The sequence below is a fragment of the Talpa occidentalis genome, unplaced genomic scaffold (assembly GCF_014898055.3).
Source record: "Talpa occidentalis isolate TD23 unplaced genomic scaffold, MPIMG_talOcc4v2.1 talOcc4.14, whole genome shotgun sequence".
Lineage (NCBI taxonomy): Eukaryota > Metazoa > Chordata > Mammalia > Eulipotyphla > Talpidae > Talpa > Talpa occidentalis.
In genome coordinates, this window is record NW_023601433.1 from 61487286 (window position 1) to 61548233 (window position 60948).

General features: G+C 41.4%; 1 protein-coding gene across 1 annotated transcript; it reads left to right on the plus strand.

Moving 5' to 3' along the window:
* Nucleotides 1-29315: 29315 nt before the first annotated feature.
* OPTN (optineurin) lies at nucleotides 29316-58238 on the plus strand. Its single transcript, XM_037510615.2, has 14 exons — nucleotides 29316-29451; nucleotides 35684-35867; nucleotides 36524-36726; nucleotides 39084-39254; nucleotides 41159-41232; nucleotides 43365-43499; nucleotides 47180-47282; nucleotides 49080-49195; nucleotides 51159-51308; nucleotides 51678-51771; nucleotides 52866-53024; nucleotides 53771-53901; nucleotides 55488-55570; nucleotides 56986-58238. Exons 2-14 carry the CDS (start codon nucleotides 35702-35704, stop codon nucleotides 57105-57107), a joined length of 1707 nt encoding a protein of 568 aa, XP_037366512.1. The 5' UTR covers nucleotides 29316-29451; nucleotides 35684-35701; the 3' UTR covers nucleotides 57108-58238.
* The last annotated feature ends 2710 nt before the right edge of the window (nucleotides 58239-60948 follow it).

Below are 60948 nucleotides of genomic sequence, written 5' to 3' on the forward strand. Positions count from 1 at the left end.
AGGCATGGACGTAACTTGAGAGGTACAGCAGAAAAAAGTGGAGAAGTGAGTGCCAGGCAGGAATAATGACCAAAAGCCTGACTAAGGCCAAATCTTGCCATCTTTGATCCCTACCTTTTTATCATCTTACATGTTGTTGGATACAGAGACCTTTTCCTGCTCCACTTCTCCTTAGAGTAATTTTTAAAAACTGTCTTTTCAAATTGTTTTAACATCTAAAATATTTCTTCATAAGTTCAAATAGTTGCAAGGGATATAACTTCTGGTGAATTGAACATGTTGAACATTGAAAAATAAAACTCACTTGAATTTTTTAAATGTTTCTAATATAATCTAATATCATAGCAATTTGACGTCCACCATAATTCTGTTTAAGTATATATACCATTGTTGACCTTTAATGCCTTATTTCATTTACTCCTTAAAGTTGTGTTTCCATTCCATTTTCCCACATAATTTTGTTAATGTAATATTTTTATATCTGACATTCTTTTATTAATCACCCATAATAATTATCTACAACAAAAAATATGTATATAATTGGAAATTACCTTGCTCATTTTAATATGAAATTAATTTTTAAAATTTCCTGTGACCAAACAGCTCTCGCTAGCAAAAATATATTCTGGGACTGAATTATCACTAAAAGTATTGTAAATATCCAATTCATCAAAACAATATACATACAAGATTTGTAAATATTATTAAATACCCAAAACAGAATTTTATTGAAAAAAACTACTCACAGACTTCTAACTAAAATAACTTCTAACTAAAATAATGTTCCTCATCAACATTATTCCAAGTTTATAATTATTGTTGTTACAGTGATTATAAGCACTATGAAACCTTTTTCATAAAAATAAGTAGATGAGAATGGAATGAGTTTCATCATAGCAACATCAATTACCGAGCTCCTTCTGAGATGGTGCTCTATCATCAAAATTATTCTTAATGATCTTACTCTCTGACAACTCTATTAGGTCTTCCCTCAATTTTTATGAAAGCAAAGAGTTAGAAATCATCTGAGTTGCACAAAGATTTATTACTTGGTCAACAGACTCGTTCACTTTCTCAAAAAAAAAAAAATCTGACTGATATACCAGAGATTTGTCTACCCTGGAGCAGTGCAAAAAGAGGGGGTGAGGCCCTACCTAGTGGTGCAAGGGGTTAAGCATCAGCACTATGAAGCAATCAGCAGCCACTGCAGCATGAGTTTAATCCCCAGCCAGGGCGGTGACACACATAGCGCAGCAGACCTCTCCTGTCTTGCCTGCTGCTCCCCTCAGCAGTGTATTTCAGTCAGTCTGCCTTTTCTGCTCCCCACTCTGTTTCTGGTGCATCCTCTCAGCACCTGACCCCACATCTGGCATGTACCTCAGCTCTTGTATGCATAACTAAATAAATCTTAAAAAAAAAAAAGAGGCTGTGAGTGGGACCTTCTGCTTCTATGAAGTGGAGGGCCAGTGCCACTCCATTCCATTGCCACTCAGCCCTTGATAAGGAAATTTTAGGCAAGCATGCAGATGGAAAAATTTAGATTTTAAATTAAAAACAAACAAACAAACAAACACTATGTGCCTTTGTACCCTTAGAAAACTCCCAGGATGTAGGTACCAAATGTGAAGTCTACTGCCATGAAATGTCATCACTGGGCTTGGAGCTAAGTCTCAATGGAGTTGGTGACCCTACGCAGCTGAGGCTTTCCTGATTTCTCCAAATGGCATTCTGCAAAGTGGGTTTTGTGGGACACTAGCTTTTGATAAGCTAGAGATTCCCAGTGAAAAGAGACCCCCATGTCAAAAATTTTAGGGGGAAAGTCCTGATTTTTTCTTCCTCTTAGAGATTCCCAATAAAATCTGAATATTAGAGGCAAAAGAAACCTGTTTAACTTAGTTTAATGCAGAATTTTCCAAACTAACTTGAACCCCATGCCCACTTTTCCAAAAGAACACAGTTACATAAAAGAGGACATTAGTAATCTGCTCTAGTCCTGAATGCTCCAAGCTATTGCATCTTGCCTAGAAGACCCAACCCATTCATGACAACTGATGACCTCCCTAAAACTCTCTAAAGGGATCAACACCCAATATTAGTTAATTTCCATTACTCTATTACCTATTCAGGAAACACTACCTTCTGTTCTAGCCTTCCTATTGATATCATCCATTTTCAGCTGGCAGTTCTAGCATAACAGGTAGTTTTCTGTGCTATTGACTTTGGGAAGCACCCACAGCAATTATGAGCTTGAATGCTTCCTAAGTATAATAATCAACTCTCAAATAGCCACAACTGGAGGGCCTGCTTGATACATCCCCAACTGTGTTTCTAGGTCCCCTGGTCATCGACAGTGTAGATCAAACTAATGGAGAATTATAACTAGATGCACAGTAAAAATCAAAATACAAGTGTGTGTGTGCACACACATGCATGAGAGGCACAGGGAAAGAGGGAGATTAAGTATATGGTTATCTTTCACTACATTCAGAGTCACATGGATTTTAATCAACTGGTTTGAATTTTCCATCATAGCAGAATATGAAGAGTTGGTTAGATGGAGTAACAATGGAGATGAATATAAAAAGTTCAAGTGTTAGAGTTGGAAGAGTAGCCTGCTCAGTTGCTCATTGAGTGGGAATGAGGGTATGATTTGGGATATCTTTGCCATCTGATCTTCCCAGCCCATTGAAAACACACAAAAAGAAGCTGTGCTACCTCCCCCTTTATTTACCAGCAAGACTTCAAGCTAGAAGCCAGCGGATAGACTCTGTGCACAAGCCTGATCATTCTGATCATGGAAATCCATTCACACTCTCCACTCGACCAGATCTCAAAACTGAAAGATATCAGTCAGTACCTGCTGGGAAAGAAGTTTGGATGAAACCAGGAGAGCAGCTTTTCTCTTGTAATACAGGAACTTAAAAGCATTTCTCTCTCTACAGTCATTCTGCATCAACAGAGAACCAGCCTAAGGCCAGCAGTGTGGATTACTGGCCAATTCTCAGTCACAATCTGCTTTGCTCTTTGAAAATCTCTATTCTCACCTGTGAAGCTGGAAAACATCTAATGATCTCCAATAAGCTTCTGTAAACCCAGGAGAACAGAACCCAAAATAGCTGGAAGAAGTGAGATAAAGAATCAAAACTAACTTTTGAGCTTAAAACCACTTCCGATTTCTTAAAGAATTATCCCCCAAATCTTTTTTGATGGGAAGAGAAAGGCAGAAGAGATGAAATTGTTTGTCTACAGTTTGAGAGAGATTGTGGCAGCTGAAAAGCGATGGATGTAAGAGCTGTGAGTCTCAGGGTCCAGGAGTTAAGATTCACAGAAAGCTGCCTCTGAAGTACCTGGTCATAACATGCAGCTAGACCATCAGCCGGGTACTCATCTCGAGAAAAAGAGCTTTCTAAATCCTCAGTCACTCATCTGTCCCCAGCCTCTGGGGAAATGTGCATGTAGTCAGGGGACTGACAACCCTTTTTCTCCACAGAGGAGGAGCACCCATCCAGGTTTACCTTCTGAGTAAATATATCACAGGTGTGGAAAACACTGGGGCAGATTTTCAACAAGCCTCTGCCTATTTCCCAAGAAAAATGGTGTTTTCCTCTTCCAGTTAGTAGCTAAGGGTGGGGAAAGCACAGAATAAATGTGTTGCTTAAGGGCACTTTCTAATCCTAACTCTGAGGGTTGCATAAATTTGTCCTTTAGAATCTGCTGGAAAGGCAACTGCAAACTTCAAAGGTGGAAAAGTGAAACGGCCCCAGGAGTGAAACTGACCTGGGTTGAGGTGAGTGGAGAGCAGTCTTGGCCACTAAAGCACGTGGAGGAGTTTCTATTTTCAGCATGTGAAGGTAGCTGTGCCCATGGAAGTCTTTCTTATATATGACAAAGCCAACAGACTGGGGCCACCCAGATATTCTAAGCTGCCTTGCCTGTAATATCTCCCTGGATTGTTTTTAGAAGTGCTAGAGGGCAGGACACCCATTTGCAGAAGGTAGGGTGTTGGGTTTAAGAGGAAGTGAGCAGCAGCTATAGGAAGGGAATTTCTGGACTCTGAGAAAATTGAAGAGTACTATGTGGAGTAGACAAAGCTCTAGCTGTTGAAATTCCTTTAAATTATTATTCTGACTCTGCCCCAAATGAACCTCATGTATTTCCAACCAATTTATTCTATTTTGATCCCAGCCTGCAAATCAGATTGTTCTCTGTGGGGTTACTTCTCACCCAGCAAGGCTGCCTGAGGGCTTATTTGGTTTCAATATGAACAATCCCTGGAGCAGTGATAAGAAAGGTAAGAAAGACCCTGTGAAGTGTGGCAGGAAGATTCAGGGCTTCAGTGGCAAGTGGGCCATTTGTGTACAAACTCCAGCTCAATTTGGCTTACCCTCTCAGCCTCAATGGTCTCCTCCCTAAAGTGGGGGTGATGGCACATACCTACGAAATTGTTGGTATCCTATGAAATACAGGGTACATTGTGGGCAACAAGTGGCAGCCAGCACAGCTATTATTGTTGCATCATTACTATTTCCTCCAAAATCAGGGAAACACTGTCACTACGTGGGACAGTCTATGAAGGACCAACATTAGCTATTAGCAAGGAAAGGCTGTGAGGAAGGGAGCTGATGCTACAGGAGGGAGTGCTAGGTGACCATAAGTGCCTCCAGGCCCAGAGCTGAAGGGATGGGGTGGTGGGGATGTGGAAGGAAATGATGAAATTAACAGACAAGACAGAATGGTCTCTACTGGGAAGGTACGGATTTCAGGACAGAGGAGTTCTGCCTGGACAAGACAAAAGCAGAAATGAACTGAAGCCAAGGAATGTTCTGTGGGGAGGGGACAGGAGAACTTACTTCCCTGGTTTCGTCCTGCAGAAGGTGTGCAGCTGCTCACCTGAGGCCAAGGTAGGAAGGTAGCCTGGAAGACGCTGATCACTAGGATCGTGTATTCTCCAAGACTGCACAGATGTGTGCAGCAGTAGTAGTCTGATGTAGTCTGTCTTTATCCTGGGCTAATTCTCTTTCTCCCTGCTAGTTGCCTCCCTCCCCCCTGCAGATGAAGTCTTTTGTTTCCTGAAACAATAAGGGGGTGGTGGCAACTTTTAAAACCCCTTTTAACAGGGAAAAGTCGCTTCCTGTTTGGAGTCCAATGTCAGGAAAGATACATTATTATTCAGAAACTCAGATATAGCCTATGAAACATCATTAAACATCTTTCCCAAAACGCCACGTGGAGCAGAAGGGTTTTATCAGTTAGTTTTGGTATCAGTAAGGATAAGCTAATTACTGCAACAACAAATCCCCAAATTTCAGGGCTTAACATGGTATAGTTGTATTCTTAGTTATTTAACAGTAGATTTGCCCAGTGTGGGTGCAAGTCAGTAGGGGTCCTCAGCCCCATCCAGTCATTCAGGGACCAACATCAAGCCAACTCTGCCACCTCCCACTGTAACAGGGTGGTCCCCAGGAAAGGGGGAGGTTCCAGGTTCCCTGCCCCACCCAAGGGAGGGTGGAGCTGAGCAGAGAGAGAAGAAGCTGCAGAGGAGACTGAGAAAGGAAGTAAGATGGAGCCAGAAAAAAACCTGGAGGAGGCTCATGGAGCCTAAAGATACGTGAAGAAACTACGCCTGTTTTTTGGTCATGGACTGGGTGACACAGATGTGGGTGAGACCCGTGGGGAGGTGACCATGGCAGCTTATGTCTTGATTTTGATTTTGCTCTTTTCCTTCCAGGCTTGTCTGGTTGTTTCTGATCCTTTTCTGTGGGTCCCCACTGAAAGATGCTTTAGACTTGTGGCAGGCTTTGGGGCCTTGCTCTGGGCCAATCCCATTTGGATGGAGTTTTACCCACGAGGGGACAGGTAACTTTGGGTGCTTGATTTAGAAACTAGATTCTTTGCCTTTCCTGTATTGTTTCCTGGTTGTATTAGCGTTCCTTCCCATTAAAGTCTCATGTTTTGTGTTGCTGCGGCAGATGGCAGAACCCTATATAAAATAGGCAGATTTGCAGGGTTTGGGCTGCCCCTCTCCCTGCCCTGTAACACAACCATAACTTCTTTCAAGGTCGTCTTGGGCATTGAGGTGCAGGAAAAAGGAAAGCACAGGAGATTTTTATTGGCCAGTACAGGAAAAGGCATAGATCTCTTTCTTTCTAACTCTATTGGCAGCAACTCAATCTCATGGCCGAATATAACTACAACCAGGAAATATAGCCCGGAGAGGTGACCAGGAAGGAGAAGCAAGTACAACGTGAAGCAGCATCCCTGCTAGAATGTCCCAGACCATATAAATAACGCACACAGTATCACTTGTGCTTTTTAGTGCACACCTCACACTCATTAAAGCCCACAGATCCAGGAGGATGAGGTAAAGATACCTTTAAAATTAAGGGAGTATTTAGCAAGATATCCAACACATTTTCCATCAATCTGCACCAAGTATAGAAAACATCTTCTCACACTTGGGCACAGTGCCATCTGCTGCTCACCAAAAATGCAGGAAAGGAGATTGCAATGGGCTTGGGGATCCCATTAGCCAGACTAGAGGAATCAGGATTTAGGACTCTGGAATCTTAATTACTTAGTAAACATAGGAGATTAGATAAAATTCATGTAACAGTCATTTTCATTTAATAGTCAACAACTGAAAATTGTGAGAATGGGAGAGAGGAGTTATTGGTTGGTTTGGGTTTAGTTTATCTTTTTTGTGAAATTCAACTAAGAGGAATGAGAATCAAGAAGTCTAGGCTCATATAGGAAGACAGCTGAACTCAATGGAGAACTTGATTACAGTCAAAAGACCTTTGCCATTCACCAGGCTGTAGCTGCTCCATTTTATGTATGGGGACAGAAGATTTTCCTAGATCCCTTCCAGCTTAGTGTTCTAATCCAGTCATATGGACAAATAGAATCCATTTTAAAGTTGGTGATTGAAGTCAAATAAATAAACTGGATATCCCAGAGAGAGGTTTTGGTTTTCTTTAAAAAAAAAAAAAAAATCATCCAGGGCCCTCCCTGGTGGTGCAAAGGGTTAAGACGCAGCATTATGAAGCTATCCGCAGCCATTGCCGTTCGAGTTCAATCCCAGGCCAGGGAGCTACCCACATGGTGCAGCAGACCTCTCCTGACTTGCCCGTTGCTCCCCTCAGCAGTGTATTTCAGTACATCTGCCTTTTCTGTTCCCCACTCTGACTCTGGTGAGCTGGCCACGAGCCAGGAGCCATGAATCCAGGAGGCGAGCTACAGCAAGCGAGACCCCAAAGCCCATGTGTTTGGTTTTTTATACCCAACCTGGCTGCTTAACTCCACCCTCCGGTCCCAGCCACCTTCCCTTTGGTGGTGACAGGATTTGTCTTTCCCAAAGTCTTGATGACTTTGGTCTGTAGTGGGGGTGGGGTCCACAAAGCCTGTATGGGATTAGCTCGAACATCTTTTCCCCCTAACACTCTCAACCCCACCCCATACACACACACACCTCTGGCCTGTACCCCAGCTCTTGTATGCATAAATAAATCTTTTTTAAAAATCCAAATTCATGTGTTTTGATTTCCATATCAGAAACATGTAGTCCGTGCACTTAAAGAAACAAATATTTGTAAGCATTTTTAAACTAGGTAAGCAGGACTTGGTGAATGATTGGAAGTTGGTGGTGAGGAAAGAGTTTCTAGCTTGGTGCAACTGGGTGACGAAGTCCTGCAACTAACAGCACTAATAGTGAACTAACTTTTGAACACCAACTAAAATCAGGCACATTCTAATTGCTTTGCATAGATTATCTCAATTTTCACAACAACCACTGTGAAGAGTACTGTGTTGGCTCATTTCACAGAAGAGGAAATTGAAACACAAATCCTGGAGAAGAACAATCTGACATGAGGAGGACAGGAGAGCATGACAGATGGCTAACTCCCCATCAAAATCTGGTGCTGTGCTCCTCTCCCATGATAAGGACTCACTGCTGGGATGTAAACAGCCTCCCCTCCCATGTAGGTGCGGACACCCATGTGGTTGGAGCAGAAGTAATGTGACAAAAGAACTCGGAGATGCCCTTTCCACCCCTCTTTTACCCCTTTCTCCCATCTGCATGTTGACAGCAAGACAACCTTGGAAGCCAGCTATTCAAGATGGCTGAGCTTCCTTGAGTCTACATCTTTGAATGGCTTTATGGAGCAGACCTCCTGTACCCCACTTCATCCTCACCTCCCTAACCAAAGCACCTACTTTGAATGACCAGGCAAATGAGAAAAAAAAAATTATTGGTTTAAGCTCCCCAAATTTGGGAGTATCTTTGTTATAGCAATACTACAGAGTGGATATCCTGCTATATCTAATTCAAACTGAATGGTGTGTAAAGGAGATAAATGATATATTAAACATGTTGATTTTGACATCTTATGGGACAACCAAATGGAAATGTTCCGTAGGCAATGAGAGTTTATAGAGACACATGGCGTCATCATTAATATTTGTAAATTCATCATTAACATATGTGTGCTTGATTCTAAATCAATAAATGGCTAAATAATAAAAAGAGGAAATTTTGTAAATTTTTTCCTGCCATTTCATCCTGGGGCTCTAGGCTCCAAATAGACCTGGAAATGGGAGGTGTTCTTCCTCCAAATGGTTTCATTTCCCCTGCACATCCTCATAATATGAGCATCTTGCCACTCTGTATAATTTTGGTCTTTAAAGAAACACTTTTTTCCTACATAATGGCTCCAAATTTGAAGTAATTCAACTGAAAAAAGAGCAGTGAACAAATCTCGTGCAGATGAAATGCTGCTTTTGCCTCAGACCCCAACCTTAGGACTTAACCCCAACAAGAAATTGCACCATTCTGTCTGGGAACAACTGGCTTTCAAGTTGGAAGCTGAATTCAAGAGAGAGAACTGGCTTTTGGGGAAAATGTGTGGTGTACATGAGAAGAGGACCAAATATTGAAACCCCGAGGAACCCTAACATTTGGAGGGGTGGCCAGGAGATAAAGGCTAATGAGCAAAAGGATGGGGAGGTAGGAAGAGAACCAGGAATACTAATTTCCCCCCCCCCCATAACCAAAGGAGAAAAGAACACCAAAGAGTGATCAATTGTTTCAAAGTTAAAAAAAAAAAAGAGAAAAGTAGAGAAACGCATCATTGGATTTGACAATAAAAAAAATCATTTGTGACTTTTGCAAGAAGTAATTTCAATGCTGTTACAGATAGAAAAATCAGATTTTAATGAGAAAAACAGTGAATAAGAGGTCAGGGAGAGGGAACAGGGCTCTAAGGAGCCAGATGATGAAGGAGCAGCCAAACCCGGGGGATCGCTGAGGAGTCAGCAGGCCAGACCCTAACTTCCCATCACCCTCACACTCCACTTCTCTAATAGATTGGATATTGCTGTCACAGAGATGTTTCTGAGGACAAAATGACAAAAGATTGTGTTTAAGGGTCCAAATATCTAAGGCTAAGCGTAAGTCATGGGTGCTCCAGATACTCTGAAATCTTCCTTTTCTTAAAGCAGAATCGACAGAATACCTGAGCCATCTAGATCATCGCCTGGTACTGCTTTTACTGAAATGTGCTTGGGTGATGATTGAGAAAGATTATGGGAAGCATCTCTGTGAAAACCTTTGTTTCCTTTGCTGAAAAGATGCAGAAGTTTATTAAATGACAGCCTCATTTTAATAATGACCTTTGGGATTAGGACCATATCATCTCTGGTCTTGATATAAGGAGAAACTGTTTCTCCTCAAAAATTAGTCTGCTTCTTTCTTGTATTTGGTAAGTTTTCTCTTTTTGCAGGAATTGCTAGGAAGCTTAGACACAAACACGTGGTCTAGCCATTGCGTGTACAGAGACACCCAGGATTGTTTTTGTACCAGATTTCTCTCCAGTTCTCTTTTATGTCCCTACTCTTGCTATTGTCTTTGTAAATTCTGTGCCATATGACTTTATATTATGCATTCTTATAAACAGTCTTAACTGTTTTTATTATAAAGATATAAACAATTTTTTGATGGGGCTGGGTAATTTTTAGCCCTCCACATTATTGTTGATTTTCAAATATATATTATTATCTCTCCAGATTACCTATCCCAACTGAAGCTGTCACGCTCTTGTTCCTTCCTCAACTCGAGTGTTCATGACCAGGCCAACATTGGTGGCGCCCTAGCTACGGGCTATCCTGAGTGCTGTATGCCAACGTTATAAACCACGTTGTCTACCTCCAGAGCCCGTACTCTTCCCAAGTGTGGTGGCTTACTGTTACCTGCCTTCAACCCAGGCTCAGTAAAAACTCTTGCACAAAATTGCTTAAATATTTTTGTGGTTTTTTTATGCTTTGTAGGATATTTGCAAGAAGACCTGGGGAAGGAGAACAAACTGGATTAAAATTTCTTTCATGGAATAGATTGGCAAACTATAGGTAAGCAAAATAATATATCTAATCATAAATGTTAAGGAATGCAGCTCTTTATTAAATAAATGATTTTTAATTAGACTAATCTTCCACCCTTGCTTTCAAAATGTCCTAATCCTTTTCTTTGGGTATTAATTGTCTATACCCTTCATGTGTTTTATAATCATAGTTTTAATTTAATGAAAGCAGCTGGATGAAAAAGATTTGGATTTATGAGAAAAACAAGATTTGTTAGAAACATGTCCTGTCAAATGTTCCTACTCTGTCAACTTATTAAAGTAAATGGGTCAATTGGCATCAAACTTTTGAACAAAGGAGATGACATTGCTGATTCAGGTACTTTCAGTTTCTCATCATTTCTCCTCTGAAGGTAGTTAACAAGATTGCAGTTTTAATCCCTGGCCATGCTTTGCCAGTGGGATATCTTTAGTCTAGGCTTATAGATATTAATAATGTTCTTGCTTAGTAGGTATGTGTTGTGCCAGCAAGCACAGGGCAGGCTCACGATGGATTCAGGCAGAGGGATAGAATCCAGGAAACCTCAGTGGACTTTTCAAGCTTTAATGCTCTCAGGGAATTAGGTACCCAGCACACCAGGCAAGGTGGGGGTGCTGCAAGGCAGGCAGGCAACCAAGCCCCCCCTGTCCTCTACAAATCTTAACTAATTCTCTGGGTTCTCTATGGCATTCTCTCATGGTCTCACCTCTCCTGCAGTCACTGGTCCTCCTGTAGTCGTCCTCCCATAACCGTGCTCCATCTCTGAGTGACACCACCCTTCTAGCCCTGACCTGCAGACTCAGGTGTGCACACTTGCACATACCTACACCCATACTCCAGGTGTCCACAATCAGGTATACGTGCCCTGTCCTCACACTCCCAAGCTCCTCCTGTTAGGGGGAAAGGATGTCCTGAGCTAATTCTATACAGGCTTTATGGACTCCACCCCCACTTCAGACCAAAGCCATCAGGACATTGGGAAAGACAAATCCCATCATCACCAAAAGGGTTGCTGGGACCTAAGGGGTGGAGTTAACCAGCCAGGTTTGGTATAAAACCAGATACGTGGGCCTTGGAGGATCTCTTGGCTTCACGGCTCTTGGCCCTCAGCCAGCTCTCAGTGTGCCATTGGGTTTCCAGGTTAGCGGAGATGGATAGGACGCATTTGAGACTTTATCTCCCTCTTTTCTCACTGAGTTGTACATTTCCTCGTTTTCCCTTCCCTTGTACATAAACCATTTATTAACCTTTTGTGTGCGCCTGCAGTTGAGTATTACTAAGTCCCTTTTAAGCAAGCAGGTGAGGACCCACAGTCAGGCAACCAGTTTTATATCGGGGTTGCCCTGTAACACTCCTGTGTGAACACTATCAAGACAGATGTTAGCCACAGAGGCCAATGGTGTAAAAAGCCTGGATCATTCACTTACCCTACAGAATGATATGAAGCTAACCTGTTCCTTCGTCATAAATATCCTGTGTCCTCCTTATCCTGCAGGGTCCAGGCAAGTTCCCACGCTCTCTGCAGAGTTGTGCTTTTCCCACCATGCCAGTTGGTATTGACAAGATTTCTTCCTAAATTCCCACACACTCTCTTTGGCATTGCAACAGGGTGGTCCCCAGGAAAGGGGGAGGTTCCCTGCCCCACCCAAGGGAGGGTGGAGCTGAGCAGGAAGAGGAGAAGCTGGAGAAGAGACTGAGGAAGGAAGCAGGATGGAGCCAGGAGACCTGGAGGAGGCGCATGGAGCCTAGAGACACGTGAAGAAACTGCGCTTGTCTTTTGGTTGTGGACTGGGTGACACAGATGTGGGTGAGACCCATGGGGAGGGGACAATGGCAGCTTTTATCTTGATGTTGATTTTGCTCCTTTCCTTCCGGGCTTGTCTGGTTGTTTCTGGCCCTTTTCTGTGGGTCCCCACTGGAAGATGCTTTAGACTTGTGGCAGGCTTTGGGGCCTTGTTCTGGGCCAGTCCCATTTGGATGGACTTTTACCCACGAGGGAACGGGTAACTCTGGATGCTTCATTTAGAAACTAGACTCTTTGCCTTACCTGTATTGTTTCCTAGTTTTATTAAAGTTCCTTCCCATTAAAGTGTCATATGTTTTGTGTTGATGCGGCGGATGGCAGAACCCATTTAGAATAGGCAGGTTTGCGGGGTTTGGGCTGCCCCTCTCCCTGTTCTATAACAGCATCACTTCTACAGATTCAACACTTACCGCCAGGCATGAGCAAGATGGGAGTCTCTTCACAGTGCTAAGTCGCTCATCATCAAATATGAAGCTAGGGAATCAAAAATATGTGTTGAGGACCTCCCTGGTGGCACAAGGGGTTAAGCACAGCACTGTGAAGCTATCTATAGCCTCTGCAGCATGAGTTAGAGACTAGTGTTATAGGACAGGGAGAGGGTCAGCCCAAACCCTGCAAACCTGCCTATTCTACATGGGTTCTGCCATCCGCCGCATCAACACAAAACATAGGAGACTTTAATGGGAAGGAACTTTAATTAAACTAGGAAACAATACAGGTAAGGCAAAGAATCTAGTTTCTAAATGAAGCACCCAAAGTTACCCGTCCCCTCGTGGGTAAAAGTCCATCCATATGGGATCGGCCCAGAACAAGGCCCCAAAGTCTACCACAAGTCTAAAACATCTTCCAGTGGGGACCCACAGAAAAGGGTCACAAACAACTGCACAAGCCCGAAAGGAAAAGAGCAAAATCAACATCAAGATAAAAGCTGCCATGGTCACCTCCCCACGGGTCTCACCCACATCTGTGTCACCCAGTCCACGACCAAAAGACAAGCGCAGTTTCTTCACGTGTCTCTAGGCTCCATGCACCTCCTCCAGGTCTCCTGGCTCCATCCTGCTCCTTCCTTCCTCAGTCTCTTCTGCAGCTTCTCTTCCTGCTCAGCTCCACCCTCCCTTGGGTGGGGCAGGGAACCTCCCCTTTTCCTGGGGACCACCCTGTTACAGAAGGAGACCTGGAGGAGGCGCATGGAGCCTAGAGACACGTAAAGAAACTGTGCTTGTCTTTTGGTCGTGGACTGGGTGACACAGATGTGGGTGAGACCCATGGGGAGGTGAAAATGGCAGCTTTTATCTTGATGTTGATTTTGCTCTTTTCCTTCCGGGCTTGTCCGGTTGTTTGTGACCCTTTTCTGTGGGTCCCCACTGGAAGATGTTTTAGACTTGTGGTAGACTTTGGGGCCTTGTTCTGGGCCGATCCCATATGGATGGACTTTTACCCACGAGGGGACGGGTAACTTTGGGTGCTTCATTTAGAAACTAGACTCTTTGCCTTACCTGTATTGTTTCCTAGTTTAATTAAAGTTCCTTCCCATTAAAGTCTCCTATGTTTTGTGTTGATGCGGCGGATGGCAGAACCCATTTAAATGAATAGGCAGGTTTGCGGGGTTTGGGCTGCCCCTCTCCCTGTCCTATAACAGATTCGCCTGTTCTGCTCCCCACTCTGTCTTTGGTGAATTCTCTCACCTGCTACACCTCTGGCCTGTACCCCAGTTCTTTTATGCATAAATCTTTTTTTATAAAAATACGTGTTGAATAAAGAGTTCAGGAGAGGGAGAAGGGTTGTGTAAACGGGAAGTGAGTTAGAAAACCTCCCTGAGTAAAATTAAAAAAAAAGAAAAAAAGAAAACCTCCCTGAGTAACAAGCCTGTCTTAGGGCAATGCTTCTCTCAGAGGTCTTTCGAACTTCTGCATTTGAATCACCTGAAAAGATCATTTAAAATGCAAATTCGTCTGAAAAGATCATTTAAAATGCAAATTCGTAAGCAGCCCAAAGTGATCCGGGCGGAATGTTTGGAGTTAGGCCTAGGACACCGGCTCTTAACAAGCACCCAGTTGAATCTTTAGCATGCAAATTTGAGAATCAGGGACCTCTGGTGGTAGATATTTTTTGACTGGTTAATTGGAATAATCTGGATTACATACTCTCCATAGATTTCATAATTCAATTCAAACTTCTGGGTGCCATCCACTGAAAGGTCCTTGCAGGAGGCCGGAATGCAAGAGCCTACCAGGAAGCCCACCTGGGGGGCAAGAATGCAGAAACCTGCCTGGAGGACTCAGACAATGAGCATCCCCCTCCCCCCTACGAGTCTCTTCTCAGACAAAGAACCTCTACCTGCCCCACGAAACTCCCCCCGCCCAACAAACTTTTTCCCGCAGTAGGAGCCCAACTTCCCACCTGACCTCTCCTCACCCTATAAAGCCCTGCTACCCCCAACAACGTGCGCGGCTTCACTGACCCCCACCTTGGGTGCGTGAGGTCCACCCGGGTCGCAATAAACTTTCCCTCCCTTTGAGAAATGTAGCCTGGCTCTCCTCTTCTTTACTGCGCTGAGCCTTTCATCCACTTTTTGCAAGACATCAACCCTCCTGGAAGAAAGGCATTTCTAGCTTTTTGTCAGCATGTTGTTAGTTGGCTGGAATTGTAAACCCATGTTATTTGCATACTAGTGAGTTTTAAAGACATCTACCTAAAACATCATTTCACTTAGGAATTTTTTAACTTTTAAGAATTCATAAGAAAGCCGGCAGTCTCTGGGGCAAACCATGGTAGAAACTCCGCCTTGTCTTCAGTGGTCACTCATGGGGTTATGGAGTTGCAGGGTCCTTGGGTTCGTTTCACTAGAGCTCACGTTTCAGCGGCCCGCAGTGAGTTCCCCAGGCGAGTTTCTCCATGAGACAGGACGTTAGTTATATTAAAGAGCAGGTTTATTAGGGAAAGGAACAGGTTTGCTGAGAGAGGCTGCATGGGTGCAGGTGGGCGGCCTCGAGGAGAGCTGCCTCCGCTGAGGGAGGTCAGTGAAGAGAAGTCCCGGCAGGTACAGATCACGGGCAGTCAGGAAGCTGCTGCCCTGCAGAGGGAGAGCGTTGGTGAGTCACAGGTGGGCAGTAGTGTTATAGAGCAACCCCGATATTAAATGGGTTCCTGGCTGTGGGTCCTCACCCGCGCGCTTTAAAGGGGCTTATGAATACTCTACTACAGACACACACAAAAAGGTTAATAAAAAGTTTATTTACAAGAGGAAAGGAAATAAGGAAAATGTACAACTCAGGGAGAAAATAGGGAAATAAAGTCTTTAATGCGTCCTACCCGATCCGACGACCTGGAAACCCAAAGTCACTCTCAGAGCTGGCCGGACGCTGCGAGCTGGTGGAGAGCCAAAATGGGGGAGCCCCCCAAAGCCCACGTGTCTGCCTTTTGTATCCACCTGGCTGCTTAACCCCACCCTCAGGTCCCAGCCACCTTCCCTTTGGTGGTGATGGGATTTGGAGTTCCCAGTGTCTTTGGCTTTGACCTGGGGTGGGGGTGGAGTCCACAAAGCCTATATGGAATTAGCTTTGGGACATCCTTTTCCCCCTAACAATTCCCCCCTTTCACTTTTTGCCACCATTTCCATGGTAATGAAGATCGAATATATGGAGGTTGGGATGGACATCCTTTTCCCCCTAACAGTAGGAGTGCTGCCCCTAGTCTTTGCAGAGACTGCATTGATACAGTCCTTCTCTCTTTGGGAGGGGTCACTCCTCCGTGGAGTGGCCTGCTTATTGCTGTGTTGGGTAACAGGCAAAACTAGAAAGGGACCAGAGATTCCAGGGTGGGCCCAATCTCCATATCTTGACCCTCAGGCCTGTGCTCCTGCTCCCTCTAGCAGTCTGATCCTGCTTGGGTCTCATGCCTTGTGGTGAGGCACTGGCACCTAAGGGTCTGACCTCGACAGCTGGGTTAATGGTCATGTTATTCCCCTCGACCCCCACCTGCTTGTGAGTCAGGTTCTGGTCTTGGGGTACCTCCTTTCCAGTCTTTCTATTCTTGTCCTCCATGAGTCATTGGAATAGCTCATGGCTTCCCTCCTTTCATCTTTCTTTTTGAACTGTCTCAAGAGAGGTGTGTAGAGGCAGGAAGGACCACTGAGCAGGTTTTCTATGATCCAGCAGACCAGGTAAAGGAGGAGGCAGAGTCCTCAGTGGCTTTTCAGGCTTTTATTGGGATTTACCGGGTACATGGCAGGTAGGGGTGCTGGGGGTGCGGGAGGCTGGCAGTCATCCCAGCCCCCAGCAAATCCTCACTCTATCTGGACTCTCTGGTGTTCTCTCTGCTTCTGCTGGCGTCCCCATGATGCCGCCCTTAAAAGCCCAGTCTTAGCCCAGGTGAATCCCATCTACATATGCTCACACCCTACTCCAGGTGCCCGCCATCAGGCATGCATTCAGACCGCAGGGTTCCTTCATCTATCCTGATGGCGGGAGGGCAGAAAAGCCTGATACTTTTTACCTTACCCTACAAGGTGACATATTGTAACAGGGTGGTCCCCAGGAAAGGGGGAGGTTCGTTTCCCTGCCCCACCCAAGGGAGGGTGGAGCTGAGCAGGGAGAGAAGAAGCTGCAGGGAAGACGGAGGAAGGAAGGAAGCAGGATGGAAAGCAAGAAGGAGACCTAAAGGAGGCGCCCTGCCCTGTAACACTAGGACACAGACAAGGAGCCATTTTCCAAACTTTGGTGTCTGCACTGGCAGCAGTTTCTAATTTGAGTAACAGGTCCCTCAGCTGCAACTGGAATAAACCCTCCTTATCAGATGTAGATTTTAAAAGCTTAACCAATAGAAAATAAACCCTCAAGATGTACCATTTCAGCGCAGGTTTGCTTTTTTTCTTCTCTCCTGTTCCTCAGTAGGCAACTGCTTCTTTCAGTACCTGAAGCTTTGACTCCGCCTCCACTAACAGGTACTTTGTATCTTTTGGATCATTCCTAGTCCCTGGTGAACTCTAAGCTAGCCTCCCTTGAAAGGAAGAATTGCACTGAATTGGTTCTAAATGAATTCAAGTCTTTCTCCCCTGCCATCCTCCATTTAAATGCTACACATTGAAATTTAAGTCACCTGTTGCGAGAACTGCAAGAAATAGAGGAACAGAAAGAACCCTTTCTTAAGTTCTCATGTTAACACCTTTAAGCCAATTTCCCTAGTCTTGTGTTTGCTTACACAATCTCTCCCTTTCAACTTCTCCAACTTTTTGATTCTCTTTACCTTTACTTTTTGAAGTGTTTTTCATTGCTTGCATTCATGACTGTTTAATCTTTCTCCAAAACACAAGTACACGCACATGCACACGCACGTTTCCCATGCCAGCTCTGCATGTGGTGCCATTTTATTGGGCTGTCTCTGTATGTGACCTACCTTTCCATTATTCCACCATATTACGACATTCTAGGAAAAATAGCCATTTTCTTGTACGCCTCTTATTTTGACCCATATGTCACACTAGAATGCAGCAGAAGAGTCTCAGAGAGAAAGTGCTTTGTTTTAGATGTTGCCTTTTACAAATACAGAGGTGGCCCAACAACACTGAGTCATATGGTGCCATCTGGTGGGCGCAGACCAACAGTGAAGGCTGGGAAAATCAAATCTGAGCTAAAGAGCAACAGGTGCTCATTGCTTACCTGGAATTGTTTTGAACAAATGGTTTCCTGCCAAACAATGCTTGAAATCCCTTTATTACAAATCTCTCCAGCATTTAACGAACATCTCAGAAGCTAAAGGGTCTTTCCTACTACTTCTCTCCCATTTCCTTTACAGTTTCATAAAGCACCTTTGTTTAGTTAAGCAAGTCATGAAAATGAAGGGGGTCCTCTGACAACCAGGTATATTTAAAGAATGGAAAACACATTTTGCTTGTGTCCCAAGCAACCAGCGTAGCACTTAGCCACTTTGGAAATAATTTGATTTTGCTAGTTTGTTTTTGTAGCTTTTTGATTGAAATAGTAAGCAATTAACATCAGAAGGGGAAAGGGTGTGTGACACAGTTATCTTTATTTGAAGGAGAGAGATTTTTCTAGACTTCCAAGCCTGGGTGGACATGTAATAATTTAAAATTTCCTGGCCAGAAAGCCTCTCCCTACCTCTAAAGTATTAAATCTGTTAAGAATAAGAAAAGAGGGCCTCCCTGATGGCGCAAGGGGATAAGCACTGCACTATGAAGCAATCTGCAGCCTCTGCAGCACGAGTTCGATCCCCGGCCGGCCAGGGAGCAACCCACATGGCGCAGCAGACCTCTCCTGACTCTCCCACTGTTCAGCTCAGCAGTGTACTTTGGTCAGTCTGCCTGTTCTGTTCCTCATTCTGTCTCCAGTGGATCCTCTCACCCCCCCCGCATCTCTGGCCTGTACTCCAGCTCTTGTATGCATAAATAAATAAATCTTTGGAAAAAAAACAATAAAAAAAGAATAAGAAAAGAAATACTGGGCGGGGGGAATGTTCTCTATGCAAGTTAGCCTAGAAATGGAAAACTAAGACATTTCTTATTTGCATTAATCAAAAAATATTTGTCCAGTATGATGGTTAATCTCGTGTTGTCAGTTTGGCCAGCTATGAGGCACAGTTGTTTGGTCCAAATCAGCCAAGATGCTTCTATGAAGGTTTATTTTAGATTTGATAAGCATTTAAATCAGTAACTTTAAGTAAAACTCATTGTGCTCCATACTGTGGGTGGGCACTACCCAATCAGTTGAAGGCCTTAAGAGCAAAGAATGAGGTTCCCCAAGGTGGGAGGAATTCTCTTTAATACTATAGCCTAGAAACCTTTCCTGAGTTTCCAGCCTGCTGCCTGTGGAATTCAGAGTCAAGGTTGCAATGTCAACACGGACCTGCTTGCCAGCCAGCTTTCAGACCCCAATAGGTGACAAAGAGAGAGAGAAAACGAGAGAGAGAGAGAAAGAGAATGAGAATATATCTCCTATTGGTCCTATTGGTTATTTTTGCCCCCGGAGTGCTGTACTTTAATTTACTTCAATATTACTAGCTCTCATACTTGAATGTTCCAGGAATGGATTAGGCTCTTCCAAGTCTATTACCTCATATCTCACCAAATCCTCTTAATATCATGCAATAGGACTAATTACCTCATACATTTAGGTGGGAAAAATAGGAGTTCAAAGGGAAAGAGACTTTACTCCCTGCTGTAAGACAGTGGCCATGCTGGAGCAAGAAGTATAATCTGCTGCTGGCAGAGAAACTGGAGCAGAGTGCTAGTCATATAGAGCAGAGGAGGTATGGAGCAGCATCCCTGTGAGTGAGATGGGCTGGAATGGACAGCTAGAACATGAGTAAGACTTATATGTTCTTATAGACTTTTTGGGCTTGTCATCTACTTGGGCAAGGCCCATACTGTGCCTTCTTTTTTTTAAAGATTTATTTATTTATGCACACAAGAACTGGGGTACAGGCCAGAGGTGCTAGGGGTGAGAGGATTCACCAGAGACAGAGTGGGGAACAGAGCAGGTGGATTGACTGAAATACACCGCTGAGGGGAGTAGCGGGAGAGACAGGAGAGGTCTGCTGCGCCATGTGGGTTGCTCCCTTGTGGGCTGGGGATCCAACTCATGTGCAGAAGCTGCAGATAGCTTCACAGTGCTGTGATTAACCCCATGCGCCACCAGAAAGGCCCCATACTGTGCTTTCTTCATGATAGCATTGCACTCTGAGGAGATATATAAAATACTCAAATCTAGGGCTCAATGGTTGGACAAGGCCTTTGTGTGAAAAAGGAGATGCTTCCCTGGGAAGATGCAAATTCACACCACAGTGCATGGCTTGGTGAGAACAGTGACAACTGCTCTTGTGGCCAAACATCACTGTGCGGTGAGCAGTCTGCATGACTGTACGAAGCAGCCGCAATCAAATCCTAGCAAGAGACATTCCACCTTAGCATATTTACATACAGGAAGTTTGGGCATTCTTATTCACCATCTAGTTATTTTAATTAGCATTGGTTCTTCGTTATCATAAAAACACTAAACAGTTTCAAAATGGTGTTGAAAAGGTTAGAAAGGATTTACATGTTGCTCCCAATATAGAAAGATTCCCCAAAAAAGTTTCCAATTCCATGGGAGAGATAAAACAGAATAAATGAGGGGAAATATGCATAGAGCAAACCAGTGTTTGTAAACATAAGAAAAGGGACCTTGTAAGATGATATCCCCTAAAATGCACTGCAGTCAATATCAACTATAATTAGCACAAGCCTACAAGTAGAATGAATCATTTTTAAAAATAGGATTTTAATCTTGAAGATAACATGAGACCTAGGGATGAAAACTAAGCTGCATACCTCCAATATGACACATTGCAAATAATCAAAGCCACCAAGCGAATATAATAAGAAGGTTCCCTACCACCTGCCTGCCCTTGTCTCCAATAAATTAGGCAAAAGCAGCAGTCTTAGGAGACAAGAAGGGGAGAAAGAAAGAATTTTGTAATTAAGTGAACATTGAGATATAAGTAGAATCGGGTTTAGAACAATTCTTTTTCTCACATTTTCCAGGGGTGATTCAGATCCAAGAATCACCCTACAACTGACCCTAAAAATATATAATGACCAACTCTCAAGAAATAACCATTAGAACTTGACTATTTATTATTTAACACTTATTTATGAATAAGTTTTGAAGTTGATGAGGCTCAGTTGACTATATTGATAAAATCTCCAAATCTCAAACCTACTTCTCTGCTCCACCTTCTAATGGCTCTGTGGCCTTGGACACATAACCGGTCCCTTCTTTACAGCCTGCTTTCTCCCTTGACTGGGGACATAGCGCTGTTTTCCCCTCCAGCTGATTCCTTTATTATCTCCAACTTTTCATTTTCTTAGCACACTTCTTAAATTGTGAAACTTTCTAGAATTCATCCTTCCTAAATGAAGATAACTCCTAAAGGACATACTTCAAATGTCTTTCCCAAACTCTGATGCATTTTCCCAAAAGGTTGTGGACATCACACACCAGTCCCATAGGTATTTCACATACCTGTCCCATAAGTTCTTCACTCGCCTGTCCATGGTATTCAGATACCTATCCCACAGGTACTTCACACTCTTATTTCACAGGTACTTTACTCACTTATCCACAGGTACTCCATACACCTATCCACGGATATTTCACATACCTATTCCACAGGTAATACACACAAATATCTCACAGATATCACACATACCTTCATTGGTACTTCAAATTCTTTACACAAAACTAACCATCTTCCTGCCAATTCTGTGTTTTTAATCTCAGATACTATTCCTACCACCCATTCAGTCACCCAGGGCAGACTGTATTCCCAATACAGTCTAGTATACCCAAATGTATCCCTGTTTTTATCATAGACTTTTATATCTGACTCTTTCTGTAGCTGAGATGGAAGTTCCCTTATTGGTTTGATTTCAAGCCTACCTGGAAATGTCTAATCATAAAAAAAAGAAATTCTTTCCTACCAACTGAAGCCTGAAATTCCTTTAATGGACAAGGCTTTTATTACAAAATTAGAAATATTTCTGAATGCAAATGGCTCCAGAAAGGTAACACCCTAGCCTGGAAGCATACAAAATGTCACTTCTGGGTTATATGGCCCTTCAGTGAGAAAGCTTGAAAGGGCAAATAGAGGAGAGGGTGTGCAATGGGAGGACAGAAAGGGTGCCAGGCAGAGAACTGTCCACTGGGGCGATATAACTTTAACACACAAAGGAACCAATCGAGCCAGAATCAACTAAAAGATACTTTTGCACGAGAGTAGAAAAAAAAATCTACAGAATGAAGCCAAGGTAGACAGGAAATCATTTTATTAAAAAATCAGAGATGTTTCCCTTGTTACTATAATAAACGGAATGGTGCAGTTTCCCAGAATTATTATAAGACCCAATGAATGGGAAGATTCTAAATTTATGGGAGAACTCTGAAATGATGGCAGAGGGAAATACTGCCTAAGCACTTCCAAGTTCACAAATAGACCTTCCTCTTGCAGTTTTCACAGCCAGCTCTTCAAAACTTGCCATAATATTCCATGAATACCCAATTGTCTCTGCAAGAGGTATATTCTGGCTAGGACATTTTTCCACCTCCCTGGGGTCAGATCAAATTAACTGGTGAGAATTGTTTTATGTGAACGGCTTTATGTGAAGTTCACATTGGGATACCCTGTGTAATCTGAGTCATTTTCTCCTTTATGCTTCCAACAGAACTAGAGAGAGGAATGGATGAGGTCCAGAAGAGCTTAGGGGTAATCAGTTGCAAAATTTGAAAGTATTTTGGCTGGAGAATTAGAACTCAGGAAAGAAAGAACTGTGCTCCTGGCATTCAATTGTGAAGATCAGTCCTAGAAAAAGCAGTGTCACTGCTCATCATGTCACCAAATTCTATAAAATTTAATTAACTGTCTACTGACCTAGGGTGAGGATAATGGGAACTCTGTCCACAAAATCAGCAAAGGGTTAATGTAGCTTGGTGACAAGAACTCTGAAATTTTGTGGGTATTTCTATCCAGGCTTATTATTATATTTTGTTGGATAGCCATATATGAATAGATTTTCTCATGAAGACAGGATTTGTAATTTTTCAAATTCTAAAATTAATTATGACAACTTTGCCAAGTTAGTTACATCAGTGTCTATAGATGTACTATGGTTAATGTTATATATAAACCTGATTTGGGTCACTGGGTGCATTGAATATTTGTTTCAAAATTCTGGGTGTTTCTATGAGGGTGTTTTTGGATGAGTTTAACATTACATTGGTAAGACTGAACAAAGCACATGGCCCTCCCTAATATAGATAGGCCTCATTCAATCAGTTGAATGCCAGAATATGTACTGGTTTGGCATTTAGTTTAATTCCAAATAAGGGGTAATTCCCCTTGCTTGACTATGTTGAACCAGGACATCAGTCTTCCTGCCTTCAGGTTCATAAGAAAACATCCTTTTCCTGGGTCTCAAGCCTGTGGGGTATGGACTGGAACTATACCAGCAGTTCTTCTGGGTCTCCAGCTTGTGGACTGCAGACCTTGGGACTTGTTCATCTCACAGAAGCCAATTCTTATAATAACTTAAACACTCTATAGACAGACAGCTATACATACATAGACGTGTAGTCTATTGGTGTAGCTTTTTGGAGAATTCTGATTAATATAAGTAGGAAGAATCCTAAAGTGAAGTTAAGTTAATCTGGCCGCTACCAACATAGGATACCCAACATAATGAAGCAAAAGGAATTGCCCCTTTTTTTCAGAGCTGGATAGAAGGTAAGAGCTCACCTGTCCCTGCTTCTTTTTTTTTTTTTTTAGATCTATTTATTTATGCATATAACAGCTGGGGTAGAGGCCAGAGATGGGGGGGGCGAGAGAATTCACCAGAGAGAGAGTGGGGAACAGAACAGGCAGACTGAGGAAATACACTGCTGAGGGGAGCAGCAGGTGAGACAGGAGAGGTCTGCTACGCCATATGGGTTGCTCCCTGGCTGTGGATTGCTTCACAGTGCGGTGCTTAACCTCTTGCACCACCAAGGAGACCCTGTCCCTGCTTCTTGACCTCATTGATGAAGAAGCCAAGGTCCAGGGCAGCCTGCCCCTTCTGGATTCTCAGTTCCAGTGGAAGTCACCTGATGTCTCTAGGTCTGTGTCCCTCAGTCCATGATGTATGTCTTCAGAGAAGTGAGACATCTCACCTCGAAAAACAAAAAGTGAAATGGAAAAAAGACAAACTCTGTATACTTCAACACTGATGAGGAATTGTTCAATCAGAAGCAAGAAACAATACGCAAAAAAGTGAGACACCTAGGCCATTCCTCACTCTCAGGCATACAAAGAAGATAACAGTGATGTTTTCAGACCATGATGAAAAATTGTGGTGTCTTTTTTTTTAATTTATTTTTTATTTATACAATAGCTGGGGTACAGGCTAGAGGCACGGGAGGGTGAGAGGATTCACCAGAGACAGAATGGGGAGCAGAACAGGCAGACAGACTGAAAGCACTGCTGAGGGGAGCAGGGGGCGAGACAGGAGAGGTCTTCCCCGCCATGTGGGAATCTCCCTGGCTGGCTGAGAGAAAAATTGTGGTGTCTTATAGTGATTATTTTCCCTAATCAGTGGCTCTGGCTAATTTATACTTTAAACGGAAATTTTTAATGCAGGAAATCTAAGAGTTTTACAGCCAAACAAGGATTTAAAATTTAATCCATTCTCCTCTTTGACTTGATAAGACAGGTGGCAACGTCCAAGTAAGCTCTGTGGACATAATGGGAAAGGAGTAGGAAGGAGTCTACCTATGTTATTCTTACTGAATATTTACAGGGGATAAATGATCACCTAAGGATAAAATACTGACTTATTTCCAACAACTTTACTGTCTCAAGATTTAGAGAAGTGGGGCAAAGGAGAGGAAGGAAGAGCAGACCACACACACACACACACACACACACACACATACACACACTCGGGCTTAGTATAAATATTAGTTTACTAGCTCTGATGTGCATAAAAGTGTCCCATGGGAGTGAAAGGAAATGTACTCTCAGATATTACCATGTCTGTAGTGGAGCCTCTCCTTCCAGAGGGTCATGCAAAGAATCAGGAGGCCTTTTGGTGGCCACTGGGGTTCGGACCATTTGTTCTGCAACCTATGAACCCTGATGTTGATACCCTCATTATCCAATATGCCATTCTCTAAGGAGAAGGCAGTTGCCCTGTTCTTTCCAGTGGCAATTCTGGGTCATGAATCTGCCAAAGTGGTGAGAGCAGGTTCCCAAGACCCAACAGGTGCATCACATAGCTGTGTCATTTCAAGAGCTTGCCATCTGTCCTGGGGCTGCGGGGGCTGAAGCTTGAGTTCCTGATGCTTGTGAGACCACCAACCCCACGCCTCTCCCACTCTGGGAGAGTCACTCTTTCCTCCAACTGCTATGGAAGTTCCAACCCTCTCCCCCGCTCTTTTCCCCCAGATGCCTGGACTAACTGATGTATTTGGTGAGATTGGGCTTTCTCAAAAACCAAGAAAAGTTGGTCTTCCAAGAATCCAGCAAACCCCTTGAGTAGGAAACACAAAGAGACTGGCTGGCTGCCTTCTGCATACAAAGGGGGATAAGGGATGGGACAGAGCTCTGAGATCAGGAAACAAATTACTATCTTGCTAAACACCCTACCACAATGCTTTGCACTCACCTCCCACAAAGTCACATCAGAGAACAGTAAAAGCATGTTATGATTTCAGCTGCACTTTGATTCAATCTACTAGTGGAAGGTGAAAGAGGAGGGAGGAAGCACCCTCAACTATTTAGGCTAAAAACCAGAGCTGGTTCTAACACTCACAATAATATAACAACTAACACTATGTAGCAGGCATTGCTCTGGACGTTTTACTTGTGTTATCCCTTTAATCCTCACAATATCTTTAGGTAGTCGGTGCTGTAGCTCCCAATTCCTCATTTAAACCCTTTGGAATAAGCTCTGTTTCAGAATTCAGAAAATTTTGGATTTTAGCAAGATAATACAATGCATATAACTTATATTACAGCCCAAAAGGGTCTAAAACAGATCTCATACAAACTATTATACTGTCAATAAAACAAATACACAATCACATCAAGTGGCCCAATTACAGATTGTAAATATCAATAACTTTACACCAGTTTAGGCCAGGATTTGAACTAAGAAAGGTTTTTGGGTCTCAGAACTTTTTGGATATTGAAAACATATTATAGGGGCCTTCCTGGTGGCTCAGTGGTTGAGCGCTGGGCTGCGAAGCTGCCTGCTGCCTTGCAGCGCCGGTTCGATCCCCAGCCACCAGGCGAGGGTCCCACATGGTGTGCAGATCTCTCCTGCCACACCTGCTGCTCCCCTCAGCAGTGTATTTCGTCAGTCTGTCTGTTCTGCTCTCCGCTCTGGCGAATTCTCTCACCCTCCCGCGCTTCTGACTGTACCCAGTGCTTGTATAAATAAAATAAATAAATCTTTAAAAAAAAAAAAAAAAAAAAAAAAGAAAACATATTATATTCCCTATTTTACAGACAAGGACAATGAGGCACAGAATATTAGGCAACTTGTCCAAGGTCACATAGCTAAGAAGCGATGGTGGTGCTTACTATTTCAGAAACCCCCCACAACCACTTTCTCTATCAGAAACACACCTACTCTCTTCCCACCCACAGCAGGGGGCAGCCTTGTGTAAGATCTTCTACCACCCCTGCACACTGCCCCCAACTTCTCTGATGGTCATTTTATCTTGCCTGTGATAGGGTTTAAAATAGTGGAAGTTCCTCCTAGGTATTTACCCAAAGGACACAGAAACATTAATTCCAAAGGACACCTGCACCCCTATGTTTATTGCAGCACTATTTACAATAGCTAAGCTTTGGAAACAACCCAAATGCCCAAAAATAGATGACTGGATCAAGAAGATGTGGTACACATACAATGGAATATTACTCAGCAATCAAAAAAAGATAAACTCATGCAATTTGCAGCAACATGGATGGAGCTGGAAAGGATCATGCTCAGCAAAATAAGCCAGAAAGAAAAAGAAAAATACTGGATGGTCTGACTCATAGCAGGAATTTAGATAACCTAATTAAGGGATCAGGAAAAAGACTGATTACAATAAAGTAAAAATCAAAATCAACAAGCAACTATAACCCATAGACACACTACAGAGGGGGAGAAGGGAGTAGGTTCAAAAGGGGGGAGGGGGAATTTTATGGGGATGATTACCAAGATGAAAATGCATACAGTGTACAAAAATGGAAAATGATGTAAAAATATATAAAATAAAAATAATAAAATAAAATAAAAATGAAGGATAAAATAGTGGAAGTTCCATGGAGTGTGACTTATGCTAGATCCCCCTAACAGACCTAAAGGGACCCTCCACCGCTGTCCCCAGGACAACTGTTACAGTCTCTACAACCTGAATGATGGCAAGAGTTCAACACAAACCCGAGTACTTTATTCCACTTTTCTTTCTCATATTTTCCTAAGCTCTCTTCATCAATGACGCCAGTTCTGCACTGCACTGATTTTTAAAAATTTACCCTTTGTCCCTCCGCTTACTCCCTCCCTACATGCCCTCGGTAAGCATATTCTCAAGACCTCCACCAATGCACAGCTCCAGGGGTTGGGAACTGGGTGTGGGGCAATTACAGATTTGCAAGCTCCTTCCCAGCTCTCTCTAGGAGTCAGCTCCAGGGATGGTGTTAATTGCCAAGCAGGAAAAGCTCAGAACTGTCTATAGCGCCTATAGCGCAAAGCGCAAACCTTCCCGACACCAGGAGAGGGCGCGCGGGCCTTTTCCCTTTCGCTTTAGGATTCCACCGCTCCCCGCCCCATCAACCCCACCACGCCTCGGATTTTCTTCCAACGAGTGAGCAGCAGGGGTGTGCAACCAGGTGCGGCTCTTTCACACAGCTTTGAGCAGCGTTACTCTTCATTTGTAAATCAAATTCTTAGCCAACATGACAGACATCCTTTTTGATCTTCGGCACAGACCTGCTCCCAGATTCGCACTGCCCCAGCCTGTTGGGGACCTTACCCTAATTTCTGAGTTCTCGTCCTGCGGGAGGGTCCTGAGGCCCAGGGAACTGGCTGCGCCACCTTGGCTGAGACACTGACCTCGCGATAAGATACCTGCTGGGTCCTGTGTCTGAGTCCTTGCTCATCTCTTCTCAAGGTGTTTGGGATGCAGTCTAGGGAGTTCCCCCCTCCTTTCTCATCTTGCTTCTTCACTTTTAATTCAACTGGGTAACCCCGGGTTCCGGTACAGCAAATCAGTACCTTCATTACGGCAGTGAAGACAGCTTCCCAGATACAATCCAGATCGACCCAGGAATCCCATGTATCAAGGGATGGCCTGGTCTCTGGGAACAAGAGTCCAAGAAGCATCCTGCCGCCTTTTCCTTTGCAATTAAGGTTTTTTTTTTTTTTTTTTTTTAAGATTTATTTATTTATTTATTTATACAAGCACTGGGTACAGTCAGAAGAGTGGGAGGGTGAGAGAATTCACCAGAGCCAGAGCAGAGAACAGAACAGGCAGACTGACGAAGTATACTACTGAGGGGAGCAGCGGGCGGCAGGAGAGGTCTGTGCGCCATGCGGGACCCTCCTCTTGTGGCCAGGGAGCAGCTGGGGATCGAACCGGCGCTGCGGAGGCCGCGGGCAGCTTCGCAACCCAGCGCTCAACCGCTGCCCCACCGGGGAGGCCCCAATTAAGGGTTTATTTTAAGCCAGAGAGAAAAAGAAAAATAGCGGATGGTCTCACTCATAGCAGGAATTTAGAAAACCCAAATAAGGGACCAGAAAAAAGACTAATTATAATAAAGAAAAAATCGAAATCAACTAGGAGGGCCAGTGGGAAGGAGAGGAGGGATTAGGGTCAAAATAAGGGGGGGTGTGCAATTGTATGGGGAATATAACCAAAATGAAAATGCATACACTGTGCAAAAATGAAAAAGGACGTAAAATTATATAAAATAAGATACATTAAACATAAAAAATAAAAATAAAATGTTTCCATTTAAAAAAAAAATAAAGGTTTATTTTAAGGTCAAAATGGGAGGAGAGTCATGCAGCCTCAGTTAGCTATAAATGATGGAAGGGGCTGCCCTATAACAGAAGGACCACAGATGCTGGGACAGCCCTCTCTCCACGGGGCGCAGCCCACCCCTGTGGCTCTGGCCTTCCATAGAAACCCCGGCAGTTCCTTCAAGGAACCACAGGGAAGACCGACTCCTCAAACTTCCTTTAATCAGCAACTTGTGTTAAACGACGCGGTCAGCCACCGCGGTCACGCTGACCCCTTCTCTGCACACCCTCCTGGGGTCCGGAGCCCGCCCGCGCGCCAGGCGCGAGGCTGGGACGCTGCGAGAGGAGGCGGGGGACGAGGGGCGGGGCCTGCAGGGGGCGGAGCGTTGGGGGCGGGGTCCGTGGAGGAGCGGGCCCTAGGCTGACCCGTGGGGCGGGGCCTACTGATGGGCGGGGCCTTGAGGGGGCGGTGTCTGCGAAGGGGCGTGGCTTCCGAGGGGCGGGGCCGGGAAATTCCCCAGCCCTGGCTGAGGGGCCCGCGCTGCGGTCAGCTGAGCGCGCTGGGCGGGGTCGCGAGGCCGAACGTCAGCCCCAGGCTCCCCGAGCCCCCGCTGGTACCCAAGTCCGCGTCTGCATCCGGGTCCGGAGCCCTCCCCCAGCGGGCACCATGCCGAGGAAGCAGTGACCCGCAGAGAGGCCGAGGCGCTGGCGCCGGGTGAGCTGGGGCAGGGGGCGGACAGCGGATCAGCGAAGGGGGTGGCTCTTCTCCGCCCTGGAAGCTGTTTCTTCAGCCTCGCCGCCCCGACCCTGTGGGGTGTAAGTGGCGAGGAGCAGGGCATTCCCTCCCTGGGAGGGCGTCCAGACCCTGACCGGTACTGACCCGGGGGACAGGGCAGCTGAACTGCCTTCCCGAAGTGCCCTTCCCCCGTCTGTACCGGCCTGGCTGCCCGCCCCGCTGTAGGTTACCAAGGTGGTTTAAGGGTGACATCCTTCCGCAGGCGAGGAATGATCACACGGCCAGTTACTCACTACAAGGGAAGTGGTTGAGGGTACATACCCCTTTGGAACACAAAAGCTATTCTAGTTTTATGAGGTGGCCCAGGGACACTAAGAAGCTAGTGGCCTCTCTCTGAGGCAGTGGGGTTACTGAACAGCAGAAAAGAATCTTCATAAACCGTTGTGTCTAAGAGAGCATGGATGTATTTGTGTGTGTATTCAGAGACAGAGAATATGAGTATTTGATGAAGCTGAGAACCTCTCCCCACCCCAAAAAAAAAATCCCAAAATTGTGATTACTGTTGGAAAGGTGTAGGCTGAAGACAGTATCACTAAGAGAAAATGAAACCCAGGTTCTGATCTGACCTCCTCCACCTGGAAAACTGAGGGATGGCAATTATGCTGCAGAACTGTTTAAGGATGAAATCGAAAACGAAAGACAGAATACATCAGGGTAGTGATAAGACATCAAAAGCCTCCAATCTGTTTGAGTAAGGCAGCACTGTAAATAGAAGTTCCCACCCACCTCCTTTGCACAGGCAAAGGAGGATAAGGGTGCCCGGGCTACCTCTCAGGACACCCAGTTTGTAGAGGGCTGAAGTGGACCAGGAGCAAAGAACAAGGCCAAAGGCCAGGACAAGACAAGTGAAGTGTAATGTGGCCTGTCAAGAGAGGATAAGGATTGGAGTCTTGGGATGACAGTATGATCAGGTTTTCTAATGGCCCAATTTTAGTGATTTTTTTTAAAAAGATTTATTCATTCATTTACACAAGAACCGGGGTACAGGCCAGATGCGCTGGAGGGTAAGAGGATTCACCAGAGACAGAGTGGGGAGCAGAGCAGGCAGATTGATGAAATACACTGCTGAGGGGAGCAGTGGGCGAGACAGGAGAGGTATGCTGTGCCATGTGGGACCCTCGGCGGCCGGCCGGCTGGGATAGAACCGGTGCTGCAGAGGCTGCAGACAGCTTCACAGAGCGGTGCTCAACCGCCTGAGCCACCAGAGGAGGCCCTTTAGTGATTCTTTATAAATTATATACCACATAAAAGTAGCACCTGAACTCAAGTTGCATATTATTCTACAGAGTCCAAGTCACCCAAGAAACAAACTTTTTTTTTCTTTTTTTTGTTTTTAAGATTTATTTAACAAACTTTTTTCTTAAAAGAAACCCATCGCTGTATGGCCTTCCCATAGAGCCCCCCTCTTTAAGTAGAAGTGTGTGAGTATTCTGTTCTCCAACCCCTGCTTTTCCTGAATTTTATAGACTTGAACTATTTGATGTGTTCTTTGCAATCTATGGAATAGTAAGTCCAAAGCAAAAGGGAAAAAGTTGTTATTTTTACAGAATAAAATTATTTCAGAATTTAAAGAAATAAAATTATTTCTTTAAATAAAATTTAAAGAATGTTTAAAAATTTTTCATTGTTTTCACATAGACATGTGTGTTGAGTTTAGCTAGTAATATGTTATGAAATTGTATCCAGATACCTTTATAGTAATATAAACCACTAATTTCCAAAATAAATTTTAAAGTCTGAGTTCAAGAACTTGAAATGAATGCCATAAAACTATAGAAAAATTCACGATCCTACCATGCTGGGTTTGTCACTACACAGTTTTACAAGTGTTAGCCCAAAATACCATGTAACACTAAATTTTCATTTCATTTCAGCAAACATTTACTGAGAGCCTGTTGTATATCCATCTCTAGGAAGAACAAAATAGAGACCTTCAGTATGATAGACTGGCATGGGGCCACTTACTGTACTTTGCAAAAAAACAGCTATGGAGGAAGATTACGCAAAGTGCTATTAGTGCTCAGAGGGTAAAAAAACAGTTCATTTTACCCAGGACATTTCATCGAACTGTCCAGTGTGTGTTTGTTAGGGCAAAAGAGGGCTGAGACTTTTCAGGCAAAGGGCAGAACAGAAACCGGAGCTCAGAAAAAAAAGAATGTAAGTAACCACAAATTATTTAGCTTCCTGAGCAGGAGTGGTGTGGTGACAGGCAATAATATGGGTGGGTACATGGGGTCTAGTCTCTGAAAGGTTCCATTGGTCTTGCTCAGAACCTGGAACTCTGTCTTTTAAAAGACGACTTATAAGTAGCAGGTTGTCCTTGTAGTAGGAAAGAAACCATAGAGGGAGTGCTCTTCAATGGAATGAGAGTCAGACCATTAGGAGGCTATAAAAATTCGCTCAGCTAGTATTTATTGACTCAACCCACTTATTAGGTAATGTTCTGAGTGCGAGGCATACAGACAAAACAGGAAAAAATAGGCAAAACCACTATACTTTGTGAAGTGCAAGACAAGAAGGGCCTAAGCTGTTGGGTGGAGAGGAATGGAAGTAACAGCATTTGGTCACACGTTGGAGTTGGTGGAAGAGAGAAATTGGAAGAACCAAGCATAACTCCCAGGTTCCTGCCTTGGGTTATGAGGACAAACCTACTTTCATTTTCTGCATATTAGCAAATTCCAAAATCAAAATACTATTTCTGGCATATAAAGATGAGGCTTCTTTTACCCCTTAATAGGATACATACACTTCTTCTTTTTGCAAGATGGTGATGGGTTTGGTTGATACCATCTAGGAATCATATTCAGCACCCTTATAAACCCTAGTCAGAATTTGCCAATAACTACCATTGTTTGAAGAAGAAATAGACTTTTACTGTTTAAAACTAACTGGTCCATGTAGGAATTGAGTCTATTTATACTTAATCAGCAAATTTGGAAAATCAGACACACCATGGTAAGGGCCCGAGTTTCTTCTGTATTATGCCCACTGACCCAATGCCCAGTGGGTATAAGTAGTCATAAAGGTCGACTTCCTGTTTGACAAAAGTGATTTCTGGTAGTCAAAGTCATTCTGTAATGACACGGGAAGTTGCCTGCTAAGAACATTGCTCATATTATCTGTCACTGAAGCATTCAGATCTACTCTGTGTGACCATCTGCCGTGGAAAACAGACAAAGACATTCTTGCATTGAATAAGAAGTTGCATTGGATCATTTTTAAGGCCAACTCAGGAATGAGATTTAAGCTCATGCTTACAAAGTGAAGTTACTGCTATAATTACTTGACCTTTGGAATTAAGAAGTGTGTGTGTGTGTGTGTGTGTGTGTGTGTGTGTGTGTGTGTGTGTGTAAAAAATCAGGAATTCAAATAGCATATCGGCAAATAAAGTCTAGGAAATTTTTCTTTTGATCTTCTACCTTCATTCTCATTGGTGAATTCTTCTCAAATCCCATACTAAGTTAATTCACTTTTTTGCAGTTAAATATCACCTTGGCTTAGAAATGATATATTTCAGATCTAGATTAGTTGGATTTTTATAAGAAATTCTCTCATTACATATATCCTTAAATAAATAAATGGCTTAGTTCTACCTTCTGTAACCTTTGAAAATATATACCAGGATTTATAATGCATTTCTGTATTTGCTCAGTTGAGTAGCTCAAGGTGATGTCAAGAACTTAGAGAATTCAGCTTTCTCTACCTGGTCTACAACCAATAGACATTTCACAAATGCACTGTACTGTGATAACTCATAATGATGCCCCTCAAATATTCTAAAATCATAAAGTGCCCTTTAAGACTCCAAAAATTAGTAAAAATGCCTTTAATAAAATTTTTGATAAGTATTTACATGCCTTTTCTGGTACATATGCTAACTTCTAACAATGAATTTGAATTAACTAGTGATTTTTCCTAATATTGTATAGCAGAGAGTTTGTTATCAAGAGTTTGTTAGTGAGAGAGGGTGGCATGGCCATAAAGGTGCTGGAGTGGACCTTGATCTTGCTAGAAACTTGGAAATACTTTTCACAGCATTTTTGAGCTGAAAGCAGCAGTAATGATCATCATTTGCTAGACATGTGAGTAAGTCATTACAGAAGGTTAGGTGATTTCTCAAGGTCTCACATCTGGTTAGTAGCACCCAGTGCTTTTCTATTATCCCCCTTAATATAACCCAACTTTCCCTCCCTCTTACAAATTCTGGCTACATGGGGCCTCCCGGGTGGCATAGGGGTTAAATCTCAGCGCTCTTGCCACTGAGGCCTGAGTTTGATCCCCATCCAGGGAGTTAACCCACATTTGGTGAAGCAGACCTCTCCTGTCTCACCTGCTGCTCCCCTCAGCAGTGTATTTCAGTAGATCTGCCTCTTCTGCTCCCGACTCTATGTCTGGTGAATCCTCTCATCTCCTGTACCTCTGGCCTACATCCCAGTTCTTGTATGCATACACGGGTGCATTGGTGAAGGAAACTATGGGGACTACACCTGAGGGGGTGGGGGGAAGCAGATATTGTTTAAAAATGAACAATGATGTAAAAAATTTAAAAAAATAAAATGATATTTTAAAGTAAAAAAGTAAATAAATAATAACTCGTTAAAGAAATAAATAAGTAAATAAAGTCTGGCTACATGAAAAACTGAGATGTACTGATGGAATAACAAGAACCAGTTATAACCTCATAATGGTTATGTCTAAAGGCTTGGTGAAGGCTTAAAAGAAAGAGATCTTTGAAATATTTCAAGGGACACATTTTCCTTCTTGTCTCCCCTCTTTCATTCTCCCTTTTCTACCCTTTCCCCTCTACTGGAAAAAATATTAGGGAAAAAAGGGTGCATATAGTAAAAGGAATCCAAACACAACTCCAGAATCACATTCCTAAAACAAAACATCTGTTTCATGTTTCCATTTAAGTGTAGCATAGTCATTGAATATCTGAGGATATTCAATGTTGACAAATAAATAAAACATATTACAAGGATTTTCTCTTTGGTTGGTTACTTAGAATTTTATATCCCTCTGCAAAATATACAGGAACACTGTTAATAAAAATTCATTTTTATGAAATGTTAGTACCAATGTCACACTGCAAAAATGAATCTTATGGAAAGCTGGAAACTGGCTTTCTCCAAATTGTTTTACCCAAAATGATCTAAATTACATTATTGTAGAAACTGAAAGTAATCTTTTCCAGCCAGCTAATGTGAAGAAATAGCATATGTCAGCATTGTACCACTTTTCTAAATAACTTAGGAAAGGTGAAATGCAGATGCTTACAAAGGGCTCAGAATCGAATATTATGCTTATCAGTGTATTGCACTTCACCAAATGGCCATCCTCATTAAAAAATTTCACAACAATCCCTTTTCTTGTGCTGACTGCCCTAGGAAGAAGCCAGGCGGCAGTGTCACAGGCCTTCAGTGGTGACAGTGTCTCAGGTCACTTAGTAGTTGCCAGGTACCAGGCACCTTCTAGAAAGTTCAGTTTGCCTACTCTCTTTCCCCCTCCCTCACTCCCTCCCTTCCTTCCTATTTAAAAATGTTTTTAAAGGACAGGTTTATTAGGAAAAGGAGAAAAGAAGGCACCTGCATAGTCTCAGGTGGGCAGGAGACTGCTTGCCGCCTGTTGAGTAGGAAAGAAACCTTGCTCTGCTCTGCTCCCTGTGTTGGTTGCATTTTAATGCAAGAGCACTCAGATATTGTGATCCACTTATGGATCAGAGAGAGTGCACTTCTCTTGCTTCTTGCTTCCAGTGACTGATCTTGGTGACTGTGGTTCTTCATGAAAAGGCTTATCCTCTTCATGCATTGCAAAAGGTAAGGTTTGTCCATAGCATGCAGATTGTCATCAGAAGAGATTTCTGTTTGCCCTGGTGGTAGGTTGTACAGACGTAGCATTAGAATACATTTGTTTAATTTATTTATGTCCACATGGATCCTTCTACAAAATAAAGTGGTATATTTAAGATATTTCAAACCCTGAAGCTGTGATAGACTTCTTTGTTTAAAAATCGAAACTGCAAAATGTAACTGGAGTGGGGTCAGCAGCATTTGGAATACATGTCAGCAATTGCTGATGGGTTTTTAGGACTCATAGAGACCCCTTGCAGAAGCGGGGATAGCTGTATTTTCTGTTTGTGACTTTTCCACAGGAACTGTGTCCCACCACCATGTCCCACCAACCACTTGGCTGCCTGACTGAGAAGGGGGACAGCCCCAACGACACCACAGGAAATGGACCTCCTAATCTGGCTCATCCAAACCTGGATATGTTCACCCCAGAGGAGCTGCTGCAACAGATGAAAGAGCTGTTGACTGAGAACCATCAGCTAAAAGGTGAGGATCACCTGGCCCTGTGTTTCTGCACTCAGCCTGGGCCTTTCATAAACTTAACCTTTGTGTTGAGTCTTGTTAGAGCAACTCCCTTCTTTCTATATGGATCCCTGGGGGTAAAGTACAGAACTGAGCTTTTAGCAAGACTAAAACTGTTTCCATTGCTTATACTCAAATACAGATAAGAATACAAAGCACTTTATGTGTCATAGGAAAATGGTATAAAAGAGCCCATTAAAAAGGAAAAAGAAAGGCTGCTATTATAGACTCTCCTGAATATAACCCTTGTTAAGAGAAACCATTCTAAAATGTCAAGCCACTGCTTGTAGCAGGGTAAGTGTTGGAAGCCAGGAGTGAGAGACCAACCTCAATTCTTTGATGATTAATAGCTATTTGTGCTATTGTGGAGGTACCCAAATCAATTGTATTTTCTGGAGACTTTTGAGGACTAGAAATGACTTTAAGCCTCCTAGTCCTGTTTGGACACAAATATTACTCATCTCACTGCAGACTTTTCCAGCTGACACTCAGGCTCATGCCAAATGTGGCATCTTTAGATTCAGAGTTGTTATGTGGCGAAGTGGTCTGGGGGAGATTTGATTCATTAAGTCAAATCCTGTGCCCTGGTGTGTGACACCCTCACTCTGTACCCCATACAGAAGCCATGAAGCTGAATAATCAAGCTATGAAAGGACGATTTGAGGAGCTTTCAGCCTGGACAGAGAAACAGAAGGAAGAACGTCTCTTTTTTGAGACCCAGAGCAAAGAAGCCAAAGAGCGCCTAATGACTTTGAATCATGAAAATGAAAAATTGAAGGAAGAACTTGGGAAGCTAAAAGGGAAAGCAGAAAGGTCATTTGAGGTGAGCAGACTGAAGTTGTGATTTGATTTTATTAATATCTGTAGTGGATCCCTATTTGTCTAGATTTACTTATCCACACCTTTCATGATTCAGGCTGGACTGGTATTTTGCATTGTTTGTTTGTATTTTTTTAAAGATTTATTTATTTATTTATGCATGCACTGGGTACTGTCAGAAGCGCGGGAGGGTGGAGAATTCACCAGAGCCAGAGCAGGGAGCAGAGCAGGCAGAAGGACCGAAGTACACTGCTGAGGGGAGCAGCGGGCGGCAGGAGAGGTCTGCGTGCCATGTGGGACCCTCACCCAGTGGCCGGGGATCCAATCGGTGCTGCAGAGGCTGCGGGAAGCCTCGCAACCCAGTTCTCAACCGCTGCGCCACCGTGGAGGCCCTGTTTTGCATTGTTTTTTAAAAAAGCGTTCTTGCTGAGAAGATTGGTAGCATTTTTAAGGGTCTTGAATAATCTCTGTTAGGGGGAGGATATGTGTAAAGTTTTGACCATACTGACTATAGTCAAAATGTTAGGGGGAAAAGGATGTCCTAAAGGCAACCCATTCAATATCGGGGCTGCCCTATAACAAAAAGAGCACTGTGGTTATAAATCAGTGTTTTGTGTTCTTTATAGATGGTATAGAAGAAAGACCTCAGCCTGGCCCTATCTAAGTGTTAGTTTTTAGTTTATGTCTTTGCTATAAATTAGATTAAAAAAATATAATCCCCAGAATTTAAAATTTTTACCTTGTTCTTTCTCTCAGTCTAAAATAGATTCCTCACTTTACATTTTACATTTACTTTTGAAAAACAGTTGGACAATTACCAAGCTATAAGGTTGGCATGTTTTCATCAGTAACCTGGGAAATGTACCCACCCAACAGTGGAGGTCAAAGATATTAATGAAAAGTACCACTCAGGGGGCCTCCCTGGTGGCAAAGGGGTTAAAGTCTCAGCACTATCAAGCTGTTGCCAGCCACTGCGCCATGAGTTCGATCCTGGCCAGGGAGCTCCCCACTTGGTGCAGCAGACCTCTCCTGTCTTACCCACTGCTCCCCTCAGCAGTGTATTTCAGTCAGTCTGCCTGTTCTGCTCCCCACTCTGTCTCTGGCAAATCCTCTCACCCCCTGCACTTCTGGCCTGTACCTCAATTTTTGTATTCAAGCCTGGTTTTTGCCTGGCCTGTTTGCTTTCTGATGCCAGGAAGCTCAGCACTGCCTTTCCTTTCTTGTTTTTATTCTGTTAAATTTATGTCTTTTTTTTTTTTTTTTTTTTTTTTTTGGCAAAGAGGAACTGGGGTATAGGCCAGGAGCAGAACAGGTAAACCTACTGAATTACACTGCTAAGGGGAGCAGCAGGCAAGACAGGAGAAGTCTGCTGTGCCATGCGGGTAGCTCCCTGGCTGGGGATCCAAGTCAGACCTTAGTGATGATAGCACTGAAACTTAACCGATAGGTCACCAGGGAGGCCCAAATTTATGTCTCTTTGGAATGACTGCTTACTAAGAAAAATTGTGTGGACTTTTAACCTTGCCTTGCAGACCAAACTCTTTAGTTCCATAGTGAGTTTTTCTCTAAGGTCTGTGGTGGTTGCCTAGTGAGGAAGTGCTCCAGTCAAGGAGGAGTAAGATCTCAGTGGTGTGCACAGCACTGCCTGGGGGCAGACACCTGTCTGTCCACTCTTTATTATTGGGACCATGCCCATAAAAGCCATGAAGGTTTCCTGGAGAGGAAATTAGAGCAACCCAGTAGGTGAACAGCTGGAAGAGACCAAGGAGACCATTTGGTGCCATGTCATTTCTTTTTCTATTTATTGTGACTTTTTTTTTTTTAATTTAAACTAAGGTAAAGTTGATTTACATCACTGTATTTGTTTTAGGGATTATAGACTCAAACCTTTACAAGTATATGTTTTCACATCTTGCCTGCCATCCAAAAAAACCCAATAGTCCTCTACAATGCTCCACTGGGCCCCTTCTCTCTGTTGGTCCCACCTCACCATACTCCCCTCTGGTTGCCTCAGTTCTATAGTCAGATGTCAAGGATTTGTCACTGATTTATTTTTATCTGACCTTTTTTTTTTTCTCCATTCTACATCAAAAACCATCCAGTGTTTGTCTTTCTCCTTCTGACTTATTTCACTTAGCGGTATCCCCTCCAGTTCTATGTGATAGACATACACAATGGAGTGCTACTCAGTGATTAAAAACTTCCATTTTAAGTGTTATATCAAAATAAATTGCCAGGAAAAAAGCTAGAATTTTCTACTGTAGAGCACAGTTGCCTTACTCGGGGGTGTAGGGACTCTCAAGTTTGATGACCAGGTCCTCAGTTTGTTCATTGATTCACTTTGCTCCTCATCATTTTAAGGACTCCAAGGTCACCAAGACAGAAACAGAACAGGCAGTGGAACAACTGAAGACCCAGGTGGCACGCTTGCAAGCGGAAAAAGCAGATCTGCTGGGCATTGTATCAGAATTACAACTCAAAGTGAACTCAAACGGACCCCCTGAAGATTCCTTTGTTGAAATTAGGATGGCTGTAAGTGTGATGGTTTTGGTTTTAAGCCAATTACAAAACCTGACTTGAACAGTTGATACAAACACCACCATTGCCTTTCAAGTCAGTGAGGAAATGTCAGCACAGCAAAGAAAATATGGCTCTTGCTTTTTAAGTGTAACAGAATACTTGTAAGGATTATCATAGCTGAAATACAACTGATTACCACTTATGGCAAAAAAGATAGGAGATGTTCTTCCTTGCATTCCCCTCCCCCCAATAGGTCCTGCAAATCAGACATTTTGCAGCTGACTAAAAAAACATTTTCAAACCGGGCCTCAAAGCTGTGTTTGGCATTTCACTTAGGTGAGCTGAATGACGATCTAATGCAGTAAACAGACCCTCTTTTCAAACCAAGTGATATGATAACTATTAAAAATAAGTGGAAGAAAACAAGAGCAGAGGTGCTTTATCTGTAGGTTGAGAGAATATCTTGGCTTCCCCCTTCTGTTGGAGGGAAGAGGCAGGTACCCAGAGAATAGAGATTGAAGCTGGTGTCAGCAACCACAATGAAGTGCAACCCACAGTATATCCCATGGTGAAGTGAGCTAAGCGAAGTCACACGTGCCTATTTACTCCTATGTATGTGTGAAGTTCAGGACTGTACCTGCGGTGCCAGGTGTGCAGGTATGAGCTGCTGAGAGACTCAACCAGATTGAACCAGACTGAATAGCAAGAGAGAAAACACGAGGATAAAATCCTTTGTAATACACATTGTCATTTTAGCTCCGTCAGAGTATACATCTGTATAGGAAAGGAAATGAATGGTGTCTCTGAAAGAGAAAAATGTATCTTGCAGATAAGTGGGGCAGGGGGATTGGGGAGCAACTTTCAAAAACTAGCTGCTGAATCATTTGAAATATCAGTGTGATTTTCTTTACTTTCTGATTCACTTGCTGGCTGGGAAATGGCTCTTAATAACCTTGCTATCTATGCCCCCTAATAAATTGTAGACACATTAATAATGACCAAAGTCAAGAGAATTAAAATGCCAATTGAAGATTTTAGTATTTTCAGGAAAAAAAGCTGACATTTTGCTAGAGAGTACCCTTTCTGCAAATAGCTAAAGATTATAAACACGAATTTCATCAAAGAACTTGTAACCTTCTGCAAATTACTGATAAGAGTCAGGAAGCCACAAGAGCATATCAGGTTTCTAAATGAGACTCTTTCTTTAGGTTGCATGATAATATTCTCCCTCACTGATGAGTGACAGTTATTTTTAGTGTAAATGTTTTTCAAGCTGTGCTTCTGTTAACTGTAAAATACTCCCCAAGACTTAGGAAGAGTGTACATAATCAAAATTATCCAGAACAGGTTTTTTGTCCATTTTTAAAAGATATTCCCATTAGATATAAATGTTTTTCACATCATTTAAATGGTCTTAGTGTCCTTGTTTCCTAAATATTCTAAAAGGCTCACAAAATTCTTTGTCCTTTGAGAGCCTCCCCTACAGAAAATGGCTTTTCAACTTTGCTTCAGCAACTTCTAGCACTTTGTATTTTAAAGGCTATCTGGGAGAGGTGTGTGGAGTTATCACTGTGTATGACCTTAACCTGGGAAAGAGAGGAACTACCCAGGAAAGCAAGGGAGATAAGCTTTCATGTTTACAGGGCCAAGTTGACTGCGCTGAGTAAGAGGAGACGACCTTCACACCTTTGCCTAGATATTTATATTCCTGAAGTGGTGGGTAGGGTGAGGGAAGAATAGTATTTCCACTCCATTTGAGTGACTGAATTAAGACATTTCACATCTAAATGTTTGGTAGGTTCCTTGGGTTGCACACCATCCAAATTCTTGATCTATTGCCTTTTTTTCTCTTTTTATAATGGGTTTGTCTTCTTGAAGTACTGTGTTAAATCCCTTTCATTTCTGCTTTTTTTCAGGAAGGAGGAGCAGATGTGGCAATGAAAGAAATCGAAACTAGTCCTGGACCTACAAAAACTGATTCCAAAGACACGTATGTGAAGATAGACTAGGGCTCTGGGACAGACAGACTGGGACAGACAATCCCTTTCAAATTACTACTGGAGGTCAAACAGCCACTTATTAATTTAAACTAGGGCCATTCAAGAATCTTTTGTTTGAATGCCTTTTAGTGTTGCAGCCCAAACTGGCAGAGAATAAACTTGTTTGGTGTCTTTGTATGCCAGCTAGCCCTGACCACTCTGTTTTGAGTTGTGTTTCATGTCCATAAGATCAGACGTGAAAACATACTTAGCCTCAATTTATATTTTTTAATTTTTTTAAAGATTTATTTATTTATGCATACAAGAGCTGGGTACAGGCCAGGTATGCGGGGGGATGAGAGGATTCACCAGAGACAGAGTGGGGAACAGAACAGGCAGATCGACTGAAATACACTGCTGAGGGGAGCAGCGGGCGAGACAGGAGAGGTCTGCTGCGCCATGTGGGTTGCTCCCTGGCTGGTCAGGGATCAAACTCATGCTGCCGAGGCTGTGGATTACTTCGGATTACTTCATAGTGCGATGCTTTAACCCCTTGCGCCACCAGGGAGGCCCTTATGCTTAATTTAAAGAGCCATGTTTCCTACTGGTGCTGTTTGACTGGACCAGGCTGCCCATCTTGATAAAAGAGATGTTTCCATTTTCTCTGCCCTGTTCATTCCTCATGCAAGCAAAGGTGACTAATATTTGGTGATCTTTTCTACCAGTGCTGTTGTTGTTCAGTCACTGAGTGTTTCTTAAAAGTGCTCAGATATCTTACCTGTGGCGGGGGGTGTCTCAAGTTGGCCTGTCCCAAATAAATATTAGCAAGCAGAGATGCTAAATGGTGGGGGACTTAAAGAAGGGAGATGATAGAGGAACTGATGATACCCAGTAATATTTACCAGGTGGACTGTTAGCTTCTCCTCTATAAGCAGGTTTTGACTGTCTACTTTAAAGTTGGCTTAATAGAGATTTATCTGGAAATTTCTCTTAGGGTCTCTTCAGTCTTGGGTTTTTAAAATCTTTTCTTTAACTTGATGAATGAACATAGAGAAAGACTTATAAAACATGTAAAATGGATTGTTATTATTTTTAATTATACTCCCAAACCCTTGTATAAAGAGAAAAAATAAGTATTCGATAATACTCTTTCATCAGACAGTACACTGCCAAAAATGAAAGTTATTTTTTAGTTAGATATTCCTCAACTTTCTCCCAAGTTTCTTTTATTAGTATCAAAAGACTTTCCTAGATGTGTAGTGAAGGAGGAAAGCCCTGTTTGAAAATTCCAAGCCATTTCTTCCTCATTTACAGCCACCTACAAAGACCACTTCTTCTTTTAAGCCACAATGCTGTTTTTATTAGCAACTTCTTTCCCCTGTTTTAAAATATCATAAGGAGAGATTGATTTCTAGGTTTTGTGTGTGGAGTCAGGGAACCAGGATATAATTCTGGCTTTTTATTAAGTGTGCAAACTTGAGTAGATTACTAAAAAGGCAGCTTCCTGTCAGCAGCACCAGCACATCTTGAGTGTTTAGTCATTGTAGCCTGAGGGTCCTGGTTTTGTTTGTCATTGAAATGCCTCTTGATTTAATCAGATTTTGGAAAGGAGAAAAATATTTGACATACCAACAATGCCTGCATTTCTCTGCTCTAATTATTTGAAACCTAAACCGATTTTCTTCTACTGCCTTGAGAATGTGATGGCTTCTATCACCTTGGAGGAAGGCCAGTGGGCTGCAGGTCACCACAGGCACACCACACATGCTGGGGTCCTTGTCTGACTGCCGATTTCTTTGAGACTAGCTCTCTGAGAAAGCCAGACTCTGAAAACTAGGGCTGCCCCTGCCACTTTCTGTGGGTCCTGTGGTCTGGTGTTGTGGGCACACTTTGGAGGAAGTGAATCATGCAATATGAGGCAAACCTACCCATTGGTCCCCACTCCTTCCCCTGGAAGGACTAAAGTATGTGGCCCTGGGGCTCCAGGGACCAGCTGTGCTCGGTAAATGAGAATTGGAGAATGTTATTGAAAGCAGTTCCTTTATGCTAGTTTCAGTTAAATGGAGCTGAATTAAGTCTACTCTTAGACTTAATTTTTGTTTTCTAATGAAAACCTTTTAATCTTTTCACTGTCTCAATATAGGAGCAATTCTGCAGAAGATAACAGGAATTACATGGAATTTGAAGAATTAACCGTGAGCCAGCTCCTGCTTTGTCTGAGAGAAGGAAACCAGAAGGTGGAGAGACTTGAAACTGCACTCAAGGAAGCCAAAGAAAGGTATGCGGTACCTGACTTGAACTATGCATACTGTTTTTTTTTGAAACAACTTTATTGATATAATTAAGATATCATATAATCCATCCATTTAAGGTGTACATTTCAATTTTTTAAGAATATTTACAATTTTTTGGTAACTATTACCACAATATAATTGTAGAGCATTTTTCTCTCAAATAAGAAACCCAATACTCATTAGCACTCATTCCCAATTCCTCCCAAGAATCTACTTTCTGTTTCTATAGATTTGCCCATTCTGGATATTTCATGTAAATGGCTTCAGAGTAATGCTATATTTGAGATTTGTCCATGTGTTATTTCTTTACTCCTTTTTGCTGCCATATATTATTCCATTGTGTCACTAAGCAACATTTTGTTTACTCATCCATTGGTGAATATTTGTGTTGTTCCCACTTTTTGCCTATTATGAATAATGTTTGCCCTGAACATTCATGTACATTTTTTTTTGTGGACCTATTTTTAAAATTCTCTGGGTATATACCTAAGAGTAGAACTGATGGATCATATGGCAATTCTATGTTTGCTATTTTAAGTACTACCAAACTGATTTCCACAGAGTCTGTACCATCTTAAATTCCCACCAGTAATGTTTGGGTGTTCTATTTTCTCTACATCTATAAGTCCATTATACACATATGAAAATGAGATTTTTATCTTATTTCCCTAATAACTACTAGTGTTCAATATCTTTTCATGTTGACCATTTACATATTTTCCTTAAATAATATCTATTCAAATCTGTTGCCTTTTTAAAAAAATTAGATCGTCTTTTTATTATTGAATTATAAGAGTTCATAATACATTTTGGATACAAGTTATTTGTGAGATATATGATTTGTAAATATCCCATCTTTTTTTTAAGATTTATTTATTTATGCATACAAGAACTGGGGTACAGGTCAGAGGTGGGGGGTGGTGGTGAGAGGATTCACCAGAGGCAGAGTGGGGAACAGAACAGGCAGATCTACTGAAGTACATTTCTGAGAGGAGCAGTGGGTAAGATAGAAGAAGTCTGCTGCGCCATGTGGGTAGCTCCCTGGCCGGGGATCAACTCATGCTGCAGTGGCTGTGATAGCTTCATAGGTTGCGTCTTAACCCCTTGCACCACCAGGGAGGCCCTAAATATCCCATCTTGTGGGTTATATTTTCACTTCCTTGATGGTATCTTTGTAGCACAAAATTTATTATTTTGATGTTGTCCAATTTATCTATTTTTTTTCCCTTTGTAACTTGTACTTTTGGCATTGTATATAGTTCTGGGAAATAACACCAATTTATATTCTTCTAGGTAGTTAAGGGAGTGGTATAGAAGTTTCCTATGAGCCTGTAGGATATAGGGCCTCAATTATCCTCAGCTCAAAACAATCAAGTGTGACAGTCTGGGTACCACTTTGGCATTGACCACATGCCAAAGTAGCAGGTGTTGGGAGCAAGTGTTCTGAACATCTTAGGGAAGGAAGCCTGTTGCCTTCATTCCCTTTATATATAATGGATAGTTTGGCTGAACATAGAATTCTGCATTGAATATAATTTACCTTCCAAAAATTGAAAACAAAGCATTACTTCATTATACTCTAGTTTCTGGTGTGGTATTACTGCTAAGAAATCTACTGTCATTCTTTTTTTTTTTTTTTTTTTTTTTTTTAAAGATTTATTTATTTATTTATACAAGCACTGGGTACAGTCAGAAGTGCGGGAGGGTAAGAGAATTCACCAGAGCCAGAGTGGGGAACAGAACAGGCAGACTGACGAAGTACACTGCTGAGGGGAGCAGCGGGTGGCAGGAGAGGTCTGCGCGCCATATGGGACACTCGCCCTGCGGCCGGGGATCGAACCCGCTCTGCAGAGGCTGCGGGCAGCTTCGTCAACCCAGTGCTCAACTGCTGCGCCACCAGGGGAGGCGCCACTGTCAGTCTTAATCTTGGGATCAAACTCTTTTGGTTTTTCCTCTTCCCTGAAGGCTCTTTGCTTTGTCCCAAGGTGTGCTTTGGGATGAGCTTGTTGTTTTTTTAATTTTTTATTTTTTACATCATTGTTTATTTTTAAACAATATTTGCTTCCCCCCACCCTTCAGGTGTAGTCCCCATAGAATTTCCTTCACCAATGCACCCTTGCACCATCATGGGGTGAGCTTGTTTTCATCCATTTGTTTGGACAGTCTTGGGCTCTGCCATCCTACAAACTCATGTCTTTCAGTTCTTGAAAAATGACCTTGAATTAATTTAGGGATGATAGCTTGCTCCCAGCTCTTCCCTGCTCTCTCTTTCTAGCACAACTCTTATTTTGAATTGATTTCCTGGGTAGGCCTCTAATTTTCTGAGCTCTGTGTTTTCCTTTCCCACCCTTCTCCTTTCTGATAGAGTTGGACAACTTTCATCTTCCTTTTTTTGCGGAGGGATGGCTGGTTACTTTGACTGTTGCTTTTTTATAGTTTTCCATTTTCTTGTAGTATGTTTCCTTTTGAAGATTTTTTTTTTTTTTTTTTGGGCCTGGCATATTCTAATATTATTAAGTTTTTTTTTTTTTTGTTTTACTGTTTTCTGTTTCATTTCAAGGCTTACCTCAAAGATCTGGTAATTTTTGTTGGTTGATCAGATTTAAGGGTGGGGAGTTAGAAGCTCATTTAGGCACTGTGTGCATGGAGGGAGATCTCTCTGAGAGTTTTCCTTGGGGAAGCCCCATGTCAGAAACTAGATCTTTCCCCTCATCCTGGTCACGTTCACCTTAGAAGACTCTTTTGGTCTCCTGCCTGGAGGGTACTTTTCTAGATGCCAGGCTACTTGACATAAATAGTAAAAGAAGGATGAAGCTCTCAGTATTCTGTATAAATTCCCCTCTTTTCACAGGAACCCAAGTCCTCCATGCTAGTTACAGTCTCTGTTTTATTTTATGGTCTTCTAGTCTTTTAATAGGCCCCAACTCCATCACCACTGCCAGAGGTGCCTGGTGTCACTGGCTTCCCACAGTGTGAATTGGGTTACATCTTGGCTCTCCCTGCTCTTGCCTCTTACCTAATCTTGGCTTCAGATCCGGCCTTCTTATGCTGCCAACTCAGCTCCCACTCATACATATGCTTCCCAGATTTCCTTGCTATTATTTCCTCTTTCTTTCTCTTTGTTCTCACAGGTATACTGCTTTTTAAAAATCTTTTTAGTGGGTTTTGGGACACATATATACCCATATTCCATCTCCCACCTTTGATCATTTGTTTTATTTGTATTGGGATGGTTTTTATGTGCTTATGATTTGGTGTAAGATTGTTACTACATTGTTTTCAAGGACTTGTAAAATGAAATGATTCCAAAATGGAAAAATCTTCCCTTCTCTGTTAAATCCTTATAAAGGGACACAAACATTCATGTAACACACATACATGTACATGTATACACACACAGAAACACTTAAAAAAATATTTCTGCTTATTACAGTTACATGAAAAGAGGGAGTGTTTTTCAGTGTTCAGAATGAGTCATGCCTATTTTTTACTGCTAGATGCAGTCATCTCTAAAATAAATTCTAGTCAATTTTAGGATGTAATGCAAAACCAAATATAATGAATACAAAGAGATTTTAAACAATATTATTTTTAGTGCTTCTGCAATTGGTATTCCTCTTGAAATCAAAGGGAAAGTAACTTTTCTACTTTAATAATTTTTCAGAGTTTCATATTTTGAAAAGAAAACTAATGGTCGTTCTGAGATTGAGACCCAGACAGAAGGAAGCACAGAAAAAGAGAAAGAAGAGGAGAAAGGCACAGAAAGTGTGGGTACTGCAATCCTAAGACTATGTTACACTGCTCATGGAAATCAGTGTAAAAGATGGGCTCAAGTTCCATGATGTTTTATTTGCTTTAGAAATATAGAAATCATTTTAACGTTGACTATTGTCTATTTTTATAATATTTCCTTGTTCTGATTAACATTTCATTCAGTGTAAAATATACTGAGATGTGCCACGGACCAGCACAGCAGTAGACAGTAGACGATGAGGCCACCTCAGGGTTGAGAGAAGCGTGCAGGGTGGTCAGGGCGTCGGCGAAAGAAATGACAAACAGACACACTTCAAGAGTGAAAATCTGAGTGTAATTTTCTTTAAGTTTGTGACCAGTATATATATGTTTTCCAAAAGCACAGGAATGAATATCAATGAAATTAGCTTGCTCATGGGCTCAGTCAATCATCATCAGGGAGGTGATCTACATAACAAGCAATGACCATTATAGAAGAAGGAAGGAAGTTTAGAAAGACAAATAAGGGATTAAAGTTGTAGTTCTAGAAAGACGGGATAAGATTTTTAGCATTCTTGTAGTGGTTCTTGGTGGTCGTTATCTATTGATAAGCTTCTGCCTTTTCAGGGAACTTCCGCTGCACTTCCTCTGCTTCAGGCTGTTCTCTCCCCGCGCGCTGGTTGCCCAGCCGGATCTAGGGACTGTTCCTAAAGATCACTGCGGGGGGAGGTGCAGCAGGTAGGGTTTTGCTGTTCTTCCCCTGCGCGCTGGTTGCCCAGCCGGACCTAGGGCTGGTTAGCCCTAAAGGTCACTGCAGGGGGAGGTGCAGCAGAGATGTATCCCTATCCTGTTGATTCGATGAAATTACTCCTTCATCTCTCCTTGACTGATTTCCTCTCCTAAATTCCTAAGTGAACAGGCCCACTAAATGGCAAAGGAATTTTGTCCACTTTACAATGAGATCATTTGAGGATATAGGACCCAGAAACTCGAGGTAGAATTGAAAGATCTTGGTTCTATTTTACTATTGGTTTGAATAAAATAGTTTGAAAAAGGTTCGTGTTTATATAGTCAGTGTTCCATGGTAACTGAGAGCTGTGCTTTGGAGTCTGCAAGCACATAGTCTCAATGTTAGGGAAAGTTAATTTAGCCACTGAAGTTGTGAGGATCACAGTAGCCCACACAAGAGGCACTTAACATGAAATGCTCGCTTTGGCAAATTCATTTATCCAACAAATATATATATTGAATGCCTATAGTATGCCATGCTCTGGGCTGAGCTTTCAAGAAATTGAAGAACATTTAGAAAACTGAGGTAAAGAGACCATCAGCAAGTAATAGTACCCTTTTGTGTAAAGCAAATTCAACAACCAATAATAGGAAGTCACTGATACTTCCAAGGCACCACAGAACTCATTGACAAAATTTTAGAGCAGCCAGGAAAAAGGCTGGCTGCACAGCAAATATAGTTGAGTAAACCAGAAGCATAAATAGGCCAGGGATTACCATGAGCTCCTGAACCAAGATCAGGGTTCATTTTAATTGTAATGAAGTCATTATCACAGTTTATCCAAAGTGGTCAGTATCGCTTCTTTGGCTAAGATCAAGTGTAGTATCCAAAGTGGTCAGTAAATGCTCAGTAAGGAATCACAGTTGTATCCAAAACCTATCTTTTTCATCCTAGATAGTTGAGGCATTAATTGTCAAAAATTTAATCAATTGCCAGTCAGTCTTAATTGGACAGTGATGGTTTGTACTGTTTTTTCACAAAAAGGTTCATTTGATCTCTGTTGAGAATCACATATATGTATTTGGGATTTCCTGTATGACAGGTTGGAAGTGAAGTAGAAATGCTGAACCTTCAGGTGACAAACCTGTTTAAGGAGCTTCAGGAGGCTCATACAAAACTCAGTGAAGCTGAGCTAATGAAGAAGAGACTTCAAGAAAAGTAAGAATAAGCGATGAATTTTATTCTCCTTTGAAAAATGTACATTTACAAAATATGAAAAATGTACATTTTTACAAAATATGTAAAAACTTAATTTTGTTACTGTTACAAACTAAAAGAAAAATAGACCAAATTAAAATATAAATTCATATAATGCCAATATTCAGGTTATTATATGAACTGTTTGCAGTAATATGGACAAGTGGGGCCCTGGACCTCTGGCTCTGCTCTTTGGGGTTATTTATTAAGCTGTCTGAGGACCTGTAAAGTGCAGTGAGCCAGATTTCCTGTGAGTTACCAGGGTTGACAATGTTGATTTGAACAAACATAAAAGAAAACTGTAAAGTACAAGAACTTCAGTGAGTTTTATTTAGGAAAAAAAAAATATTTTCAATCAATTATGAAGGCTAACATATAAATTGAGCATTTTGCTTTTGCTTGTTTCTCTAAGAGTGTAAGATGTTCCCCCAAACTTCGGAAAGCTAAGCTGATGTTGTTCTTTTGAATTTATTGGCAAACATATTTCCAGCACAATATACAAGTTTATATTTCCTTGGAGTCTCACTTACCATGGCTTTCTATGCAGTGTTACAGTAATCTGATGGAGCCTAGTAACTAAAGCTAAGGACTTTAGACAAATATGCATCAGTTAAAATATGGTTCTCCCACTATTTGTGCTTTTACTTTGGGCAAGCTAGTTCTCCTGTCTGAGCTCCAGTTTTATCATTTATAAAATGTTTGTCATAATTCCTATTTTATAATGTCATATTAAATGAGATAATGTTTAACATGCTTGGCATTAGTGCCTTTCACCTAGCTATAATTGATTCATATTTGCTATTATATTGAAAGTGTCTTTCTGACCTTTAAGAAGACTTAGAGTACTTCCTTTTCTGCTATTGAATCTTTATTGGAAGCCATAATCTTTGAGCTTTAACAAAACTCAGACATTTTTTTTTTTTTTTTAATTTTTTTTTTTTTTTTTTTATAGAGGCATGTTTTTATTTATTTGTTTGTTTGTTTGTTTTGTTTATACATGCACTGGGTACAGTCAGAAGCGTGGGAGGGTGAGAGAATTCACCAGAGCCAGAGCGGGGAGCAGAGCAGGCAGAAGGACCGAAGTACACTGCTGAGGGGAGCAGCGGGCGGCAGGAGAGGTCTGCGCGCCATGTGGGACCCTCCTCTGGTGGCCGGGGAGCAGCCGGGGATCGAACCGGCGTCGCAGAGGCCACGGGCAGCTTCGCAACCCAGCGCTCAACCGCTGCGCCACCAGGGAGGCCCACAAAACTCATACATTTTTTAAATATTAAAGATGCTCATGGATCGCTATGTGAAAAGCACTTTTAACTAGTTACTACTGTGGTCTGTATCTAAATAACAAAATATATTTGTATGACTATTTATAACAATTACTCCAGGTGGGCAGTAGCTCCTGTGATTTTGGCATAAGGGTTCGGAGTTACTGCTATGTCTCGTAAAGAAACAAGGAGGAGAAATATTTTATCATGTACTGTTAAATCCTTTAAAAATGCAGTGCTAAAATTCTTCGTGTGTCCCACATAATCTTAGAATTTGTTTAAAAGCCAATGAGGAGGGCCTCCCCGGTGGCGCAGCGGTTGAGCGCTGGGTTGCGAAGCTGCCCGCAGCCTCTGCGGCGCCGGTTCGATTCCCGGCTGCTCCCCGGCCACCGGAGGAGGGTCCCACATGGCGCGCAGACCTCTCCTGCCGCCCGCTGCTCCCCTCAGCAGTGTACTTCGGTCCTTTTGCCTGCTCTGCTCCCCGCTCTGGCTCTGGTGAATTCTCTCACCCTCCCACGCTTCTGACTGTACCCAGTGCATGTATAAACAAAACAAACAAACAAATAAATAAATAAAGCATGCCTCTATTTAAAAAAAAAAAAAAAAAAAGCCAATGAGGAATAAAGGAGCATTGTTTATACTCACAACATTTTGATCTTCCCTAGATGTCAGACCCTTGAAAGGAAAAATTCTGCAACTCCATCAGAACTGAATGAAAAGCAAGAGCTTGTTTATAATAATAAAAAGTTAGAGCTCCAAGTGGAAAGCATGCGATCAGAAATCAAAATGGAGCAAGCTAAAACAGAAGATGAAAAGTGAGTATGCCCAGATCAAGTGACTATTTACTAAAAGAAGATGGATAGCTCTTTTATATAGATTGGAATCAGGACTTGAGAATAAATTAATTTTTTTTCTTTATTTTAAAGCATACTAAGAGACTTTTCTGAGGAGATAAAAGTTAAGTTTTAATGTAACAAAATCGTGGAAATTATTTGTAGTCTCTCTTGACTTTTTGGAAAATGCTTTTCCTTGAGATTAAGAAAATGCTAGTGGGTGATGGATGATAAATGTAGAAGAGATGAGATTTTGCTATCTTGAAATAGTGAAGAATGTTGGGAGACAAGATTTTTAAGTTTCTATGACATTTTCCACAAGATTCTATTTCTTAATTTCTTTTTTAATAGGTCCAAATTGGCCACTCTACAGTTGACACACAATAAGCTTCTCCAGGAATACAATAATTCATTGAAAACAATTGAGGAACTAAAAAGGAAAGAGGTACTTATAGGGAAAAAAATGACTTTCACATGCTAGTTATAAATGAAAACAATTGAGGAACTAAAAAGGAAGGAGGTACTCATGGAAAAATAAATCACTTTCATATAGCCTAGTCATAAACACAAACTGTGAGCATTTTATATGTAGTTGCCTTAATCCTAAGTCTGGTTTTTCAAAGAGGTTTTTCAGTTTATTATTGATTTCTTGTATCTAAGTGTTACAACATCTGATGTTCCACATATATATAGTGCATTTTGCATGCATAGATGGTGCTAATGTCTGACAGTCAGGGAGTTTTTAGCATTTTTGATGGTGGGTTTGAGGAGACCTGAGGGTATACTGTGTGAAGTACATGGTGAGCCCACTAGTTGGGGCCAGAGGGTCTGTCTGTTGCATGAAAAATGCAACGCTTGCTTGTCTATTGTCAGTGAACTTGAAACTGACTTATCTAGATGCAGCCTTTCAATAATGCCCAGCATGGTGTGATCATTAAAAGGTCATTGATATAGGAGGTATTGGATGTGTCATTTAATCTGACAAGGGGAATTCTTACACAATGTATACATGTAGCAAATCATCATGTATACTTTAAATATCTATAATTTTATTTGGTAAGCCATGTCTTACCAAAGCTGGAATAAATAAATGAAAATAAGGAAGCATTGAATTAGAAGGAGTTTCTTAATTTATTTCCTTATAATTATACTTTTTTACTTTTTTAAGTGTGTATTTTTCCTCTCTAGGACCTAGTAAATTTTTTATTTCAAAAACATGTTTCCTCTTTTCCACTGACTTCACCAAGTGAGAGTAATATGAGTGAAAAAATATAGTAGTATCAGCAGGTTATAACCTCATGGTGATTGAGGTTTATTATTATTTCCTTATTTTTTAGTGGATTTTTAAAATTAGTGTTCTAAATTAGGAAGTTATATGTAAGCCATAAGTTAAATGAATACAACTTTCTGAATAAGTTATAATTGCTAATTAAAAGAACAGTTTAGAGCAACCCATTTTAAGAAATAAATCTTCACCTAACATTTTAGTAAGATAGGTTGAATTATTTCAAATTGCTAGAATAAACTTGTCTTTTTCAGTCAGAAAAGGTGGATAAGGTGGTGCTGCAGGAATTAGATGAAAAGCTGGAATTGGCAGAGAAGGCCCTGGCTTCCAAGCAGCTTCAAATGGATGAGATGAAACAGACCATCGCAAAACAGGAGGAGGACCTGGAGACCATGGCAGTCCTGAGGGCTCAGGTCAGCTCTGTTCTGAAAATGAGCTAAGTGAGGACACCCTGATTTTATCCTCAAATGGGAAAGTGATAGTGTTTAAAATATATATTTTTTATTTTATATTTTACCACCAACTCATAAGTTTTCTTTTTTTTTTTTTTTAAAGATTTATTTTTATTTATTTATTTATTTATACAAGCACTGGGTACAGTCAGAAGCGCGGGAGGGTGAAAGAATTCACCAGAGCCACCAGAGCCAGAGCAGGGAGCAGAGCAGGCAGAGGGACCGAAGTGCGGGCGGCAGGAGAGGTCTGCGCGCCATGTGGGACCCTCCTCCAGTGGCCAGAGAGCAGCCGGGGATCGAACCGGCACTGCAGAGGCTGCGGGCAGCTTCACAACCCAGCACTCAACCGCTGCGCCACTGGGGAGGCCCTCATAAGTTTTCTTTCAAGTTGTTTGTGGTCCTGGCTCTGGTGCACTACTGCCTTGACTTGCTATAAGGCATCAGGAACTTTGATAGGTGGTAGAGTAAGTCTTCCTACCTCAATGATACTCTTCAGAAGGACCTTAGGGTTTCCTTCCTGTTTTCATTTTCATGCACATTTTAGATTCAACATGATATTTAAACACACACTGGTTTCTAGAGGGAGCACGTACCTGTCACTTACAAGGTCTGCAGGGTGCAGTGCTCCATTCACCTTATCAACTAGTGAGCTGTAGAGATTCACATTCAGTGAGATAGTAACTTCTGTCTCCTTTTCCCTCTAACAGATGGAGGTTTACTGTTCTGACTTTCATGCTGAAAGAGCTGCGAGAGAAAAGATTCACGAAGAAAAAGAGCAATTGGCATTGCAGCTGGCAATTTTGCTGAAAGAAAATAATGTTTTTGAAGATGGAGGCAGGTAAGTAAAGAGAAGGGAGACTTAGAGCACAGCATGGGCTGCTGGAGAGGTGATCTCTCAACCATGTTCCCCAACAGAAGCTGTAAGAGCAACTCTGAGTACCATCATTGAGTCGTGTTCCTGTCATTTAGTATGGCTCACAGAAAGGCTTTTTCTTTTTACACCAAATATCACATTGTTTATTGACAGGTGCAAGTATATAAAATCAGGGCAAGTACTTGACTTGGTAAATTAAGTAGATCTAATTTCAATACTATAGTAAGAGGGAACAATTCACAGTGGTTGGTGATAGCTTGATAGTGCTGAGACTTTACCCCCTTGCGCCACCAGGGAGGCCCCCAGTTCAAATTCTCACCATTTGTTTCACACCCATGGGAAAAAAAAAATATAGAACACCTTATGAATTTGCGTATCAAAGGATGATCGAGTTCTTTTTCTTTACATAGCTGTAAAAATATGACATTATATGCTCTGATGTCATATCTTCCCTTGGCAAGTATGAAATAGTCCTAGTGCTTTAATACTTTAAATACTGCTAAACAATACTTTTTTATTTTTTTTTATTTTTTTTTTTTTTTTATAGAGGCATGCTTTATTTATTTGTTTGCTGGTTTGTTTGTTTGTTTTGTTTATACATGCACTGGGTACAGTCAGAAGCACGGGAGGGTGAGAGAATTCACCAGAGCCAGAGCAGGGAGCAGAGCAGGCAGAAGGACCGAAGTACACTGCTGAGGGGAGCAGAGGGCGGCAAGAGAGGTCTGCACGCCATGTGGGACCCTCCTCCGGTGGCCGGGGAGAAACCGGGGATTGAACCGGCGGCGCAGAGGCCGCGGGCAGTTTCGCAACCCAGCACTCAACCGCTGCGCCACCGGGGAGGCCCTAAACAATACTTTTTTAAATTTTCATTTTGAGAAATATTTTAAATATTGAAAAATACAGAGACTAAAAACACACACCAATATGTAACCCATCCAGAATCGACAGTTGCTACCATTTATTTGCTTCAAGGATATTTTTATTAAAAGAAAAAAGGGAGTTGTAGAAGAAGTTAAAGTTTCCTTTGGTCTCTCATTATATTCCACTCTTCCTTCCTTCATGTTGCTGGAGTTTGGTGGGCAGCATGCACATCTATTTTATAGACACACATCTATATAATATCCTTAGACAAGATAATATTAGCTTCTTTGTGCTTAAGTTACAAAATGATCATTGTAGATACTACTCTGAAACTTGCTTTAAATGAATTGTGATTTTGAGCTCTGTATATGTATGCACATTTAATTACTTCTGTGTCATTGCTCTGTAGCATCATATTTTAGAAATAGGTTACATTTTTCTAATCCATTCCCTTTCAGTGGTTATTTCCTAACTGATTTTTTTAAATGTTAATACTTATTTAATTTTACTACATGGTGTCCTAGTGCCAGTAACATTTAAAATTCGGATTAGTCTCAAATTTTGTTTTTTTTTAAACCTCAGCATTTTAATTCAGCTCTTTCCCTCTCCTACTTCTATTGACTGTCTGCTTAATGTTGTCATATTTCAGGGTTTTAGAACATCACATATAGTGTTGCTTTTAATCCCAGTAGGCAGTCCTTGATGGAGATGCAGAGCCGTCACGGAGCAAGAACGAGTGACTCCGACCAGCAAGCTTACCTTGTTCAAAGAGGTGAGTCATGTGTGAATCTAGGTTTTAGGGAATAACTATTGTTCAAAGAAGAAGCTAGAAAAATTCTACACTATTCTAAATAATGGATTCCAAATCAAACTGTCAAAAACATAGCATTCTCAGTATTATTTCTACAGTATCTTGACTTACATCCATCACCTACTGAATCCAGACCAGACTCTTCACACTGGCCTGGCACAGCCAAACTGTTGAACATTTTCTCACTCTATTTCCCTATAGAAATTAACCAAATAAATCACTCCCTGTTCCTTGAACTTGTCCTAGGCCTATATCCCTACCAATACTTTTTCATGTGGCATCCTTCATCATATACCTTTCCCTCACTCATTCCCATCCCAGCCTTCCTCCCCTCACCTTTCAGTGAATTCTTACCCATCTTTAAACTCCATCTCGGGCCTCCCCGGTGGGACAGCAGTTGGGCACTGGGCTGCGAAGCTGCCTGCAGCCTATGCAGCGCCGGTTCGATCCCCGGCCACCGGCACGGGTCCCACATGGCGTGCAGACCTCTCCTGCATTGCCTGCTGCTCCCCTCAGCAGTGTACTTCGTCAATCTGACTGTTCTGCTCCCCACTCTGGCTCTGGTGAATTCTCTCACCCTCCCGTGCTTCTGACTGTACCCAGTGCTTGTAAAAAAAAATCTTTAAAAAATAAAATAAAATCCATCTCAACTCCCACTGACATAAATTGCAACAGAATGTGACCTCTAAATCCTGAATTTCTAAAGTAGTTTATTTCTATTTAGGTACTTATCTGCTATTTATAGTTGTTTATGTTATAAATATGTATTTAAGTATTCTATTAAATAAGTTTCCTCAGAGTTCATGTCTTCCCACACTACCTGGAGTTACCACTCATTGAGAGTTTGCTGTGTGCAGGTATATTAACATGTATTGACCTGTACCTACAGCCGAAAGCATGTATTTTCACATACCTGCAACCTGGAATAGAGCTTAAGTCCTAAAATAATAGGGAAGCAGGCACTATTCTTAGAGATTTCTCTCTGTGTAGTGGTTGCTTCAGTTAAAGACAAAAAAAAAAACAAAACCAAAATCTACAAAAAACCCTGTATTCACTTCACACTGGGGATTGATTAAAAAGTTTAACTTAAAAACTAATCCTTGATAACTGACTACATAAATGAAGCACCAAGGGAGGGAGGACATGAGAAGGGGTAAGAAAAAAGAAGGAAAGAAGCACAATGGACTGTGCCTGCTTTGGTGGTAGGGGTACTAGGATGGTAATAACCTGATGGGGTATCCAAATAGTGCCTCATTTAAAAATAAATTAAGTTAAAAAATTTTAACTGATGTTAAAATTAACCATCTATTATTAAGAGCAAACCAACACAACTGTGTGCAACATAGAATGACATTTCATTTACTGCTTATTCCCAGGAGCTGAGGATACAAACTGGCAGCAACAACGGAATATTCCAATTCATTCTTGCCCTAAATGTGGAGAAGTTCTGCCTGACATAGACACATTACAGATTCATGTTATGGACTGCATCATTTAAATGTTGACTATTCACCTGCCCTAAACTGTTGGTAAACGTCAGATTTTCTCCTCCAAGAGTTGTATTTTTGTGTTATTTGTTTTTACTCAAATATATCCATTCATTAGGTTTTTAAAAGGAAGAAAATGGGCATGTCCTAAGGTAGGACATGTTTTGAGGGATTCCATCAACTTGCAAAACAGAATCCTTAACAACTCACTCTTCTGATAGTAAATTAATTTTTTTATGTTTAGTTCATGTAAGCACTGAACTATTCATGCAGTGAATAATGATATGATATCATGGGACAGAATAAATAGAATTAGATATAAGAGGCCTCACTGATTAATTTTAAGAACCTTTTAAGGAAGCAGAAAATATGAAGTAGCCAGTGATTTAATCAAGAAAAATCTCTTTGAAGTATTTTTAAAATAAATTTTATTGTTGCATTTCTTCATCTATTAGAAAAAAATCTATTGGGGTATGTATATGTGTATGTATGTTGTAGTTTTATTATTGCAGCCACAGTAATTAACCAGAGTTGCGATGCAGCTCTTTTCATATGAGTGCTGTGAAATTCACTTGATCATCAGGACAAGTGAAGAAATACTGGCAGAGATCAAGTGGGTGCCTTAGATTCACTGGGTTATATATAACCATTCACAGTGTAGAGAAAGTTATTGTTGTTCTTTCATTGTGCTGCAGATAGATGGGCTTGTACAGTAAATAGGTTATGAATTTCTAAAAAGAACAGTTATCTATTAGTTTTCCTCCTGGAGCAGGCTATATATTCATAATCACAAAAAAAAAATCGCAAAATAAAATTTTGGTTATGAATCTTTCACATTGTTCATATGTGATTGGCTAATTTCATAGGAAGTATTTTCTGTATTCAGCTTCGTATAAGCTTAATACATATTCAGAATGAATCTAGATCCTAAAACAATGTAGAGAAAATTAAAAGATATTCTGTTTAAATGAGTCACAATAAATAATCTCTCCTAGATGAACTGAGATGTAATACACATTTTTTTTAAGAAAAAGGAATCAAGTAGCTAATTATATCTTTATGCCGAGAGATCACATGGTATAAATTCAACCGTAATTTAGATTAAAATAGTCCCCCACTTCACCCCAAGGAAAATGTTTGTTAAGACATTTCAAACATAATCATGAAAATTTTATTTTTACTTTCTTGTTTATAGTTTCAAGTTTTAATTTTTCCTTATTTTATAATTGAGAAAATAGATTTGTATAGTGTGATGAATAGAGAAGCAAACCAAATGGTTTCCCACTTAAACTATTAAGGATATCCTGTTGCTTTTTCTATTTAATAATTAAGCTAATCTAACTGAAATAATAGTGCATGGCTTGTGAACCGTGTGATCAAATCATTTGCTTGATCATTGGAAGGATTTCAAGTGAAGGCAAATTCATATGATCAGTTTAAATTAAAGCTATTGTTTTGAGAGAATCAAACCAATTCAGAAATGGCTTACAAACTGTGCGCATATCTTATCTAATTAACTTAGTGTGATATCTCTTCAAAGACTGTGTTCCTTGTTACTAATCCATAAATGAGGTCCTATACTGTATTCTTGAGATTTGTTTAAATGGGAGCAACAGAAAGATAGAATCAAGTAAGAAATATTTATGGACCAGCGAAAAGTCTCACAGTTAAATAGTCCTACAACATTAAATATTACAATATTAAGTCTTACAATATTAAGCCTTACAATATATTTAAATATTGTATTTAAAATATATTATTTAAAATTATAAATATTTAAAAATAATTTTGATCTGTCCATTATGTAAGGACCATGGAAGTCATTACTCCCATCCTTATAATAAGAAAAATGCTGAACAAACTTAACACCCTCAACTCCTTTTAAATCCCTCAGAAAATTGAGGAATTTAACTGCTGTGTAAAAATGGGAGAAACAGACTGACAGAGTTACACTTAGTAGAGCAGAGTCTTAGAAGCCACAACAGTTATAAAAAATATGGGCAACAAATAGAAAACAGTAAAAAATAGGGTACAAATTAATCCAATTATGTCAATAATCACTTTAAAATTCATTGGTTTAAATATAGCAATAAAAGACAGACTCTTATAGAGAAGATTAAATAAACAAGACCCATCTATATATGCTATATGAAACTCACTTTAGGTATAAAGTGAGTATATATAGATTAACATTAAAGTATATATAGTATATATAGATTAAAATATATAAAGTATATATAGATTAAAATTAAAGAACTGGAGAAAAATATAGTATGACAATACTGCTCACAAGAAAATGGACTAGCCATATTATTTTTAAACCAAGAACACTTCAGAACAAGGAAAATTATCAGGGATGAAGAAGGTCATTACAAAACGATAAAGAGGTCAATTCTCCAGGAATTGAAAACATTACAATCCTTAATACATATATACTTCTACCAAAAGATCATCAAAACTGATAGAACTTGAGGAAGAATAGAGGGATCCTCTAATATAGTCAGAAACTTCAAAACCTTTCTACTAATATTTAACAGATCTAGTAAAAAAAAAAAAATAATAATAGTGAGGACATAGTTGAATGAACAGCACTGTTAACACTTATAAAATTCTTCATATTCTACATATAGCAGAATACATACGCATTGTGCTCAAGCTTATACGGAACATTCACCAAGACTAATCACATTCTGGGTAATAAAACACAGCTTAACCAGTTTAAAACAGGGCCTGGTTAAGTCCCTGGTGGCCCTGGTTAAGTCTCAGCACTATCCTTGCTACATGGCGTAGCAGATCTCTCCTGTCTCACCCGCTGCTACCCTCAGCCGTGTATTTCAGTAAACCTGCCTGTCCTGCTCCTCACTCTGTCTCTGGTGAATTCTCTCACCCTCCACACCTCTGACCTACACCCCAGCTCTTCTACACAAAAAGATTTAAAACAACAGAAATCATACACAGTATGCTCTGACACCACAATGGAATTAATTGAAATAAATAACAGATACATGGAAACCCTCAAAATACTTGATTAGACAACACCCTTATAAATACATGGGTTAATACAATAATTTCAAGAGAAAATTTTAAAATATTTAAAACTAAATCAAATGAAAATATGATTTATCAAATGGGGGGCATGGTAAGGCAAAAGCAGTGCTTAGCAGGAAATTCATAGCTTTTTTTGGTTGCAATTTATTATTGGCTACTTTTTTTTGAAACAGTATTTGCTTCCCCCCACTCCCTCAGGTTGAGTCCCCATAGAATTTCCTTCCCCAAGGCACCCATGCACCATCACCACAGTCTCCTGCTCTCCTTCCTCCCTCCCTCTGATCCCTTTCCCTTTCCCTCCCCCGCAGCATGTCTCTGATTCATAATTGTCTGTTTTTTGCTTTGTTGTGTTTTGTACTGTTACTACCTTTTTTTCACTGATGTTTTATTTGGTTCCCCTATATTCCTGTTATAAGTGAAATCATCTGATATTTTTGTTTTTCCTTCTGGCTTATTTCACTGAGCATAATTCCTTCTAGCTCCATCCATGTTGCTGCGAATAGCATGAGTTTATCTTTTTTGGAAATCCATAGCTTTGAATGTATATGTAGAAAAGAAGAAAGATCTAAAACCAATAATTTAAGCTTCTACTTTAAGAAGTTAGGAAAAAATGGCAAAATAAACACAAACTAACCAGATGAAAAGAAAAATTAGAGCATAAATCATTGAAATTGAAACCAGAAAGTCCATAGAGAAAAATCAATAAAACTGAAAACTGGTTCTTGGAAATGATCGATAAAATTGATAAACCTCTATCAAAGTTAAGTAAGAAAATATAAAACACAGATTACTGATATCAGCATA

Bases quoted from the DNA above. Each gene is read 5' to 3' on its own strand.
- OPTN (XM_037510615.2), top strand. From the start codon at position 35,702: ATGTCCCACCAACCACTTGGCTGCCTGACTGAGAAGGGGGACAGCCCC. The intron at 47,283-49,079 runs GTGGGTACTGCA...CCTGTATGACAG, and splicing joins AGGAGAAAGGCACAGAAAGT to GTTGGAAGTGAAGTAGAAAT. The intron at 55,571-56,985 runs GTGAGTCATGTG...GCTTATTCCCAG, and splicing joins AGCTTACCTTGTTCAAAGAG to GAGCTGAGGATACAAACTGG.